This window comes from Prionailurus bengalensis, chromosome F2 (assembly GCF_016509475.1).
Source record: "Prionailurus bengalensis isolate Pbe53 chromosome F2, Fcat_Pben_1.1_paternal_pri, whole genome shotgun sequence".
Taxonomy (NCBI): Eukaryota; Metazoa; Chordata; class Mammalia; order Carnivora; family Felidae; genus Prionailurus; species Prionailurus bengalensis.
This window is the reverse complement of record NC_057353.1, coordinates 67,081,098-67,153,186: the sequence shown is the minus strand read 5'-3', so window position 1 is coordinate 67,153,186 and position 72,089 is coordinate 67,081,098. Positions and strand designations below refer to the sequence as shown.

The window sequence follows — 72,089 nt, the reverse complement described above, 5'->3', positions numbered from 1 at the left end:
TCTTGTGAAGATGAAAAGAAACTAGTCCAGTCCGTTGTCTTTTCTACCCTCAGATTTTACCTACTTCACTTCCCTATCCAACAGCAACTTCCTTCACTGTTTCCTTAGGAAAAATGTTCCTGCCTATTACTCTAAATCACCTCGAACAACCATTCTATCTCACCTGGCAGCAATCCCGAATTCAGCCACAAATTGGATGCAGTTGTAGCTATAAGTCACAACCCTCAACTCTCCCTCCCTGGTTGAATTGTTGATTGAGTTACTCATGAATTCCTCTATGGAGTTAGACTCTTTATTTTCTTTATATTATACCCCTCTTGAAATGTCTGCCGACTCTTTGGTGACTTCCTGCCTTATTGATGCATTAGCTCAGAATTGGTTTTGCAGCTATGGCAAAAGAGAGACAAATTATTACATCTGTGTCCTGAAATCGAGCAGACAATGACTCCTACTGGAGTATAAAAGTAAAGATGAATATCCATTCAAGTCAAGAGACTTTTATTTATTGTTCACACAACCGTACCCACTGGCCTGCAGGGACCTGGGCTTGGCAAAAAAGCAGTGGGGTCACTTAGGGCCAACTCACAAAGTGTGCACAGGCAGCAGGGATCATTTTTCCGGGAATGGAAAACATGCTGTACTTAGAATGTGTTTTCATTACATAAAGGAATGAACCTCGGTTAGGATGCATAAAATTATCAGGAAAAAATTGTAGAGGAGATGAAACAACTCTGTTAAACTGGTATCTCATCCAGCAACAGCCTAGAGAAGATGCTACATATTTTTTTTCCTTACTCTCATTCTTTGTGTCCTTCCTCAAAACCCAAATCACTAATTCAAAACTTACCACACTTGGGATTCTTAAGTGTCAGATTTTAAATAAGACAGCAAAGCTCACCACATCCTCCTCTTTTTTTTTTGTTTATTTATTTTGTGTGTGTGTGTGTGTGTGTGTGTGTGAGAGAGAGAGAGAGAGAGAGAGAGAGAGAGCATGCACACGCACATGCAGGGGAGGGGCAGAGAGAGGGAGAGAGAGAATCCCAAGCAAGTTCTGCACTGTCAGTACAGAGCCTGACTCAAGCTTCAAACTCACAAAACCATGAGATAATGACCTGAGCTGAAATCAAGAGTCAGATGCTTAACTGCCTGCACTACCCAGGCGCCCCAGCCAAATCTTAATCTAAGTAGCATATTTTCCTTTTAAAAATTCCTGTTAAGTTACCACCCATGTATTTTCCCTGTGTACCAGCACCTTATTCCCTCCCCACATACGAGGAGAGGGGGAGAAGGGAGGAGAGGAGAGGTATAGAACTCATAAATATAATGTCAAATGAAATAAGCCAGACACACAAAAAGTGCATGCTATATGATTCCATGTATACACAGTACAAAAGCAAGCATTAAAGAGTCTATGCTGTTAGAATTTAGAATAATGGTTTACCCTTTGTGAGGGAATGTGATTGGTAGAGGGCAAAGGGGGACTCTAGGGGTCCTGGGGATGTTCCGGCTATTGATCTGGATGTTGATGATGAAGGTCAGTTCCAGTTGGCAGAATTTGTTCATCTGCACACTTATGGCATGCAAACTTTTCTATAAATACATTGTACCTTGTTAAAATTCTTTTTTAAGAGGGAAATAGCATGCGTCTTTATGAAAACAACTACATGCAAATACCATGGGAGGTATTAGCTTTAAGGAGCAGTCCCCACATACCAGGCACTGTTCTGAGCTCTTTGCTCAGTGAAAAACTAACTCATTTTTATTCTCAAAAAACTATGAGGCAAGTACTAAAATTGTCCCCATTGTACAGATGAAGAAAACGAAGCTTAGATAAGTCATTTGCCCAGTGTCACACAGATAGAATATACTGGAGTCAGGATCTGAACCCAGGTTGTCTGACTCCTGAGTCTACACTTTTTTCTTAAGTTTATTTATTTATTTTGAGAGAGAGAGAGAGACAGCATCAGTGGAGGAGGGGCAGAAAGAGAGGGAAAGAGAGAGAATCCCAAGCAGGCTCCACATTGTCAGTACATAGCCCGTTGAGGTGCTTGAACTCACAAACCATGAGATCGTGACCTGAGCCGAAACCAAGAATTGGACGCTCAATCGACTGAGCCACCTGGGTGCCCCCAGAGCCTACACTTTTAACCATTGCATCTCGTGTTAGAGAAGTGCAGACGCTGACTCTTAGTGGGGCACCTGAATCGTCCCAAGTCACACTGTGACCACAGACAGGCATCTTTCCACCTTTGGCTTTAACTCCCCTGTAAAATGAACAGGTTTGAGCTAGCTGTTCCCTGCACGGGACCACAGGGCACATTGCAGGAAGTTTACCATCCCCGGCTCCTAGCCACGTCCAACAGTGATTGTCACTGATTGTCACAATTTAGATAGCACCACGCATTTCCGATCATGTGGTCCCTAAGAGGGTGGCACAGCCCTGGTTGAAAACCAGCGGGCTTCATGACCTCTTCAATCCCTTCCGGAGCTAGCATTCTGCTGTCCGAACTCTGAAGGTCTATTGTGGAAATCTCCTGTGACAGAGACATATCTTCTGTTTCTCAGCCTACCTCCCCCACTCCCTGGATATGCACCGGGTTGTATTTCTTGGGCTGTATTGTAACAGAGTTGTGGCCAAAGCACATGAAGAGAAGTGATCTACATCAGCTCCTGTGCTCACACAATTCACTCTGGTTCCTGTGCTTTCTCTCTCTCTTCCCTCATCTGCCAACAGGTGTTGAAGATGGCACAGTGGCCCATCAGTCTGGGGCCCAACTGTAAGTCTGCAAGAAAGACGCATCTGGCATGTTGGCACTGAGATTCCAGGGTGGGTCTGTTCTGTTACAGGAGTTGGCAGTGCCCTAACTAACACAACAAATGAAGTGCAGGCTGTGGACCCATGATTATGGAATTCACGGGTCTCACCATCACCCTGAAGCAGCCGGCTATACAGAACGGTGGAGGACTAGATCACAGTGTCAGCTAGCTGGCGATCCCTTGCAGGGCTGGGGCAAGTTTCTTCAGGGGGCTGTATGTGCTCTGAGTCAGCATCCAACATATGGTACTCTTTCTCCCCTAGTGAAGATCCATGGGAACAGGAATCAAGGAACAGAAATGGGAGTAGCACCCGTCATTATTAGCCACTAGCAAAACTTTTGCTTCCTGTTCCAAGCAGCAAGCAGTCTAATAGACATATCGATGAGCAAAAGAAGCCCAGATTCAAAAGAATGTAAACTGTATGATTCCATGTACATGAAGTTCAAAAGTAAGGTGACAGAGGTCAGACAGCAGTTATCTCTGGAGGGGGCATGAGTTACGAAGGAAGAGTTTCCTGGGGTGTTGGAAATGTTCATTTCAGATATTTGTGAGTGTGCGCGCGCGCGCACACACACACACACACACACACACACACACAGTGTTTGAATCTTAAAATATCATGCCAAGGTCAGAGAAAGGGAAGGGTTGAGAGGCATATATGAGTGTCCATAAACATAGTCCCGTGGGAACAGTGACTTAAAGGTGGACAATATAGACAGAGTGACCAACCTGCCTCCTTCTAGTCTATCTCCTCTAACTTCTCATGAGAAACACATTTTATTTTGATCCCAAGAAAAGATTAATTTCATCTTTTTTCTTAACCTTTGGGATGGATCGAGTGATGTCACTTGGCATGAGTTAACTTACAGGGCAGCATCAGAGGGAATGGAACTATCTGCCCAAATTTCAAGTTACACAGACCCCAGCACGGGCCTTCCAAGAGCCCCACAGGCTGTCCTGCTTATATCCAAACTGAAGATGCTGGCTGGGTGCCAGTAACCCGCTGGGGATTCTGATGGAGCTGTGAACAATTCATGCCCCTGCAGGACCACAAGGTCTGGAAATCTGATTACTGCTCAATTGCTAAAGAGAAATGATGTGTGACTGAAAGCCTGAAACCCTTCTTCGTGTATTTTTTTTCCATAAAAGGGAACATCTTGGCAGGTGACTCTGCCACTGTGGGGGTGATATTAACAGGATGTTGAGCTGAGCATATTTGTCTGGATTTATGGAAGGTGAGGATGTTCTGTTCACCCTCCATGCATCAGGAGGCCTTACTTCACCTTATTTAATGCTTGTGTCAGTCTGTGAAGTAAGTCTTATTGTTCCCATTTTCCTGCTAAGGAAAGTGAAGTTCAGAATGATAATGCAGCCTCTCCAAGGTCACTTAGCCAGTATCCTCAAAACGGAGGTCTCTGCCTTGTTTTTGTTTTTTTTAATGTTTATTTATTGCTGAGACAGAGAGAGACAGAGCATGAGTGGGGGAGGGGCAGAGAGAGAGGGAGACACAGAATCCGAGGCAGAGTCCAGGCTCCAAGCTGTCAGCACAGAGCCCAACGCTGGGCTCGAACGCACAAACTGTGAGATCACGACCTGAGCCGAAGTCAGTCGCTCAATCCACTGAGCCACCCAGGCGCCCCGGTCTCTGCCTTGTTTTTAGAGAGCATGGATCTGAGAACCATCATACCTAGGTTGCTGGTGCAGGCAGTTCCCCTCCATGACGGTCATGCACAGTGTGAAAACCAGAGATAGGGGATGGCCAACCTGGAGAACGGTCACAAGACCGAAGAAAATGCTCCAGCACAAAGACATAGCTGTGAGTGACCTCCACAGTCTACAGAACTGATGAACTTCATTAAGTCAGACAAACAGTGGGACACCCATAAGTCTGAGTAATTCCATAGAACAGGAAACTTTGTTATCTTTTTTAAGTCTTTATATTATGTCAACTCTTTGTAAAAGGAGAGGACTATTCATCTCCTCTCACAGTAAGGAGTGAATGGATATTCCTAAGAATAAAAGCATAAAGTGGGCAAGAAAGGAAGAGCTTATGAGGCATCTTCATGCTGACGTTTCTATTCATACTGTTTCTTTAAATGTTCAATACATCATGGTGAAGAAAGAGTATATCCCCACCTTACAAGATAAGGAAGTCAAAGTTCAGAGAAGGGCAGAATTTGTCCAAGGCCACACTGTAAGGAAATGGTTGAATTGATATAACAGAGAGAGCATTGAAGCCAGACAGCCTTGAGTGCAAATTCAACCCCATAATTCCTCATTTGGTGACCTTCAATAACTTATCTGACCTATTTGAACTTCGGTTTGCGGACCTAATAAATAATTTATCATAGGGGCGCCTGGGTGGCACAGTCGGTTAAGCGTCCGACTTCAGCCAGGTCACGATCTCACGGTCCGTGAGTTCGAGCCCCGCGTCGGGCTCTGGGCTGATGGCTCAGAGCCTGGAGCCTGTTTCCGATTCTGTGTCTCCCTCTCTCTCTGCCCCTCCCCCGTTCATGCTCTGTCTCTCTCTGTCCCAAAAATAAATAAACGTTGAAAAAAAATTTTTTTTTTAAAAATAATTTATCATTTAGGATGCTTTGGGTTACATGTAATAGAAAACTCAAATCAAAATGCTTCAGATGATAAAATAATTTTACTATCTCACCAGGTAAGAAGTTCCATGGTCAGGTGTCTTCAGGTCTAATTACTTCAGTGAGTTAATGACATTGTTAGAGATCCAAGTTCTTCCCAATTCTCTGCTCCATCATCCTCAAAATGTCAGCTTTGTCCCACAGTCTAGTGGCCCTCATGATCCCAAGATGGCTACCACTGTTCCAGATACCACATTTCAGACAGGACGATATCCAGAGAAACAAGAGAAGTAGGCTAGAAAGAAGGGGCAGGATATATTCAAGATGTTGAATTGGAAAAATATGCAGCCAAGAATTCTTTACCCAGCAAGGCTGTCATTCAAAATAGAAGGAGAAATTAAAAGTTTCCCAGACAAACAAAAACTACAGGAGTTCATGGCCACTAAACCAGCCCTGTAAGAAATTTTGAGGGAGACTCTCTGAAGGGAGGGAAGACAAAAAAAAAGCAAAAAGACCAAAAGCAACAAAGACTAGAAAGGACCAGTGAACACCACCAGAAACTCCAACTCTATAGGCAATATAATGGCAATAAACTCACATCTGTCAGTACTCACTCTAAACATCAGTGGACTAAAGGCTCCAATCAAAAGACATAGGGTAACAGAATGGATAAGAAAACAAGGTCCATCCATATGCTGTTTACAAGAGACCAATTTTAGACCTAAAGTCACCTTCAGATTGAAAGTAAGGGGATGGAGAACCATCTATCATGCTAACAGTCAACAAAAGAAAGCCGGAGTAGCCATACTTATATCAGACAATCTAGATTTTAAAATAAAGACTGTTAACAAGAGATGAAGAAGGACATTACATCATAATTAAGGGGTCTATCCACCAAGAAGATCCGACAATTGTAAACATTTATGCTCCAAATATATGCACCCAAATATGTAAATCAGTTCATCATAAACATAAAAAAACTCATTGATAATAATATCATAATAGTAGGGGACTTCAATACCACACTACCACACTTACAACAATAGACAGATCATCTAAACAGAAAACCAAGAAGGAAACAATGGCTTTGAATGACACGCTGGACCAGATGGACTTAACAGATATATACAGAACATTTCATCCTCAAGCAGCAGAATACACATTCTTCTCCAGTGTACATGGAACATTTTCCAGAATAGATCACATACTGGGACACAAATCAGCCCTCAAGAAGTACAAAAAGATTGAGATCATACCATGCATATTTTCAGACCACAACGTTATGAAACTCGAAATCAACCACAAGAAAAAATTTGGAAAGATAACCAAAGAGCATCCTACAAAAAATGAATAGGCTAACCAAGAAGTTAAAGAGGAAATTAAAAAGTACATGGAAGCTGGGGTGCTCTGGGTTAGTTGGTTAAGCGTCTGACTTCAGATCAGGTCATGATCTCACACTCCGTGAGTTTGAGCCCCACATCAGGCTCTGTGCTGACAGTTCAGAGCCTGGAGCCTGCTTCAGATTCTGTGTCTCCCTCTCTCTCTGCCCCTCCCCTGCTCATGCTCTGTCTCTCTCTGTCTCAAAAATAAATAGAAACATTAAAAAAAAAAGTACATGGAAGCCAATGAAAATGATAACACCACTGCCCAAAACCTCTGCGACACAGCAAAGGCAGTCATAAGCAGGAAGTATATAGCAATTCAGGCCTTCCTAAAGAAGGAAGAAAGGTCTCAAATACACAACCTAACCTTATACCTTATACCTTAAAGAACTGGAAAAAGAACCACAAATAAAACCCCAAACCAGCAGGAGATAGGAAATAATAAAAATTACAGCAGAAATCAATGCTATTAAAACCAAAAACAAACAAACAAACAAACCAGTAGAACAGATCAATGAAACCAGAAGCTGTTTCTTTGAAAGAATTAACAAAATTGATAAACCCCTAGCCAGTTTGATCAAAAAGAAAAAGGAAAGGACCAAATAAAAAAATATCAAGAATGAAAGAGAGATCACAACCAACACAGAATACAAACAACAGTAAGAGAATATTATGAACAATTACATGCCAATAAAATGGGCAATCTGGAAGAAATGGACAAATTCCTAGAAACATATCAACTACCAAAAATGAAACAGAAAGAAACAGAAAATTTGAACAGACCCATAACCAGTAAAGAAATATAATTAGTAATCAAAAATCCCCCCAAAAACAAGAGCCCAGGGTCAGATGGCTTTCCAGGGGAATTCTACCAAACATTTAAGGAAGAGTTAACACCTATTCTCTTGAAACTGTTCCAAAAAAATAAGGAAAACTTCCAAACTCTTTCTATGAAGCCAGAATTACTTTGATTCCAAAACCAGACAAAGACCCCACTAAAAAGGAGAACCACAGACCAATTCCCCTAATGAACATGGATGCAAAAATCCTCAACAAGATACTAGCCAACCAGATCCAACAATACATTAAAAGAATTATTCACCACGACCAAGTGGGATTTATACCTGAGATGCTGGGCTGGTTCAATATCCACAAAACAATCAATGTGATACATCATGTCAATAAAAGAAAGGACAAAAACCACACGATCTTCTCAATAGATCCAGAGAAAGCATTTAACAAAATACAGCATCCTTTCTTGATTAAAAAAAAAAAAAAAAAAAAAAAAAACTCGAGAGTAGGGATAGAAGGATCATACCTCAAGATCATAAAAGCCATATATGAAAGACCCACCAATGATATCATCCTAAGTGAGGAAAAAGTGAGAGCTTTCCCCCTAAGGCCAGGAACACGACAGGGATGTCCATTCTCACCACTGTTAATCAACATAGTATTGGAAGTCTTAGCCTCAGCAATCATACAGCACAAAGGAATAAAAGGCATCCAAATCGGCCATCAGGAAGTCAAACTTTCACTCTTCGCAGATGACATGTTACTCTATATGGAAAACCCAAAAGATTCCACCAAAAACTGCTAGAACTGATCCATGAATTCAGCAAAGTCGCAGGATATAAAATCAATGCACAAAATCAGTTGTATTCCTATACACCAATAATGAAGCAACAGAAAGAGAAATCAAGGAATCTATCCCTTTTACAATTGCGCCAAAAACCACAAAATACCTAGAAATAAATCTAACCAAAGAGGTTAAAATTCTATACACTGAAAAATATAGAAATCTTATGAAACAGATTGAAGAAGACACACACACACAAAAGGAAAAAAAGTCCATGCTCCTGGATAGGAAGAACAAATATTGTTAAAATGTCAATACCACCTCAAACAATCTACATATTCAATGCAATACCTATCAAAATCATACCAGGATTCTTCACAGAGCTAGAACCAACAATCCTAAAATTTGTATGGAACCAGAAAAGACCCCAAACAGCCAAAGAAATCTTGAAAAAAGAAAACCAAAGCAGGAGGTATCACAATCCCGGACTTCAAGCTATACTACAAAGCTGTAATCATCAAGACAGTATGGTACTGGCACAAAAACAGACACTCAGATCAATGGAACAGAATAGAGAACCCAGAAAGGGACCCACAAACATATGGCCAACTAATCTTTGACAAAGTAGGAAAGAATATCCAAAGGAATAAAGACAGTCTCTTCAGCAAGTGGTGCTGGGAAAACTGGACAGCGGCATGCAGAAAAATGAACCTGGACCACTTTCTTACACCATACATAAAAACAAACTCAAAATGGTTGAAAGACCTAAACGTAAGACAGGAAGCCATCAAAATCCTCGAGGAGAAAGCAGGCAAAAACCTCTTTGATCTTGGCCACAGCAACTTCTTACTCAATACGTCTCCGGAGGCATGGGAAACCAAAGCAAAATTGAACTACTGGGACCTCATCAAAATAAAAAGCTTCTGCACAGTGAAGGAAACTATCAGCAAAATTAAAAGGCAACCGACGGAATGGGAGAAGATACTTGCAGACGACATATCAAATGAAGGGTTAGTATCCAAAATCTATAAAGAACTTGTCAAACTCGGGGCGCCTGGGTGGCTCAGTCGGTTGAGCGTCCGACTTCAGCTCAGGTCACGATCTCACGGTCCGTGAGTTCGAGCCCCGCGTCGGGCTCTGGGCTGATGGCTCAGAGCCTGGAGCCTGCTTCCATTCTGTGTCTCCCCCTCTCTCTGCCCCTCCCCCGTTCATGCTCTGTCTCTCTCTGTCTCAAAAATAAATAAAACGTTAAAAAAAATTAAAAAAAAAAAGAACTTGTCAAACTCAACACCCCAAAAACAAATAATCCAGTGAAGAAATGGGCAAAAGACATGAATAGACACTTCTCCAAAGAAGACATCCAGATGGCCAATATGACACATGAAAAAATGCTCAACATCACTCATCATCAGGGAAATACAAATCAAAACCACAATGAGATGCCACCTAACACCTGTCAGAATGGCTAACATTAACTCAGGCAACAACAGTTGTTGGCGAGGATGTGGAGAAAGAGGATCTCTTCTGCATTGTTGGTGGCAATGCAAGCTGGTGCAGCCACTCTGGAAAACAGTTTTTGAGGAGGTTCCTCAAAAAACTAAAAATAGAACTACCCTGCACCCCATGTTTATAGCAGCACTATCAACAATAGCCAAATTATGGAAAGAGCCCAAATGTCCATCGACAGATGAACGGATAAAGACGATGTGGTATATATATACATTGGAGTATTACTCGGCAATCAGAAAGAATGAAATCTTGCCATTCGCAACTACGTGGATGGAACTGGAGGGTATTATGCTAAGTGAAATTAGTTGGAGAAAGACAAAAATCATAGGGCTTCTCTCATATGAGGACTTTAAGAGGCAAAACAGATGAACGTAAGGGAAGGGAAAAATAATATAAAAAAAGGGAGGGGGACAAAAAGTAAGAGACTCTTAAATATAGAGAACAAGCAGAGGGTTGCTGGAGGGATTGTGGGAGGGGGGATGGGCTAAATGGGGAAGGGGCATTAAGGAATCTACTCCTGAAATCATTGTTGCACCATGTGCTAACTTGGATTAAATAAATAAATAAATAAATAAATAAATAAGGAACAAAAGCCTATGCCAAAAATGGGTCTCCCTAGAAGGCTGCTAGGATATCTCAGAGAATCAAAAAAGGGCTGCAAGGAACCTTGCAACTTGACTAGCAAGTCAAGTCCAGTGAACATCCGCGACAGGAGCCTGTAGCCAGTATCACTGTTGATATGTCAGCACACACCATCTCCCTCTCTCTCCTTTCCTCCCTGGACTTCTGTCACTTTTGCTGAAAGTTGCCAGTTCCCCAGGGCTAGGCTACGGGGATGGGGGTCAGCTGACCCCTCCAAGGGCAGGCCAAGGAGAGAGCCAGCTTGCAGCCATAGCCCAGTATACCCCCATCTCGTGAAGCTCTTGGCCAAAGGGGCTCCAGACCACAGCACACATTTCCCCAGCTACCTACCCAGGGTTGTGAGCCCCGCTGTGACTCAAAGGTCACCTGCATCTTCAGCTCCTATGTGTTGCTGCCTTCCTGCCCCACGTACAGGTGTCTCTCTGCCTTCAAGCATCACACTGACCCGGGACGTATACTCAGCCCCCTGGCAGGGCAGATCAAAGGCGCCAGGAAGTTAACCCCCACAGGAGCGGCCCCAGACCGGTCAGAGAAGCCATCCCCAGGCTCCTCGCCCCACAGGGGACATTGCTCAGATGTGTCTTACCTGATCTCCCAGAGGGTCCCCTTTGGAATGGAGCCCTGATTGTCCACAGCCTTAACCCTCTCATTGACTGACCCCTTAATGACTTTTCTCCCTTCCCACCCACCCCCGATGTGACTCCAGGGATCAGCTCTCAGATAAGCTATTTGCACCAAAATCTGTCTCATTTTGACGTAACTCCTGCCCAAAACACACCTTTAATTTATACCAAAAAAACCCAAGACATCAAATAGAGATGTCACTACCGCTTCACTTCACACAAATACACAAGTTCAAATACAAGAGGAAGGGCAGCCTTCAGTGCCTGACACTGAGCCCAGGGTCACTGTGTGCCACAGGGGGAGCCCGGGGGTGGGGTGAGCCCAGGGTGCAGGGGTGCGGAATGCAGGTTCAAGTCTCTTTTCCCCAGTGTTTTCATACATTGCCCCTGACTTGCTCAGATCCTTTTAAACTCCTCTAAGGCTGTCTTTGGGGTGGGGGTGGGGGAGGTACTATGAACTGTCCAACCAGCGAGCATCACGCGCAACACTTACTGATTTCTGGGCGAGCACACTCTCATGGCTCTCGGCCTCTCTGGTCCCGTGGAACCGGAGGGTCTTACTTGCCTTAAGGGCCTTCAGGAAACCCTCTGCTTCTTCCTCCACGAGACCAACTGGCCTCACCTGTAGGACCAGTCCTCCGTTATGTATAGACCAGAGCTGAGCCGGTAGAAACGGGGACTCACCTGGGTCTGCCTGAGGCGGCTTCCCTGCCCACCTGCACAGACCTACCAAGAAAATGAGTCACCCACCTGCCACCTTGATCTCCCTTTCTATTCCTCAGAATCCCGCCTTTGCGTTTACTGTTCCATCCGCCTGGAAGACTTTTCCTCCAGCTTTGTGTCGCTGGTTCAACTCATCGCTTCGTAACTCAGCTCAGCACCACCTCTCCCGGAGAGGCCTTGGCTAAAGAGTGCTTGTAAAGTGGTTCCCAGCACCTCCTGGTTAACTTCCTTGATGAGCACTTATCGCCACCGGAAGGGATCTTGTCACTGCCTTTCTTCCTTTGTTGTGTGTCCCCAGCCCAGCATCCTCCTTGGAGCTCCGAGCAGGGAGCTTGCATAGCTTCTAACACCTGAACCGTTACCTGCTGTGATGGGCAGAATTCAAACACGGCCCCCAAGATTCCCATCCCTGGTGTCACATATATTCTCTCAGTTCTGCAATCAAACACTTACATGTAGGTGCCACCATGAAGGGATTTTGCAGATTTAATTAAGGTAAAATAAAAGGAGTATATGAGGGTGGCCTGACCTAAGCACATGAGCCCTTAACTCTGACTCTGGAGACCAGATACAGAGAAGTCAGGGAGAGTCACACTGCGGATTCAACACAAGGAAGATTCTCCACGACTTTGGAGATAGAGGGGACACATGTCAGGGAATGCAGGCAGCCTTTAGGAACGAAAAGAGCTCCCGGCAAGATGGTCAGCAAGGAAACCAGGACCGTAAGGGTCTGGATTCTGCCACAAATATACGAGCCCAGAAGATGCTCAGCTCTGGATGACAAGCAGCTGTCAGAACACCTTGATGTTAGCCTTAGACGACTCTGCGAAGAGAACCCAGTTATGCCACGCACGGACTTCAGATCCACGGAACTGGATGTTGTTTTAAGCCACAAAGTCTGTGGTAATTATTACATAGCAATAGACATCCAACACGCATGGAACATTTTATTAGATGCATAAAAACCGATCAAGTGTCAGTTTTTCAGACTCAGTAACATTCCTCCACCACAGACACCAGGCTGACTATTGAACTATTGTCCCTGGGGGCGCCTGGGTGGCTCAGTCTGTTAAGCATCCTACTCTTGATTTCGGCTCAGGTCATGATCTCACGGTTTGTGAGTTCGAGCCCTGCATTGGGCTCTGCGCTCACAATGCAGAGCCTGCTTGGGATTCTCTCTCTGCCCCTCCCCGGCTCTCTCTTTCTCTCAGAATAAATAAATAAACTATTGTCTCTGAGTTCCAAACCCACCCTTCTCTGCCCCATCTGTGATGGTGAGCTGGATTAGATGCCCCTGCATGGCTGTGTTGGGAAGGGGTGATTCCTAGAACAAAGGAAGGAAGGGGCCGTGACCACCCACCTCAATCATTATCACTCAAACACATTCAAGTGGCTTTTTGAAATGTTTCTGTGTCATCCTACACACAGGTACTCCGGCAGAAGATGCTTTCCCTCGGAAATATACTCATAATCAACCTAGGACAGTAAGTCCTGATGTTCTCAGAACATTTCCCCAGGTGAACAACTGTTAACAGGACTGGGGGGCGGGGAGGGGGCCAACAATAGGCTCCTGTTTACTCTTGTGAAAAGAAAATACGTGCCTTCCTCTTTCAAGTTGAGAATTCCCTAAGAGCAAGGAGGAATAAAAAGTGAAACACTGCCACCCACTGGATGGAAAAAGCCTGCAGAGGAAATTCAAAGTACTCCAGCCGTTCAAGGCCCCAGCATCCTACCGGGACTTTAAACCGAAACATCAGCACTCTGCCGGGGTCCTAATGCCAGCACGCCAGGGGCATGGACAGTGACTTTTCAAACACCAGCAAGAAAATCACTGAGAGATCAAGTTAAAAGAAAAGTTTAATCGGGCAACTGTGCCCCTTTTGGCATTCTGGATTGACAATAGTGTCCAAAAAACGGCAACAATGGTCTGAAGACAAACTTCTACTGCACAGTCCTGCGTTAGAAGTAAGTAGGTGCCTGCTTGGAGAGTGGAAAGCATTTGTTGATTTCTCTCTTGGGCGAAACATACGAAACAACAAAACATCTTAAAGCAGACTTGGCATTTTTACAAAGTTCTGTCCTTTTTCTCCTGCACCAAGCGAAAAATCACAGTCCTGATGATTTGGGCCTAAGAACGGGCCTCTTAAGATTTACTAAAGACAGAAGTTCACCATACTTTCATTGGGAGATTTTTGAATCGAGAAAACAAGCTGATTGTTCATGGGCTTTATTTTAAATAAGTGTCACTTTTATTCAGTTGGTCTTAAGGGACCACTTAAGTTTTTGATCTTCGTGGGTTTTGTTTTTTTTTTTTTTGACAAATAACTGAAGATGCCATGTATCGATGAGGGAAGTTGAACATGAATAAGGTTTTAGGGGGTGACAGCGGGGTTCATGAGGTCCAGAGACAAGGACCAAGAAAGAATTCCTGAAGATGTCTTTGGTGCAAAAAGGTGATTTTATTGAAGCAGGGGACAGGACCCGTGGGCAGGAAGAGCTGCCCCAGCAGAGAGACTGATTTTTACTGTGGAGATGGGGGAGGTAAAGTCCAGGGGAAGTTTCCAGTAAGACTTTCATATGCTAAAGAAGACTCCCAGAATAAGAGGCCTCGCTATTGTCAGGCTAAGGGTTGTTTTTCCCTCTAGCAAAGCATTAGCATTAATACAGTAGGGAGTTCCTAGAGACACATTTTACTCGGCCAGCCTCAAGTATTTGCCAATGGGCTGCAGGTTATAAGGAAATCGAGTTCTATTTCCTTCTGCCTTTGTTTCCCACATCACTGTGGACGGGTGATGGAGACTTAGGTCCTGCAGGACGATGAGCTCTATCAGTTATCCATTTGTTTTTCCCCTTTCCTTTGTTCTTGGGCAGCCAGGAGTGCCTGAGGAATATCACATATGCCACCTGGGGGTGGAGTGGGGGGTGGGGGTGGTGTTTGTGACCTGTCAGCTTGTCTTAGGCTCCCTCATCAGGCATGAAAAGTATACATTTGAGATGAGAACATTTAAGATGAAAAAATCCTAACTGCGTAATGTGAAATGGAAAAAGCAAGGGACCAAGCTTAATGGAGAGGATGGTTCCAGATAGTTCCAGGTGTCTACCTATGTCTATGTCTGTGTATCCGTGTGTGTGGGGGGGGAAAGTCCTGCAAAGAAACACGCCAAAATCTCCCAGTGTTCAACTCTGCGCAGTGAGATTATGGTTGACATTGTCTTCTTCATTTTTTCCTGCATTTTCCAATTTACCACAGTGAAAGCGAATTGTGTCCTAATTAGAAAAAAAAACCTGTGACTTAAAAAGCTTTCTAAAAATAATATAGGGGCGCCTGGGTGGCCCAGTCGGTTAAGCCTCTGACTTTGGCTCGGATCATGATCTCGCAGTTCGTGAGTTCCAGCCCCACTTCAGGCTCTGTGCTGACAGCTCAGAGCCTGGAGCCTGCTTCGGATTCTGTGACTCCCTCTCTCTCTGCTCCTCCCCCACTCACACTCTGTTTCTCTCTCTCTCTCAAAAAGAAACATTAAAAACAATTTTTTTAATAAAAATAATATAAAAGTTTAAGCGATTGTATAGGCCATGGCTGATGGCGATTTTAAAATACGTGTATATCCCTAATTGCTGCCACAGTTGGAATAGTCTAGGTCAGCAGTTGTAATCATTTTGGTCTCAGGGCTCCTTTATAATATTAAAACTTATTGAGGCCTGCAAAGAGCTTTTGCTTGAATGGATTATATTTGTATCTATTGATATTCAATAGAAATTAAAACCGAAAAAGTCTGAGCATTTTTTAAATTCAGCTAAAAATAAAATAATAAATCCATTGCATGTTTACATAAACAACATATTGAATGAAAAATAACTATGTTTTCCAAAGGAAAAGTACTTTAGCGAGAAAATTAGCATTGCTGTATGTCCTTGCAAATCTCTTTAATGTCTGGTTACTAAAGGCAGCTGGATTCTCATGTGCTTCTGATTTCACCCGTCATGAGACATTATTTTGGTTAAAGTACATGAGGAACACCTTGCCTCACAACAAATACGTATTTGGCAAAGAAAGGAAGGAATTTAATAATCTTTTCAGATAATGGCAGATATTCCCTTTTTAAAAAAATTTTAAGTTTTGTTTTTTTTTTCTTTGAGAGAGAGGAGCAGGGAGGGGCAGAGAGAGAGAGGAAGAAAGAGAATCCCAAGCAGGCTTCTCAATGGCAGCGCAGAACCCGACCCGGGGCTCAAACTCACAAACGGTGAGACTATGACCTGAGCAGAAGTCAGACACTTAACCCACCTAGCCACCCGCCATTTTTTTTAATTTGGTTTTTTTTTTTTTTTTTTTTTTTTTTGCTACTATAACCAAAACCGCAGTGCATATCCTCCTACACATATGTCCAAGTATGTCTAAAAATAATATGCCCAGGGGTCATAATGTATCAAAAAGCATAGTGTATTTTGATATATTCAAATTTCCCTCCAAAGAAAGTTACAATAATTTACCTTCCAGCTAATACTATGCATACTGCCTTAGACCTTCACGAACACTGGGGATTACCATCTTTTTCATTTTTGCCCGTGTGTTGGTTGGGTGCAAAATGCTACCTCACAGTAGTATTAGTTTGTGTTTAATTAGAATTGATGTGTTTTAATTTTTGTGAGCTATTCTATTTCTTTTCCTATGAACTGCCTATTCATATAGTTTGCCCATTTTTCTTCTCTAGCTTGCCTTTTTTTTTTCTTAAAAGAGGTTTTTGTATAGCAAATGCAGCAGGCACAGAGATGCAGCCCTCCAATCTCCCTTCGTAGAGCTGTCCAGCTGCAAAGAAGGTGGTCTCCGGAGTCAAGGAGGGAAGACAGGCATGGCTTCCTTCACTACTATGCTAATAAGCCATTTGCAGATTTTAGGCTCCCCAAGGAGGAATGCTTCCTCCAGGGAGCACCACAAAGCCTCCACTGAACTGGTAGTGGAGGCTGCCACCTGGCCACATTGGATTTCTCATGTCATTGAAAGAACAGGTAACCAAAGGTTGGGGGGGGGTGGGGTTGGTGACTGAACTGGCCAAGTAACTCTGGTTAACCACTGAGGGTAAACTGAATCACTATCACACAACAGGCAACATAAGTTCCAGTTTCCAGCTTCTCTCCTTCGGCCAGGCTGTGCCCCATCCTAAGAGTCTGAGTCTTAGTATCACCAGGGACCTCCTCCCAGCTCCTGGGGGGTGGCGCCTTCTCCTTAGTGGTCAGCTTCCTGACTCCCGAGGGCTCCTCCTCCATGCGTCTAGGTTCTGGTAACGCTAACCTCTTTCCAGGTTTACTTCAGACCTGGGGGTGCTAGAGTTCCTGCAGTTATTAACTGTGTTATGTCAGTTTTCCTTTTTTCCCCCAAAACTGTTCCACTGATTCCTTCTATCTTACTTATCTCTATTAAAATAATTAGTGCAGCTTCCTGAGGCACCTGGGTGGCTCAGTCGGTTAAGTGTCCGACTTTGGCTCAGGTCATGATTTCACAGTTCGTGGGTTGGGAGCCCCGCAATGGGCTCAGTGCTGACAGCATGGAGCCTAGCACCTGCTTCGGATTCTGTCTCCATCTCTCTCTGCCCTTCCCCCCCGCCCCAAATAAGTAAACATTAAAAAAATTTTTTTTAATGAAAATAAAATAATTAATGTGGCTTCTATTTTCTAAATAAACTCTGATAGACAAATGAAATTCTCCACAGAAGTGCTGCATAAATTCTTACAACCTCGTTGCTAGGAACTTTTATGCCTTTGCTATATAGTATCTTTTAAGATATTTAATTTTTGTTTATTCCTGGTGAATAGAGATGCAATTAATTTTGATCTGTGATTATACATCTACCCATGTTGTACTTATTATTTCTAATAATCCACCAGGTTAATTTGTTTCCTATATAAAATTATACTATCTCTGGATAATGGTTTTTTCTTTCATTCTTTCCAAATCTTTTTTTTTTTTCTTCACTGCTAGAACCTCCCATATATGATTTAATTAAGGTAGGAATTATGGGTATCCTAGTTGCTAGATTCAAAGGCAATGCTTCTAACACTTCACCATTAAAATGCTGTTTGTTGTAGGTTTCTAGTAGTACATCAGATTGAGGAAGTTCCTTTCTCCTCTTAATTTGCTAAAAATATCATTGTCTTTTTTTCTTCAATTGGGTGTTGCATTTTATCAAAATCATTTTCCGCATCCATTAATATGATCATATAGATATATTTCAACTTTAGTGACATGAATTGTATTAATAGATTTGTTAAATGAGCCCTACATTCCTGGAATATGTTCAACTTGCTATATTTTGTAAATTTCACAGGGGTACAATTTGCTAAATATTTTGCTTACAATTTTGCAACTACATTCATGGGTGAGGTTAGACTGTAGTTGGCCTTTCTTGGCCCACGCTTCTCTGAATTTGCCCTGAAAGTTATACTAGCTTCATAGAATGAGTCTTCTCTCCTTTTTACTTAACAGAAGAATTTGCCTAAGTTGAAATTATCTATTCTTTGAAAGTTTGGTAGAACATATCTATAAAATTATTTAGATTAGGTGTTTTCTTCGTAAGATTTTAAATTACTGATTTAACAGTTACAGGACTATTCAGACTTTTGGTTTCTTCCTGAATCACAATTTTACTAAGTTATACTTTTTATAATTTTGTCAATGCTTTCAATTTTACCAGCATAAACTGTCATACATTCTTTTTTTTTTAAGTTTTATTTATTTTGAGAGAGACAGAGAGAGCAAGTTGGGGGGGGGGGGAGGGAGAGGGTAGGGAAGAGAAAAAATCCCAAGCAAGCTCCATGCTATCAGAGTGGAGTCCAACACGGGGCTCAAACCCATGAACCTGAGATCATGATCTGAACCAAAATCAAGAGTCACTTAACCAACTGAGCCACCCAGGCACCCCAATTGTCATATATTCTTGTACTTTTTTAAACTCTACCAGATCTATGGTGATGACCCCTTTTTAATTCCTAATGCTACTTTGGTTTCTTCTTTCTTATGATTAATCTAATTTATCTTTTGGCAGTGGGCTTCCTGTTTGTATTTTTTGTTTTCTAACTCATTAATATATCAGCAGTTAATCCTTTTATAAAAGAATTCTCCTTAAATGGTCCTGATTTTAATGTGTCATCTGCCTCCATTTGGGGCCCTGACTGATAAGCTGTCCATCCCCAATAATGCTTTTTAGCTTAAGGTCTACTTTGTCTTATGTAAATATCAGGTTTCTTTTGGTACCTAGTTTCCTTGTCTATCTTTTCCATTATTTCACTTTTAACCCTTTCGTGTTTTTAGGGTGTCTCCCGTAAACATCAAGTTGACAGGTTTGGGGAATATGGGATAGAATTCAACCTAACAATTTGGTTGTTCTTTTTTTTTTTTTTCTTTTTAAGTTTGCAAATTTAGTCAATTTATGTGTACTGTGATTCCATGAATTTGGGCTGTTTCACCATATTTCTGCTTTTTATTTAACCTGCTTTTCCTTCTCTATCCCACCGCCCCCCCCCCCACACACATACCATTTTCCTTATTTCCCTGTTCCATATTTCCCTTCTACCAATTTCAAAGTTATAGACTCTATTCCCTTAGTGTTACTCATATTTTATCATGCAGAATCCAAATCATTTCTAGCTACTTCCATGAACCATCTTCACAGAAGCAATCAGTACATCACACATACATTGTTGCATATACTCAAATTTCATACTTGCCCCTTTTATTCTCAACTAGCCAGAGTTACCAATAAAAGGCCAAATTGTGTGCCTTTCTGCTCAAAACCTAATGATTTCACACGTTAGTCCAAGTGCTTACAAATGGCCAATAAGATACCAAACCTTCTGGTCTCTTCTCCTGCTACCAGATTTATCCGACAACCACCCTAGTTTCCTTGCCCAGTCTTAATCACATTTCCTGAAGTTCCTTGGACATGATACGCATGCTCTTACCTGAGAGCCTTTGCACCGGTAGTTTCCTCTCCCTCAAGACTCTCTCCCAGATGGCCACATGGCTCACATTCTCATTAAGTCTGCATTTAAATGTCTCCCTCTCATTGAGGTCTTCTCTGACCAGTTACTGATGAAATACATTCCCATTCCTTGGTGTTTCCCATCCTTCTCACCATGAGTTTTTTCCTATAGCAATCACCACCTTCTAATGTGCTGTCCTATTTTGTTTAGTGTGTATCCCCACTAACTAGAATGTAAGCTCTATGATATCCGGAATTAATGCACTGATCCATCCCTAAAAACTAGTATTTTGCCACTTAGTAAGTGTACAGTAAGTGTTGGGCGTGCAAGTGAGAGTATTATTTACTATTTGAAAAGTATAGTGAGCATAGAGTGAACTCTACATAAAACTTCTCCTGACTCACATGCTATTATCTTTGGGGATTATTGTCTTGTTTCCTTTCCCAAATTAAACATTTTTATATTTATTCAGAAAAAATTGAGATTAATCAACATTTTAATCACCATCTTGCACAGAGAAGCCTTCCTCACATTGCAAGAATTCCTTCTAGAATAATTCTCCTTTATTTGAATTTTTTTTTTTTTGAGCTGAGTCCAATAATAAAACTCAGTAATGCATATTTGAAAACATAGGGCTTTTTCACCCTTGTTGTTGAAAGATAATTTTTGCTGGACAATTGTAGGCTAACATTTTTTCTAAGTATTTTTGTGGTTGAATTGTTTCCTAAATTCATTATTGATATGCATTGGATTCCTGTATCTCCAGATTCCTATCTTTCATCTGCTCTGGACAATTCTCAAACATTTTCTCTTTGGAATCTACCTCACTTCATCTTTTCATTTTCTTATCTGATCCCACAGACTAAAAGGACAATAGGAACGCAGGGATACTTCAGAGATACTGCGGGTTTGCTTCCAGACCACTGCAACAAAGAGAATGCAATAAAGTCAAATGAACTTTTTGGTTTCTTAGTGCATGTAAGTTATGTTTACATTATACTGTATGTCATTATACATAATTGTGTAATAGCATTGTCTAAAAAAATGTACATATCTTTAATTAAAAAATGCTTTATTGCTAAAAACCGCTAACCATCATCTGAGCTTTCAGTGACTTGTAACCACTGATCACAGATCACTATTACAAACATAATAATAATAAAAAGGTTGAAATACTGAGGCAATTACCAGAATATGACACAGGGACACAAAGCGAGCAAATGCCGCTGGAAAAATAGTGCCGATACTTTCCTAACACAGTTGCCACAAACCTTCCTTCTGTAAAAAATGCAATTATCTGTGAAGCGCAATCAAGTGGAGAGCAATAAAACAAGGTATGCCTCTACTATGTATAATAAATGCCCATAAGTTCAATAATTTAGATGAAATAGACCAATTCCTTGAAAGACACAAACTTCCAAAACTCAAGAAAGAAATAGCTAACCTGAGTATATCTATTAAAGAAATTTAACTTATAGTTGAAAATCTTCCAAAGAAGAGAACTTTAGACTCAGGTAGTTTCACTAGCAAATTCTACCAAAATCAGACTAAGGTATTACAAAACCACAAAACAACATCCTTCAGGAATATGGATATAAAAATAATATTAGCCAATCAAATCCAGCAATAGATAGAAAGGGTAATCCATTGTGACCAAGTTGAATTCATACCAAGAATGTAAGGCTGATTAAAGATTCAAAAATTAATCTGTGGAATTCACCACATAGAGTCTAAATAAAAACAAACCGTATGATAGTGAAAACATATAAAATCCAACGTGTATTCATGATTAAAAAAAAAAAAAAACACTTAAGTAGAACTAGAAAGGAACTTCTTTAACCTAATGGTCATCTATTTAAAAATCTATAGCTAAGGGGAGCCTGAGAGGCTCAGTGGGTTAAGCATTTGGCTTTGGCTCAGGTCACGATCTCACAGTTTGTGAGTTCTGAGCCCTTCATCGGGCTCTCTACTGCCCACAGAACCCACTTTGGATCCTGTCCCCCATTCTGTCTGCCCCTCCCAAGCTCATTCTCTCTCTCTAAAATAAATAAACATTAAAAAAAACTTTTTAAAATAAAAAAAACCTGTGGCTAACATCATACTTAATAGCTAGAGATGGAATGCTTTCCCCTAAGATGGGGGAGCAAGGTAAGGATGTCTGTTGTCACAATTCCTATTCAGTATCACGCTGGTAGTGTTAAGCCAGTGAAATAATGCAAGAAAAAGAAATAAAAGGCATACATGTTAGAAAGAATAAAATGCCTTTATTCATAGACAACATAATCATCTATGTAGAAAATCTTCAAGAATCTATTTAAAAATTCACTAAGTGAGCTTGGCAAGCCCAAAATGTACATGTCAGTCATATTCCTATACATGAGTAATGAACGATTTCAAATTGAAGTATTAAAAAACTTCCAACAGCTCAAAAAAATGAAGTACTTATGAAGAAATCTAACAGAAGATGTAGTTCATGTCTGCCGAAACCTGTAAAAACAGTGACCAAAAAAGAAGTTCTAAATAAGTGGACAGATATTGATTAGGGTGTCAGTTCTCCACAGCTTGATTTATAGATTCAATAAAACTTTGAATAAACCCCTGCAAGTTTGTGTGTAGACACTCACAAGCCGAGTTTAAAATTTATATGGAAAGGCAAAGAACTAAAAGAGCCAAAATCAATTAAAAAAAAAAAAAAAGAACAAAGTTGGGGAAGACTCCTACTATCCAATTTCAGTGTGGCATTGGAAGGACAGACATTAATCAGTGCAGCAGAACAGAGAGCCCAGAAGCACACCCACACAAATGTCAACTGGTTTTTTAAAAACAGCTTTATTGAAGTATGACTTACATATAGTAAAATTCACTTGTTTCAAGTGTGCAATGCAATTATTTTTTGGTAACATTTCCAGCACTCCAGGAAGATGCTGTCTGCCCATTTGCACTCACTCCCCATTTCTATCTGTGGCAACGACCAATCTAAAGACCTATCAACTCACTTTTGATAAAGGTGTAATGGCAAGTCAATGAGGAAAGGAGTCTTCTCAAGAAATGGTGTTCTAGGGGCGCCTGGGTGGCGCAGTCGGTTAAGCGTCCGACTTCAGCCAGGTCACGATCTCGCGGTCCGTGAGTTCGAGCCCCGCGTCGGGCTCTGGGCTGATGGCTCAGAGCCTGGAGCCTGTTTCCGATTCTGTGTCTCCCTCTCTCTCTGCCCCTCCCCCGTTCATGCTCTGTCTCTCTCTGTCCCAAAAATAAATAAACGTTGAAAAAAAAAAAAAATTAAAAAAAAAAAATAAAAAAAAATAAAAAAAAAAAAAGAAATGGTGTTCTATGAACTGGATGTTCATGTGCAAAAACAAACCTTGACATACACCTCACCCCGTATATTAAAATGAGCTCAACAGAGGTCAAAGACCTACACATAAGACTACAAAACTTTCAAAAGAAAACAGGAAACATCTGCATGACGTAGCATTCGTGAGGAGTTTTTAGGTAACAGCACAGAAAGTACAATCCCTTAAAAAAAAAAAAAAGCTAGACTTCATGAAAATTAAAAACTTTTGTTCCTGAACAGATACTATTAAGAGAATGAAAAGACAAGTCAGAGTGGGAGAAAATATTTGCAAAACACATCTGACAAAGGAATTGTACTCAAAATAATATACTGAACTCTTAAAACTCAGCAAAACCCAATTTCTAAAATACGGACAACTGATCTGCACAGACCCTTCAGCAAAGAAGGCATATGGGTGGCAAGTAAGCATATGGAGACGGAGATGCTCAACATCATTTTTCCTCAGGGAAATGAGTATTTCAGCCACAAAGAGCTACCACTGCAACGGAAACTCTCATTCGCCGCTGGCGGGGTGCAAAACTGCAATCATTTTGGAAGAGAGGGTGGCAGTGTCTTTCTTATAAGATTAAACGTACACTTACCAAATGAGTTAGTTAACAAACCCACTCTTGGCAAACCAAATTATGTTTATTATGAAGAACCTGCACATGACCGTTAAATGATAAACACATCTTGATTCATCCACCCAGCAAAGTTCTCAGCAACAGAAGGGACAAGCTACTTACTGATTTGCATGACACCATGAATTTAAAATGCATTCTGCATTGCTCTTGTAAGAGGCCAGATTAAAAAAGCTATGAATTGTACAACCTATTTACTTGACATTCCAGAAAAAGCAAAATTATAGGAATGGAAAACAGGTAAGTGGTTGTGAGGGGTGGGGTGGGGTGGGGGCTGAGTACAAAGAGAAATCTTTAGGGTGATGGGACTGCTCTGGGTAGTACGGAGATGGTGGGTACATAATCACAAACTTGTCAACGCTCATGCAGAGTGGACTTTATGGTGTGAAAAACCCAACAGGGATGTCAAGATACCTCAAGTGGGGTGCGCAGTGTGACAAGTAATCTGTTTCACGAATGTATGACATAACCTCAACAAAAAAAGTGGGAAATAAAGGGAGCTGAACTAAGTTACTATGGAAAGTAGTACTTTGAGCAGATACAGTAAAGCTAAGGACAAGACAAGACTTGAACACCGAATTCCATTTGTTGGTCCATTTTTCTCACAGGGGTACAACTTAACTATTCTGAAACCACTTTTTAAGTATTCTAAGGTTCAACAAGCAAATAAATTGTAGATAAAGAAGTCAGGGTTCTCACTCTCAGGAAAAAAAGTTACAAATAAACATGGAGGCAAAACCTTGTAGTGCTGGCTGAGTCAGTATAATTGAATGTTTAATATATATACAGACAGATCTAGAAATAATTACAGAGACGTGTACTGTACATTGGTTAGTATGCACATTTCACTGAAAAACCACAGCAGCAGTAGCAGTGAGCACATCCAACATCCCGATCTTTGTTTCTAAATACCATTCTCTAGAGATGCCTGGGTGCCTCAGTTGGTTAAGCGACCGACTTCAGCTCAGTTCAAAATCTCACAGTTTGTGGGTTCGAGCCCTGCGTCGGGGTCTGTGCTGACAGCTCAGAGCCTGGAGCCTGCTTCCGATTCTATGTCTTTCTCTCTCTCTCTGCTCCTCCTCAGCTCGCACTCTGTCTCTCTCTCAAAGATAAATAAACATTAAAAAAAAAAAAAAATACTGTTCTCCAATGAAAGAAACGAGGGCTTCTTGGAGAAATAGCTAATTCTAGGAATGACACTCAGATAATACTTGGCAGTGCTAAAAGGTAAAAATATGGTCTTAGAAAAATAAGGGCATGTCAAAAGAATTTAGGAGCCAACCTCAAAGAGTCCCAAAGCTGAAATAATTCACCCAGTAAATTACAACGGTATTAGATTTTAATCTAAAGCAGAAAATAAACTGCCACAATCACATATTAATACAAAGTATCAAATGAATAGGAAAGAGGAACAAATTTTCTTTAAGAAAAATGCTAAATAATATATATACTGTCCCCTCCTCTTGACTGTGGGCTAGATTTAGTAATTCACTTCCAAAGGAAAAAAAGTACGGAAAGTGAAAAAATACAGTGGAAAGACCTCGTGGGCACCAACCTAGCCAATGAAGGAATATCACCGGTAATACCTGCTAACATCATGTACTTGATATTATACAGTGTAGAAGGGCACATCAACTCTGTGCTCTCCTTCCTGATAAAGCATAACCTCAAATCTACTCACAAGAAAACGTCCGACAAACCCACATTAAGGATCATTGTACAAAATGACCCATCAGTACCGTTCACAGTGTCAAGGTCTTGAAAGACTAACTGTCACAGACTGGAAGAGACAAAGGAGGCATTAACGACTAAATAAATGAATGCAGTGTGGTGTCCCGGGCTGCTCCTAGAACAGCAGAAAGACATTAGTGGGAAACAGAAACCAAATAAAGTCCGTAGTAGACACAGTTAGCAGAACTGTCCCAAGGTTAACTTCTGAATTTTGACAAATAAATGCCATAGTTTGCACAAGGTGTTAACTTTAAGGGAAGCGTGGGGAAGGGTAGAAGAAACATCTCTGGACTCTCTGCAACTTTCCTATAAATCTGAAATTATTCTAAAGTGAAAAGGTCATTAAAAAAACATGTAGGAAAGCCACAGCACTGAAAGCATTTAGTATTGAGGTGCTGTATTTAATACTGAGAAAGGGACTTACAGATTATATACACATGTCCACAGTAATTTGATCAACACCACAGTTTATTGTAAACATATTATAAGGTGTCAATAATCAAATTGACAACACTTTATACATTTTGTTGTATAATATTAACATCATACCAGAAAACAGTCCACTGTACTCACTTACAGTTTTGGTACTTTAAGATCTTTAAATACAAACTGTATTTGAAACACTGAACATAAAATAGAAACATGAATGGCAGAGAATATTGAATACATCAAGTAAAAGAAAAGTGATATTCCCCCCCCAAAAAACAAATACAAAATCATCTGATTACATACTTAAAATGAAAGAAAGAAAGGAATCAAGAAAACCTGGTATGTTTGTAAATGACATAAAGTTGTATTTCTTTAGATCCACCTGAGAGGTTAATCTGGACCATGCTAAATTCTATGTCCTCTGTGACTTCGTTTTCTCTTGGTTTCTAAAGAACGTTTCCCATGGTTTAAGCTACATTAAGGGGGGAATCGAATGGGGAGGTAGCACAAAGCCAAATGAAATTACTTTAGAATTCTTTCTTAAGTCTTCTTTGGCAAATAACAAAGTCTGTATTTAAAATTTAACATGTTGCTGAACTGGATCAAAACTTGTAAGATTTAGGAGATACATCTTTACGTGAGTTAACATGTGAATGAAACAAAGCCAAGTTCATAAAGCAAAGCACAAAAGCAGCTTTCACATTTTACTAACAGCTCTACAAAGCAGATTCTCCCTCCTTAAACATATGAGAGGTTTCCAGCTGGGAATCAGAACTTTCTCCATTCACCGGAGAAATCAGAGTTGTCCACATGTTTTCCAGTATTTTCCCTAAAATTCATGATCACTGTTAGGTTCTATTTCTTCCTCTATTCTCTCAAAGGTAATATAGCAGCAAATCACTCCCATATTTTAAGTTTTCAATTAACCACCAACTGGGTTCACTGCCAACAACTACAAATTATTCGATTCTTTATTAGTGTACATGTCATTACAGTAGGCTTAGATTGTTAATACAGGAATAAATAAAATAACTACAGTTAATATAAACAAAGCAAATGAAAATGAGATTAAAGAGCCCTGATCAAATGAAATACTTACAACTTTCAGTTGAAAAACTGTAAGTTACATACATACCTAATAGCACTAGGAATGTACAATATCAATTATTGGAAAAATAAATGAGTGATTCACAGTCATAAGAAATTATTTTAATATTAGTATGTATTTTTCCTTTTATAGACAAACATTTATAACATACACTTGATTTCTACCTCATATAAGACAAAGTAGAAAACTAAACGTTACTGCACTTACCCCAAACACAGCACTGACCGTGTGCCACAGGTAACCTGCTCCAAGATATTCGATTCTATAGGTAGGCCATGGTATTGAATGCATGGTTATGTTAACAGTTTTAAGAAAGGCATATATTTCCAGAAGTATGTTAAATACACAAATATCAGTTCTATAAATGACAAAAAATTATCAGCAAAAATGTTTAGGTTATAACATTCCCAAATTTTCTAATGCTTTAAGTGTTTTTAGATATATGTTGTTTGACCAGTTAGTTTGGTTACAGTTTTAAACAAGCAAACCGTTATCCTATGAGAAGAGCTACACTAAACTAGAACACTGCACAAACTTCCCAAGGAAGGTAACTTAAAAAATCTAGAAAGTGATTCCAATTATTCTAATTAACATTTGAGATCTAAAAGAATTAATGATTTGAGAAACATTTTGAAATTGCTCAATTTTTCTTTATCAGTCCCCCCAAAACTATTCACATAAATTTAAGGTCCAGATTGCCTAAGAATGTCTTCAAAGTAGGTTTATCACCAAATGTTTTGATCAGAAGACATATAGCCTTAATGCCTCTAAATATGTAATTCTAACCTAAAATCACAATCCTTGGTTTTTAAACACCAAATTCGATTTCATAACAATTCATTGGTAAAGCTACTAAACAAAAAATAAATGAGGGTAAAAACGTGCAGCAGCCACAGTTACAACAGTGGAAAACAAATTCTATTTTTCCATAAAGACTCTATGAAAATATAAAGCCCAAAGTGAGTGACGACAGAAGTCCACATATAAATGTTGTTTAAAAATAGAATGTTTTCCAAAGCTTCTCATGAGATGTCAATGTAGAGTCAGAGTCTGAGTTAAGACCTTATAAATCAAGGTTAAGTTATACATAACTATGCTGATTTACATACCTTCAACAATGTTCAACTCATATACATAATTTACAGACATCCACAGAAATTCTTAATGCCCCATCATATCATCTCTCAAAACTGGATGTTTAATGTTTTATAGTTTTGCTACTTTTAAGTACCAAGAAGCCTTTTCAGGGGAAGAGTTCCACCTCTTCCTGTGATCCCCTAAAGAGTAGGTAACAAAATATAAAATTAAACAAGATTTATGTTTGATAAACTAACATATAAAATTACCACTGCAATAGTCATAGTGACTGCTTATAAACGTAACAGTCATCATAAAGCCTATAAAGTATATCCTCAGTTTTATAAAAGAAATGCAGATTGTCTCAAGGTAAAAAATACAGTGCAGGCTGCTAAAAAGCTCTTTGTTGCATTAGGAGGTGCAATAATGAGGAAAACTTTAGAAAACATGAACATGTTCCCCAATCTCTTCACATCAGTTAAGCATGAAGTGCACTGTAGCAGCAGGGTGCTTCTTAGTGGCGCGCACTATAAAGCTACGTTAAGAAAAAAAAAAGGCAGAAAGTGTGAGCAATGCATGGTGGAACGAAATTATTGCAAATGGAGATTAGCAACAAGAAGTGAGGAAGGTGACCGTCCACTCCACTCTGATAAGACACCATCTTTAAATATTAAGTTCTTTGCAGGAAGCGGAACTCCCGTGTCGGCACAGGAGGACTGTGAAGGCACACTGGAAAAGCTGGCCTCTGTGTGAACATCCAGTGTGGAAGCACCTTCCTAGAAGACCAAGGAAGAGAAAAAATCCCATATTCGACACTTTACCAAACCACTGAACATAGCTAGTTACAAATACAGACTTTGCCCAAGGAATGTTTCTGGGATGCAAAGCACTGTGGGAGATGCCAAGATCTACGTCACAATCCCCAATAATCAATCAGGGGAATTACTGTACGCGGTAATGACTGACACAAGTCACACCACGATAAGCGCTTAGAAATAAACAAAAATAGGCTAGGAGGCCAGAGGACAAGAAAAAAGTTAATTCTTCAACAATCTCTAAAAACCCCTCACGTGACATTAAGCACCCAGAACACTCCATGCTCCCAAGGCTCTCAGACTCCCGTAACACTTAGCACAGACCTCTCCCCAGGACTCCAGGCTCAAACATGCACCGAGCTGACATCTGCTCCTGGATGTTTCGCCACACGTTCCACACTTACCATGTCCAAGACCTTAATTCTCCAATTCCTCGCCAGCCTTCCCTACTCCACACACGAAGCTAGTCCAGAAACAGGAGACTCATTCTTGAGTCTTCCCTTCCTCACCACACCCTCAATCTTTTCCTCACATTGAGTTAATCAGGTCAATCCGTCTACATCCAACGTGTATCCCAAACTGCTTGATACAGTCAACAGAGCCCGCCACCCAGTCTGGGCCAGTGGTTTCCCAAGTGGGGTACTCACTCCAAAGCAGGGCACGCGACTCTAAAAATCTTACAAATGCTCTATCGACTATTACATCCTTACAAAATTTCTATTTTTGTGTATGTTTTATAATATCATTTGCTGATATAACAGTATATATGTGCAATCAACCTTTATTATGGATACATGCAAACTTTGGGGCTATTTTTAATGAAAAGGGGAGCTCAGCTACCAAAAATTCTCACCTGGGCTATTATAACATTCTCTGAACTAGTCTTGCTTTTATGCTTGTCCCTTTTTCATCTGCTTTCTGAACAGTAACTAATTTTTTAAAACAGGCAATCAGAAATAATGTCATTCCTATTTAAAAGTCTTTAACAACTGGGGCGCCTGGGTGGCCCAGCTGGTTGAGCATCTGACTTCGGCTCAGGTCATGATCTCACAGTTCATGAGTTCAAGCCCCGCATCCAGCTGCTGCTGTCAGCACAGAGCCTGCTTTGGATCCTCTGTCCACCCCCACCCTCTTCTGCCCCTTCCCCGCTCGCACGCCCCATCAGTTAAAAGTCTTTAAATAACATCTCTTTGCACTCTTTGCACTTGAGCATGACACGGAACTGCTCTGCATCCTATAAAGCTCTATGCAAATACCATTTGGATTTTTTGGGTTTTGTTACCTGGAATGAGTGAACAAAGTTAAGGACTTGTAGAGAGAGTTTTCTACTGGAATGTAAGAGGTTCTGAAGGCTGAAAAAAAAGGGAAATTTTAAGACAAATATAATTTTAATGGCAAGAACTAATATCTCACAATAATTTCAGCAATTTAAATGCATTTATATGTGTAAATACATTCTGATTAATCACATAAAAAATTAAAACATTTTTCAGTAGTTCTCATCCGTGAAATTTCTGCCAGTTTTAAGAGTAGGGAGTTTAACAGTGCATAAAAGGACCATTCTGAAATAAAAAACCATGTATAAAACGAAAACTGAGAAGTTATTGTCAGGAAGAGTTTAAACTATTAGCAAATATAAATGTTAAATGAAAGAAAATTTTTTAAATGAAAATTCAGGCAGGAATGACAATTATGATACAAACTTCAAATACCCAATGTAATTTTAAAATACATCCTGATAAAAAGCCTGACAGATTTAATACACATCAACCCACCTAAATCAAATATTTTTCAAATATGTAAACTGGTAACAATCATGGTGGCCATCTTTAAAGCTGTTATTAGTGTTTCTACTTTTTTACTCATGTATGTTACTTTCAGAGAACTGCTGAAATTATTTGTTGACTGAGCACTTTTAATCTTCTGATAAACTATATTAAGCCAATTAAATGAATTACTTCTACAACTTTGTTTTCTAAAAGAAGTCAAGGAGACCTGTGGACATCAGCTCTCTCAGCCACCCTACCAAGACAATGAGATTGAGGAATATTCCCATATGCTCCAAAGTCGCAGAACTTTCACAACACTGCCTCTTAGCAACTGCTCCCAACAGATCAGAGTAGGCATGGGAAACAAAACCTACATACCATCTCTGAGAAGTAATACGTGCTCATTTTAGAAAACATGGAAATCTGAACAAAATTTAGAAATTCAGCTATAATTCCACCATAATAGATAACCACTATTTACATGACATAATTTGAACGTGTGTTTGCTAAGAGTGACAGAAGCGCACAAGGGAAATGTTCTAGACACATACATATTACAAACACTAGGTTTGTCATCTCATATACCTCGCCAGACCTGGTAATTAAGTTAACATAACTAAAATTAACCAAAACATGTGTCCCAAATGTTTGCATAAGTCAGATTTTTGAGGTGCTGAAGTTTAATTTTGAAAAATATAGCAAAATCCTTAATTAGCAATCTCTATTCAATCAACAAATATACTCAAGGCAATTACCATGCTCATGTGTGAAATAAAAGAAAATAAGATGTAACAACTGAGAGCCTAGAAGTCTCACAAATGAAAAGATGACAATGAATATAAACCCTCACCTCTCTTTTCTGCAAAGGCCATGTGTCGCAATTTTTCTACAAACTTTCCGGTTTAATTCAGAACTAAACAATGGAATTCCAAAGCACAGCTCAAGAGGAACCCAATCCGCTTCTGTTGTGGCAGCTACAAAGGGCACACAGCTGTTAGTCACATAGGTAGTCACATATATTATGACTGGCCAGGGTTTAACTGAGGCTCATAAATTTTCAGATTCCTCCTACCCCCGCGGTATCCAGCAATGGGCTTAACAGGGGAGAGGATTCAGAGAGGTCAGTGAATCTCTGAAACAGGAAAGAATCTTTCTTGAGTATGTACGTGCTTCTGGGGAGAAGGCACAAAGCTTTCATCAGATGTTCAAAATGGTCTTTTCCCCCCAAAAAAGATATCACAAGACAACTACAGGATGAAAGAATTTAACATAGGAAAAATGCAACTGAAGTCATTCTCAGATCATGTTTTTATAATACTTTAATTGTTACTCTAAACATAAAAAAATGTTTCCTGGTAAATGCTTACTAAAAGGCCCACTGTGGATAAATAGAGCAGACAAATGCCATCCAAATGATGTAACAGAAGAGTTAAACATCAGAAACTAGTCTAAAGCTACAAATTAATTCTTAAAGCCTTACCAGAGTTGTGTTTTGTTCCCGAGTCTAGAGTTGCTTCCTCAATGACCATTTCAAATGACTCTGTGCTCCCATTTACATCTGAGCCAGAAGCCAAATCAGGGTCTCCTTGTAATTAAAGGACATACACAATGTTAGGGTTTAGTAGTCGGCACAAGTCGTCAGTAAATCGGTTCTAACGGAAGAGAAGACTCCAGCAACAGGAATGACAATGGAGAATAATGAACAGTCTTCAGCCTAAAGCAGTTCCCAAGGAGGGGGCAATTTTGTCCCCCAAGAGACCTCTGACAATGTCTGGAGACCTATGCGGTTGTCGTGAATGGGGACAGGGATGCTACTGATATCTAGGGATGCTAAACATCCTACAATGCACAGGACAGTCCTCCAAAACAAACAATTATCCCGCTCAAAATATAAATGGCGCTGAGGTTGTAAAACCCTGGCCAAAGGAAACAAGGACTCAAAAGGCAGAACATAAGTTTATTAGACTTTCACTTAGATCTTTACCAAAGTCGCTTCTATCCCCATGGAAATATGCAATCTGATTATGTTATTCCTCTTCAAAATTCTTTGACTCTTCGTATCTTCCAGCACTGAAGATCCTCCAAGATCTCCTGATCTTACCAACTTCTTTACTCTCATTTTCTACTGCTTTCCAACAAATTCTTTCTTTTTGCCAAGATGAGCTTACTCTACTGCTTGATTCCCTCTGCCTGAAAGGCTGCTACCCTCCAAATACACAGCAACCATCTTTTACGTACCCCAATCCTCACTTTTCAAGACTTACTTCAAGCTTTACCTGCTCTAAGAGGCCTTTTCTGATAGCTCAGTTGGCCTGAGATATGCCTTCTCGGCCCTACATCAGCACATGGAGCTGATGCCAAGCTTTGGCACAGATTTTAACACTACGCGGCAGGCTGACTCACTTGCTTGTCTCCCTTTCTAGGGTTTCATTCCTTAGGTCTTACTAATTTCTATCTTTCTAGCACCTCATCAGGTACTCCATAAATGCTGGTGGAATGAAAAAAGAAAACATGGAAATGCCCCTGTGATACGTGGCAGTCAACTGTTAAAATTTACTCACATCTTCTGGCCAAAGGTAAAGGATATTTGGGGTGGATATTTAACTCAGAGGGAGCCAATCCGATCCACTGGATGGCTAGCACATCAATCATATCTACTCAGGATTGCACACTAAGAGGCTCAGGGAATATAGTCAATCAACGACAGACGTTTGAATTGAAAGGTTTTCTAGAGTCATGGACAGAGCTGGCACTATGGCCACCAAAGCCACATACAAGCCAAAACTAGGGCAGAGTGGAAACAATCAGTGAGCATGAGAAGGTGACATGCAAATAAATTCTTTAATTAAAAAAGTAAAGGAAAACTAACTGTTGTCAATATGCAAGATGGGCTGGAGACAGAGGAGAATGAGGCCAGGAAGGCTAGGCAGGAAATGGCTGCAGTGATTCAGGATTACAGTATTGAGACGCAGGTTAGATGGACAGTTACAGAGAATTTCAAAAGAAATGAGAAGAGAAGAAAGGATATGAGAGACACTTCTAAAGACTAATTCCCCAGAACGTGGAAACAAAGTGGACAGCGTGAAAAAAGAAGAGGCAAAGACAAGATTTTAGGCCTGGGTCATTGAGACAGTGGTGCCTTTGACAGAAAAAGAAAGGCTGAATGGGAAAAAAAAAACCCTGTTAATTCTACTTTGGAAACCTCTTTACAAAGAGACTCAAGTTCTGAAGCCATCACTTCACAGAGGAACTTAATTTAAAGCCTATTACCACAGAGCCAACAGTAAAGAAAGGGCTAAAACCTAAAAACCACTCCGTACTCTAACCCCAGGTCAGTACTTCTGTATTTTCTCCATCTGAACAACTGATATTAGTCCAAATGATGACACAGAATATTTTCTCACCTTAGTGAAAAAACACTAAGTATTACATAATTCGACATCCCCACAAGAGTCCCTGCTTCTTAAAATACTAAGATTGCAATAAACTCAGTACAACCACCTTAATTCAGAGAACCCAACCACTGGCTGACCTCTCTCATCAGAAGCGTCACTGAGTTTTCTGTGTGCAAGGCGGCTCGAAGCATTCAACACGGTGACATATCCACAAAAATGCTGCAGATCCACTTTGTTCCTTAATATCTGCAAGGCTTTATGAACACTCATGTTGACGCGAGTGAACTCTAAGAACAAAGAGGTGACATTACACTGTAAGTACAGTTTTGTAACATAAAACAACATCAAAAATGTAAATATACCTTTATTGAACAATTCTTAGAACTCCTTTTATACTTGAATCTATCAACACTGATTCCAACACAAGCCTACTTGTGAATGGAAAAACCTGGCATACACAGATTTATTTATAGCCTCCAGGAGGCATTTACGGTATCAGAACAAACTATGTGCTAAGCAAGCAAACAGGGCCCGGTCAGGGGAGCCTAGGTGGCTCAGTTGGTTGAGTGTCCAACTTCAGCTCAGGTCATGATCTCACAGTTCGTGGGTTCAAGTCTCACATCAGGCTCTGTGCTATCAGCACAGAGCCTGGAACCTGCTTCAGATTCTGTGTCTCCCTCCCACTCATGCTCTGCCTCTCTCTCTCAAAAACAAACATTAAAAAAAATATATTTTTTAATAAAAAAATAAAATAAAAAATTGGGCTGGTCAGTGGCAAATTCTCTAGACTTCTCTTTGTGGTTCTATTCTGCCTCAAAAGCTTCCTTGTTGGGCTTCTATGTACTACATACACGTTACATTTTTGAAATGTATTAAATACACATTATATTTTTGAAAACCTTTTTAAAGTAAAATTATTCCTATTTAGACAAAAGCCGAAAAGGACTTGAAATTATATCCTTAATAAATTATTCAAATACCAGTGCAAGTTTTATAAATACATGAACTTCTATAACAGAAATATGCTCTATACTCAGATATGAAGATTCTTTTATAATTCACACAATCTCTCAAGGCAAGAGAGCTATTAATCAGTTTTTGAGATTTTGTATAAATTTTAAGATCCTGTTGTCACTAGCCTGTATCTTCAGGTGAACTAATATTTTTCCACAGAATTTATTTTTGTAAAATGTTTATTTTTGAGAGAGAGAGAGAGAGAGAATGGGAATGTGTGCAAACAAGGGAGGAGCAGAGAGAGAGAGGGAGACAGAGGGTCGGAAGCAGGCTTTGCACTCTCAGTGCAGCCTGATGTGGGGCTCGAACTCATGAACCATGAGATCATGACCTGAGCCGAGGTCGGATGCTTAATCGACTGATCCACCTAGGCGCCCCTCCACAGAATTTATAAAGTATCAGAGGATTAAATAGCAAAGTTTAATTGCAGAGAAGTACTTATTGAAAAGGGGCTATTTTTTTGGAAGAGAAAACTCTTCTCTAAACTTTGTACACATTTATTCACAACAGGCAAGAGAGAGAACTTAATTTCAAACATGAGGCTTCCGCAGTCTGGCTATGTGAAAAGGAAAAAGATATTTTAAAAATCTTCCTTTCCCTCACTCTATTATTTTGGGAGAACATTAAGTTCTTATATAAACTAACAAAAATTAGATTACTTGAACCATTCACTGCTCTCTAAAAATTCAAGCAAGATGGCTCTAAGAACCAGAAAAATAAGATTATACAACAGCAATTTTACATGGAGTAGTGCTATATAGATATATGTTAAGTTTTAATCGTATTATTTTTCTTTTGAACATATATACCTTCCTAATATTTGACAGAGAAAGGGTCATCTCCTATATTAAACAAAAGGAAGAATAAATTTGCTTTTAACAGATATTCTCTGAACATCTTATACCAAATGTACTTAGTTCACATCCAATTCTAGAAAGAGAACACTTTAAACGGGTTTTCCCCCTGCCCTTGATTCTAACTAGCTTTATTTAGTTCAAACTCTATAATCCACTCAAATCCTAATTGCAAAAAGTAACATTTAACAACAAAATCAAATGCTGAAAGAGGAAATACATGCAGGTACTCTGTAAACTGTAAAGTATTATACCCATATTCAATGGCATGTATTTCTAAATCACCTAAAAAAGCTCCTGGGTTGGAAGAGGGAGGCAAATAGTATGTAACACCGGGAAAGAAAAAATTGGCTTTCTAAGGTAAAAAAATTCCCTATGAATTCTTCTCCCCCAGCCTCCAAATAAACAATAAAAGAAAAGTAAAAGGCTAAACAGAGAGGAAAATCTAGTCTTTCACCTAAACAGAGACCTACTGATTCTCTTCATCTCCAAGGCAAACTAGTATTCCTTCAAAGATCCTAAATAAGTCTTATTCTACTAGTTCTTTATGGGAAAAGGCACATGACAGAAAACTACCTTTGCTGTTGGGATGAGCACTGGGTGTTGTATGTAAGCGATAAACCACAGGAATCTACCCCAAAAACCAAGAGCACACTTTATACATTGTATGTTAGCCAATTTGCCAATAAATTATAATAAAAAGAAAGAAAGAAAGAAAGAAAGAAAGAAAGAAAGAAAGAAAGAAAGAAGACAACCTTTGCCAATACTCTTTAAAAGTGGCAATGATAAGACCCTAGAACTAGGGTGTCTAGGTGGCCCAGTAAGTTGAGTGTCTGACTTCGGTTCGGGTCATGATCTCATGGTTCATGGGTTCGAGCCCCACCGTCAGGCTCTGTGCTGACAACTCAGAGCCTGAGACCTTTCGATTCTGTGTCTCCCTCTCTCTCTGCCCCTCCCCAACTTATGGGCCTGAGCTTTCTCTCTCTCTCTCAAAAATTAATGAACATTAAAAAAAAAAATTTTTTAAAGACCCTTGAACTCAAAGTTTTAAGAATTCACTTCCTGCTATGTTTTCTACCAAACTGTTGACAAAGATTAATGATAGAGAACTCAGATATAATTTAAAAGCAAGATACCTCCTTGTAGTTCTGTTTCATCAAATGGAAAAGGTATGTGGACAGTTTCTCCTATCCCATGCAAACCATGTCCCTAAACATGAAGAAACACAGTTGAAAGTTACACAAGAAATCTGTATTTCCAGTAACAGATAGTCAAACAATAAATAAGACTATGCCATGTGATGGCATATTCTACACTAACATACCATCAAAAATCTTTCAACAATTTTTAATTTTTCTCAGCAAGCAAAGACCTTAAGTGTGTATTAACTTATAGGACAATGTGTCTCTACATGCGTGTACGGCTAACGATAAAGAGAGGCCGACTGAACAGGTACATCAGGTGTGAGACAACTGAAGACTGAAATCAGGCACACTCATACAAGGGTTAGCTGCAGGTCCGAGAGAGGAAAAGTGGTGAAGGAATCCCATCATCAGTCACCTGGCATATCATGAACTAGGAATGCAAAACTCAAACACCTGTACTCAGTGACATATTCAAAATTATATGATTATGAATGCCCCCAACTGGGGTTAAACAAATCAACGTATGTATTTTCAATGCAGCTACCAGAAAAAAAAAAAAAAAAAAAAGGAAGCTCCCTATGAACGGAAATGGAAAGGTCTCCAGTTGCTAAGTGAAAAAAGCATGGGGATATAGCACTGTGTGTTGGCTTGCATCTGCATAAAGAAATTCTAGAAGAGTACAGCAGAAACTAAAAATGTATCTGATTAGGAAAAGAAATGGGGAGAACTGTGAAGATAGTGTTGGAAGGGTGGTGATACTTTCCTCTATGCATCTTTTAACAGTGTTTTATTTCTGAATCATGCGAAGGTTCTATCAACTCAAAAACTGAATTAAAAAAATCTGAGTCTAACCACCCCATTCCCATGCTACAAATAATAATTTAGTTTTATCTATTACTTTCAATTAATGTTCATTTGAATTTTGTTAGTTTTAAAGCATTCTTTTTTTTTTTTTAATTTAAATCCCCAGGTTTATTTTGGTTTTATAACTGTTTAAGAATAATAAGAATGAGGGCGCCTGGGTGGCGCAGTCGGTGAAGCGTCCGACTTCAGCCAGGTCACAATCTCGCGGTCCGTGAGTTCGAGCCCCGCGTCAGGCTCTGGGCTGATGGCTCGAAGCCTGGAGCCTGTTTCCGATTCTGTGTCTCCCTCTCTCTCTGCCCCTCCCCCGTTCATGCTCTGTCTCTCTCTGTCCCAAAAGTAAATAAAAACGTTGGGAAAAAAAAAAAAAAAGAATAGTAAGAATGAAGAACTTAATTTTATGTTTATGTGTATTTAGTATCGCTACAAGAGAAAATTTAACACTGGGGATCTATACATTTTTCCACTGAAAAAACCCTTTGCATTATTTAAACTCAAAGTACTCTGATACACAAGAAAAAAAATTATTTCAGAGAAAAACTGCACTCATTTCAATGGTGCGTATGACAACCCGAATGTATTTCTTCTGGCAGCCCACTTTTACCTCATCGGTACCATTATGATTTATACCCCAATCAAGGCTGTTACAATGAAAGCGTGGTTTTAATCAAAATTGTGTTTTAAGTTCCAGCAAGATGAATTTCTCCCATAAAACTTAAAATAAAAGAGGCATTCTTTTTTAGCAAAAACAAAACTCCTCATAAACACGTTAAAACTGGGCCACATCTGCTACCACTACCGCCACACGGCTAACACCTTCTGGGACCGTCCCGTGTGCTGGGCACAGGTACAGGCATTTTATGTAGATGGTGCAATTCGCTCATTCATTTCAATGACCTTAGGAACCATTATCTTTAGTCTGCAGGTGAAGGAATTCAAGATTATTTAATTTGCCCAAGATTCCTAATAAATGGTGGAATCAAGATTTTAACTTAGGCAGACTGACTCGAGCCCACGTCTCACCCATCCTATGAGGTCATCTGCCACCACTACCCCTGCTAGGTGTCCCCCCTGCTGGCGAACGCATCCTGTTCTTCGTGCTTTCAACTACCTCCACGTGCTGATGCGGACACTCAAGTCAATGCTTCCTGTTCAACTCTCGTCTGGATTTCAAAATGTCTTCCATTACCGACTAGATAGCCCTACCACCCAAATGTCCCACAGGCACCTTAGACTCAGCCTGCCCCAAACACAACACACATCATCTGACCCCCATCAACCGGCTCTTCCTCCTCTGTTTGCTCAAGCAGGGATATCACCATTCTTCCACCTTCACAAGCCAATCCCCCAGGAATCCTACGCTTCCTCTTCTCATAGCCTTCTCAGACATCTGATCAATTCCATTAATTTTAATTTGTAAGAATTATTGAATCCAGTTTCTCCTTTCAGTACTTATTCTTCTAATCTAGGCTGACTTCCCCTCTTACCGGGACTCCTACACCAAATGCTAATTGGTCCTCTTGCTTCAAGTATCTTACCTTACCCAACCCTTCTCAGCATACTCTCCAAGCTGATCTTCCCAAGACACACTGACCACATAAATCCCCTGCTCAGCACCCTTTGCTCTCTTTCATCAATCTATAGGGTACAGTCAAAGCTCGGTAGCAAAAGGGTCAAGGCACACTACTCTCCAGGGCCTGCCTACATCAAAACACTCGTAAGTAGCTACTCTGAGCCAGGTGCTGTTCTAGGCACCAGGGAAATAGCAGTGGAGGAAAAGAAAAACATCTCTGCCCACAGGTTTATTCATGCTAACCCCTGTGCCTGACCTGGCTCTCTTCTGTATCCTCCTTCTGTATGCAGCCTGAGTCTCATTTTCTCTGAGTGTCCCCTCAGCCTTTCTCCTTGCCTCAAGGCTGAACTGGGTACTTCTCTCTAATGCTGGCAGCGTAGATAATTCTATTCAGCACTCAGCAAAAAACTGAAACTGGCTGCTTATGCAACTTTTCCCACCAGACTTAAATCCCTTGAACACAGGGACCGTGACTTATTTGTATATCCACGTTAATTAGCACAGAATATGGCACATAACGATTGATAGTTGAATAAACCAATGAAATCTTTATCGAGAACCTATTATGAAACAGAAAGTGTGCCGCACACTTCAGCACATTCTTATTTCTCTCAACAATCCTAGGACTATAAATTGCTTATCTCACCATTAGCTGCTACATTATTTTTTGTTGCTATACAGTAAATGTCACCATCTCCGTTTCATGGGTGGGAAACTAACAGAAGTATCTTCAAAATGTCACACAGCTCATTAGCATGTGAAAAGAGGGCCCCATCACCAGGCATCAAGAAAACACAAATGAAAACTACTATGAGATACCATTCACACCCACCAGGTGGGTTCTAACTTAAAAAGTCAGATAATACCAAGTGCTGGTGGGAATGGAAAGTGGTGCAGCCACTCTGGAAAACAGCCTGGAAGTTCCTTAAACAGTTACACACAGAATCGCCATATGACCCAGCATTTCCACTCTTAACCACATACCTAAGAGAAATGACAATACGGCCACACAAAAACCTATAAATGAACAGTTACAACAGTGATTACTATGATTCTTAATAGCCAAAAGGTGGAAACAACCCAAGTGTCCATCAACAATGAATGGGAAAAACAGATCGTGGTATATTCGTACAAGGGACTTCTTATTTGGCCACAAAAAGGAACGCAGTAATGATTCATGACGGACTGATAACACGCTACAACATGATGAAGCTCAAAAACATTCTGCCAAGTAAAAGAGACCGGTGACAAAAGACCACACATTACGTGACTTTGTGTGTGTGAAATGCCCAGAAGAAGCATTCTGGAGAAAGAGCGAGTAGATTAGTGTTGTTTGGGGCTGGGGACTAGGGGACTGAGAACGAAAGGTTCGGGAGTTCTTTTCGAGGTAATGAAAATGTTCTAAAATTGAGCTTGATGATGGCTGTGGATACCTGCAACTACACTAAAAAACACTGAAGTGTGCAATTTAAATTGGTGAACTGCACGCTACGTGAATTATACCTCGATAGGGCGATCACATGTATCAAACAATTATGGCCACACAGGTAGCAAATGTGAAGCTGGAATTCAAGTCTGGGTCTCACTACAAAACCCATGTTGTTTCTGGGATTCCCACACTGCCAGACAAAGGCCAGGGCAAAAATCCGTATCTCACCTCTTATGTTTCAGCTTGACAAATTTCAAATCACCGATATCTGACTGTGACTTAACAAATTAGAATCTTTAAAAATAGAAATCCAAAACTGGTTGTTTCAAACAAAGCAACTGTACCTGAATCAAAACTGCCGAATGTGTTAAAGCATCATTCAGCATCGTGAGCACGTTGGACGTAGGGACTACCCCAGGGTCATGACCCCAAGATGTTATTAGTAATCGATCATAGCCCTACGGAAAAGAAATGAATGAAGATAAAATGGCATTTAGAAATTTTAAAAAACAAAAACTAAGAAGATCTCAGTTTATATCCAATGCTAAAATGCTGCTTACCAATCTCTACCCTCCTCAAAAACAACTAAAGAAACAAACCTCACACAACATACCTGGAATATATCTGGCAGTTTTCGAAGTCTTGTACCTTTGGACAGTAAAAGAGATGGTGGTCCTTGCCCAGTGATGTAATAAATGTATAGTTTAAACCAGACAGAACTGACTTCTGGGATAGCTGGTCCAATGTGCTATAATCGTGAAACGAGTAAGATAAAGTTGTAATACTTCTCAAAAGCAGCCAAATTTCATAAGGGACCAAGGATGGTCTTACAAACAGCTAATGCCTCACATAAATGCTCACTGCTATTATTCTTATGAAAATAAATTTTAAATGCTCCATCCAAGCGGTTTCCATGTTATTCCAGAATTGAGAAAGCACATCTTATCACCGTAATTGGGAGATGGACCCTGGAGGAAAACACCAAGGTCTGAATCTTGGCCTCGCCCCCTCGGCTGTATCACCTTAAGAAGGCTACTTCTTTGCTTTTCTGTAATGTGGTGACAAAATATCTACCCTGTAAAGACATTGTACGCTTGCTCAAAAGGGTTTAAAACAGTGCCTGTCAAATAATAAGCTCTATTTCAAAGTCAGTCATTGTCATTAGTCACATGCAATTCCTCACAAAGGAACTATCTAACCTTCCATCCATCTTACCATTCCTTCAGTTCATGGATTACTACTGTGCCTAGAAATCGTGTTACAGAACAGGAGGAAATGTGTATACGGGACAGGGTTGGGGGGACACACAAAGAATTATGAAGAAAAAAAAAAAAAAAGTTGGTCAATGTAAAATCTGTAACCACTCCTACCGAACAGAGGACGAATTTGGAGGTGAGGGAGGTGTGCTCACGAGGGCAGCTCGAACAGCACAGCAACGAAATCAACCTTATTCAAGGATCCCTTCCTTTCTTCTACACCATTAACCTTGCATATCTAGGAAACCAGGCAGGATGCAGCCCTGAAGAACAGCTATGTGATCCCCCCTCTTTGAAATGGCATCCTTGCAAAGTACACAAATACACAACGGATTACACTGAAAAAGTAAAAGAGCAGCAGTAATTTTCACAAGTCAGTTTTAGAGATAACTAAAGTTCTAGCTTTCAAGTGCAATCTTTCCCGTTTATTTACCATCATAGCCCCACTTCTAAAACATTTCATTTTTCCTAATTGACTTGATCCCTCAAGGCGATCCAGGCTTCCTTCCTAGAGCATCCAAAACATTCTCTTTAAAATACTGCATTCATCAAGAAAACTTCAACGTGGCACCAATCACGAGATGATACATGAATAAAATGCACCAACTCTACCCAACGAACTGAACTTCTTACAACAGCATAAAATACAAAGCTGCTTACTGATCCCCGATCTTCATATTTGGTATCAGCAAATTGAGATAACACAATCAAACCGGAAAGCCTCTTCTTCAAGTCACCACGAGCAAGTCTGAAATGCCACGGCTAGTGACACTCCAGGTGGCTCTTTACCTGAGGGGTGCAGCTGCTCACAGGCCGGATTTCGTTGGTGAGAGGAGCCATGGAGACGAGTAGTGTGTAATTTTTGTTCAGAACTCTGCTACAAGTTGCAGGGTCCAAACCAAGAAGGCTTTCACAGCGTAAGAGATCCAGAGGAAAACCTGAATTATGATCAAGCATACACATAGAGTGAAAGACTGACAATGTGAAGCAAAAATGTCCAAGACAAAATATTGGTGAAATATTTAAATATTGTAAATGTCTAAAATAAAATATTGCCTTGATATTTAAACATTGTTTTCACAGAGTTCTCTCTATTAAAAATGCCCAATTTCCTTGGAGACCACTAAGACACTTTAAGACTTAAAACTAAGGGTCTTTATTCCCCGGTCTAGCAAGATTAATGGTCTGCTGGTGTTCTGTGAGGCCACCTCTTCCGTTAAAAGTATGTGCTTGCTCCACCTTGCCTCCTCTCCATCCCCAGCCACGCCAGGGCAATGGCATATTATGAAGACCTAAGCGCCACAAAAAAAGCTGTCACCTTGCCTCCCCCAATTTCTGATTTCTACAAAGAGCTTCAAGACCAAGTTCTGAGTATGGCATAGGAACGAGTTCCTCAGCTAAGAATATGTACCCAAAACTGCCGGTCCGTAAAGCATGAACTCACTCAGCACGCAACAGATTTTAAGTGTTCCCATTCTTGATCCTTTCGGAAAATACCAATTCTGTTTGCCCTCTAAAAAGAGATATTTAAGGCTGAAAGAAACTTTGGAAGGTCAAGTTGGCCCATCTCTCACTCAAGCCAAGAATGAATCAAAAAACACATGGCCTGCTGGAAGGGCACAGGAGCACTGAGCACAACTAGCACCAGGACCTTGGTCTTTAATATCATACCCTAGTATGAGAAACCAGGCTCCTAAGAGAAAAGGCTGACTCCAGGAATGGGACAGAAGTACAAGAGAAGATAACACTGTTTTGCCAGAGAGAAAAGAACAGCGACAAAAGTTAAAAAAAAAAAAAAAAAAAAAAAAAAAATTGAAGGATGGAGGCATGGCACAAGAAAACAGGAGCCGGCTTGAAGGGAAACCCACTGGCAAAATCTGAGACAACTGCAGCGTACGAATTAAGAGAGCAATGACTGATTATAAGCCACTGAAAAAAATAGGAATTCATCAATCCATACTGAGAATATAAAAGAATGCCTAGTCCCAGCTGTTACTGGAAGAAATACTGGAATTGGAAAAAAGTGATCAATCTGCAGCCATCACAGTAAAGAATGGTTCAGACAGGACCATCACTGGATGCTCCATCTGAGAGGAAATACTGATGAGGAGTAGGATACGTGCATGGTCTTCAAGTATCTGCCCACAGATTACTTAGTAGTTGAGGGTGGGGAGAATAATTAACTGTACAGAAAACACATTAACTGGGTGATCAAAATTCCCATCACAATGGGGGACAGATGGAAATCACATGCATCCAGATGTCATACCCTTAGAACATGACATTACTTACATGATACTCTAGACTTGAGCGCACAACCTGAATTTACTAATCACAATGAAACATCACCTACACCCCAGGTGAGAAACTTTCTGGTAAAACCAACAAAAAGGGACTATATTCTTGAAAAAGAATGTTCTAAAGGACTAAAAAGGTTACAGATTTGTTCCAGAATAAAGGAGATAGAGGAGACACAACAATTTCATGCAGATCTGATCTTAAACCAGATCCTGCACTTGAAGGGCGAAAATGCTATGAAGGACATGATTAGGTCAACTGATAAACTGGAATACAAACGGTAGATTACTGTATCAACATTACATTTTCTGAAGTTGATGTGAGGGCATAGCCCTATTCTTAGGAAACATACCCTGAGAGGAGGCACCTGGGTGGCTGTCAGTTAAGTGTCTGACTTTGGCTCAGATCACGATCTCACGGTTCGTGAGTTCGAGCCCCTCGACAGGCTCTGTGCTGACAGCTCAGCCTGAAGCCTGTTTCTGATTCTGTCTCCCTCTCCCTCGGCCCCTCCCCCGCTTGCACTGTCTCAAAAATAAACACTAAAAAAAAATAGAAAAGAAACATACCCTGAAAAATTTAGTGGAGTTAACACCATGATACTCCACTTACTCCCAAATTCTGGGCTGAAAGTAATCATACTACTTTTATTCGTTTTAGTAAATTTAAAATATTTCCAAATAGGATGTTTAAAAAAATAAAAACCGCAGGGAGTCTGTGATTTAATGTTAATGGAGGAGAGAGAGTCCTACAGATGTCAGGAAGAACATCGGGTCCACACCTCTGGCAAACAAAGGAAAGACAGAGAACCGAAAGCAGCTATAAGACAAGACTGGCTGGACCCAGATGTGATGTTCATTTTGAAGTATAATGAGAGGTGAGCAGTTGGCTTAGGAAGAGGAGAGAAGGGGAAAAGTTCTATAAAGAGTAGAGAAACTTATGTTTGAGTACAACAATTCAAGAGCAAATTTAATAAAATGGAGAAATCACAGCCACGAGTGAAAAAATGATAAAAAAAAATCTGAGAGAGGAGAGACTAAACAACAAAAGCTTTAACTGGTACCCAAAACCCGTCAAGTATCAAGCCAACCTCCGAGGTTACAAAAATAAACTTAACTACTTTCACACAGATAAGGTTTAGGTTTTCCCTTTAACATACATTTTGGTACATAAATGATTAATGGTGAAAACGTTTAGTCCAGATTACTAAGTGAGAGGTCGTTTATGAATAAATCAATAAAAAGCTTAGTGCCTGGGGTACCTGGGTGGCTCAGTTGGTTGAGCGTCCGATATCAGCTCAGGTCACGATCTTGTGGTTTGTGGGTTTGAGCCCCGTGTTGAGTTCTGTGCTTACAGCTCAGAGCCTGGAGCCTGCTTTGGATTCTATCTCTCCCTCTCTCTCTGCCCCTCCCCCCCACTCATGCTCTGTCTCTCTCTCTCACTCTCTCTCAAAAATAAATAACATTAAAAAAATTAAAAAAAAAAAAAAAGCTTAGTGCTCAAGAGAGGTTAATAAAAGGGACAGAGCAAAAAAAAAAAAAAATTCAAGAGACATGGATTTTTTTTTATTTTTTTTTTATTTTTTTTTTTTTCAACGTTTATTTATTTTTGGGACAGAGAGAGACAGAGCATGAACGGGGGAGGGGCAGAGAGAGAGGGAGACACAGACTGGGAAACAGGCTCCAGGCTCTGAGCCATCAGCCCAGAGCCCGACGCGGGGCTCGAACTCCCGGACCGCCAGATCGTGACCTGGCTGAAGTCGGACGCTTAACCGACTGCGCCACCCAGGCGCCCCTCAAGAGACATGGATTTAAGTCCCATTTCTTCCACTGACTGATCATACAGACCATAATTTATATGGGCAGGAAATCTGACTGAGACAACCTTCAATTTCTTTATCTATAAAATGAGTTAAACTTGCCTGGCCACTAGCACCAACATCCCTGCATTCTATCATGAGCACGGAAGGATGATATATTTTAAGATGGTTATAGCAGAGTATTTCAAATACTCTAACCTGTTATCTCCATAAGTCACTAAAAAGTCCCGGTGACTTTTGCGTACAAAGACATTTTCAAGATTGTGCTGCTCATTGCTTAGGTCACATGATCTAACATTTGGTAGCCAAAAAATGGTTACTATTAACAAACGCTTACGAGTAAGTGCTTTGGCCGCCTGGCATTTGATTTAATATTCTCAGTTTTAACTATTTACGAACAATCTCAAAAAGAGCCCCAGCATGGGACCGTTCCTCTTTCTGCTCACGTCTGTCTCTGCACCCGACACGCAAAGGTTGCAGAGCCCAGTCACAGGAAACTGAGCGTGTCCAGCCTCACTCAGCTCAACCACCTGGCAGCTTTGCGGTCACCTCCACAACCACTTTTGTGGAGTGACAACTGATTCCGTCCTTAAATTTTTAAATGGAGTTGAAAAGAAAGCCAGATGCTAGTGAAAGAAGTAGAATGAGAATGGATGTCACTAAGAAACTCGACGGTTCTTGGCCAGAAAACAGAACTTTCAAGTGAATGAAAGAATGAGTGAGAGTAAATATTATCGCGGTGCCAAGATTTCACAGGCTTCCGAGATGCAGCTCTTGCGAATGTCTGAGGACCTGAGCCAAATGCTCTTCACTGGTGCCCAGGCCACGTCATCTTTTCAAAACATATATTCCTGGATGGCGCTGCACAACGCACGACCTACCATCCACTGACCCCCAGTTTGGGAACCCTCGTCTATCCCAACACTGACAGCGCATGCCAGGTGATCGCCACAGCAGGGCTCATCACAGATTACAAGTGTCACTACTTCTTTTACTCTTTAAAAAGGTTCTCCGTCCTCTTTTTTATTTGTTAAAGTAAAATACTTTAGTAAATATTACAGCAGCATTTCAATAGGAAGCTCCTGTTTATTATTTTTATACAATGGAATCTTTCACTCATGAAATTTTATGCTTCTTAAAACAACTACATTTTGGCACTTGTTTACCCCTCAAACTGAGGCCTGTTCTAAATTCCGTCCAGCCACTTAAACAAATTAAACACTCCAACCCTTCTTATAGGTACTGAACAGATTTAAATGCTACAAATACTACAGTGGCATATAAGAAAGGAGAAAGAGTAAAATAAGGTAAGAAAGAGTTCACGAGCAAAGAAATTCACAAAACAAGCCTTTAGTTGCAAACTCGACATGCCATCTACACAAAATGTATTAAATAAGTGAGCGTGACCTGTTTAATTTCTTAAAGAAGTTCCATAGGATCATGTCTTCAAAATCAAGTACATTTATCATACCATAATTGGGCTGGTCTGGCTGTGCAGTTTGTGCAACTAGATCTTTATTATGACGCAGAAACAATATTGTGTTTCTCAGAGTAAGTGCATGATCAAAATATCTCTGTGCTTCTCCTTCACCAGTGCTCTGAACCTAAACCAAGAGAAAATAAGTTTTGCAGTACCACTCTCAAACCATTCATCCTAATATGTAACCATACAGTAGAGATATTAAGACATTAAGAATCAATAAACCACAAATTTGCCCAGGCAATACTGAAACATTAGCTTAAATCTCAGTTGAGTTTCTATTTGAATACATCCTTGAAGATGATAAAAATTATCCCAGCAAGTAAAACTAACAATCCAAATAATGTTAAATTACACCATTATGTAAGCTGTGTGTCTCACGTATGATTCAAATGGAGTGCTTAAAAAAACTCTAAGATCTACATTCTACATTCTGCTTCTTCCAGAAGAGTACTCAATCCATGGTCACCAGTTACGCCCCTAATTCTCATCACCGTGTCCACAGTTCTGTATCACTGGCTGCAAAGCTCGGTGGAGTATGTGATTCAACACGGCTGTTTCAACGCTACTAAATATACAGCTTAAATTCATTCAACGAGGATTCACTGAGTCCCTACTATGTGCTATGGATGACCTGTCTAGGATGTATGGATTGAATAGTGGACAAAACCGCTGTGCTCACTGGACTTCATTTTAAAGCATGTTCTTCTGACACTGAGTCAGGTACGTGTTCCATATGTAAAAACACACATATCCCAGAAACAACACACGAGATGGAAAGACAGGTCTATAGGGGAAAATGACTAAATTAGATCTGCACTAAAAAATAAGATAACCACTTAAGCCTCATCAAGATGAAGCTTCTTAAAAAATAGCTAAGAAACTATTTTTAAAAACTAGACTTCAGACTAAAAGGCCTTCCCAAAAATAACTATGTGATATAAGAGAATATAGATATATAAAAAATAAAGTGATCTTCCAATTTGCTAAACGTGGTAAAAGACTAGTGGAGGTGAGAAAAATAAAAGTCAGAAAAACAGAACTTAGAATGTGCTAGAAAATAAAAAATTTATTGGCAAATTTTCCAAGATAATACACAACAAGAAATGGGGTTAACAAGGTGTTAAAAGTATTGAGGGAATAATGGATGTATAAAGGTAACAATAAGAGACCAATTAATAGCAAGGATTATCTCAAATACATTTCTGCCCTAAAAAAAGGAAAAATTTATGGAGAAGGAAGAGTGAAAAATGTCATGGTCTTTTTCTTAAGATATAAAGGATAATGGAATCATAAAATCCTCTAAGTAGCACATTTAATACATAGAGTTCACCACTAAAACACAAAAGGTACCAAAATTATTAGTCAAGTAACAGATTCAGCATATAAACTATTTGCAGAGAGGAAAACAGAGGACAAAAACAAAAATGAAAACAAACACACACAACACACACACACACCTCTACCACACCACAACCACCACCACCAAAAACCCAAAAAACCTAGGAAATGGAAACCCCCAAAAGGGCAATCCAGATTTAGAGCTAAGGCCAAGTAGGGCTGTCCTCATGGGGAAGAAGGTGGCTAAGAGCATTGGCTGAAGTCTTCCAGATAATAAAGGGGATGGTGAGAGTGGACATAAACATGATACCCAGGGACACTGTTTCAGATTTAAGATAAGGGGAACAAAAACTTCAAATAAAACAGCTGAAAGGAGATCTTGGAAAATCATACTAAAGAAAATTAAAAGCTATTTTAGAAAAACGTAATTCAAAAAATTACATAGACTATTTCTGTACCCCATTTCATTAAACCAAATCACGCTAAGTGATAGATAAGGTCCACAAATCACTTTTTAAATCACAAAATCTGTTCATCCACTTGATATTCTAAAGTCTAAATGACTGTTGCAGTATTAAGGTGAGGAATTAGGCAGGAATGAGCAAGAATATATGAAAACCTATACAATCAATAACTGATGTTGTATCAAGAAATGGTTCCAAATGCCCTGACATCCCATACTGACCAGTCCAGATTTACCTTTTCTAGTTCTATAAGAAAGCTGTCCAGAGACTCATCTGACAGTTTGCCAACTTCGAACATTGTGACAGCATGGCTTTTCAAGTTCTGTAATACAGAAACAAAACAAAAAAAACTTAAAATGGACCTTAAACACCTTACATGAGTCTACTGTTCATAAGCCCTAGTTTTCTCTTCTTATATGAAGCATTAACATCTCACATTTATACTATGCTGTCTAATATAATTACACTTAAAAGTGAGTGACATGTGAAGCGGAGTCTTCTGATTACAGAAGTAACCCTCACTAAAGAGTTACTATGCTCCTCTAAGGAATATAAAACAAAGACAGTTGCATTTTGCATTTTTAGGAATTAATCTAATTCTTAAAAAGGGACCTAAAAGCATGAACTATTTTAATTCTAACCTTTAAACACTGTCATATTTAAACAAGAATTTGACTTACTGGTGAAAGATTTCCCATCATTAAAAAGGCAGTGAGAGTTGAGTCAAAGAGAAAAGCAATACGCTTTGTATATCCTGTGGACAAACTCAAACTGCTTACACTGGCTGTGTCAGCTAGAAAAAAAAAAATCATAATGTAAAATCGAGTAAATGAAAATTATTCTTTGCTATCATTTAGAATGAGAAAGTATTTCTTTTCAACTTTGATAATTAAAAAAATTACATAACTAAATGTAAGCCAATACTGCAGTCCCAAAAGGTCCCAGTCCCACCTATCTCGAACTAAAAAAGGTTAAAAAAAATTTTTTTAAAGGTACTTGTGTAGTAAATTTCTTTTGTTGTTGTTTGTTTGAGAGCAAGCACGCGTGCGAGCAGGGGAGGGCCAGAGGGAGAGAGAATCCCAAGCAGTCTTCACACTCAGTACAGAGCCCAAAAGCAGAGTTCAATCTCACGACCATGAGATCATGACCTGAGCCAAAATCAAGAGTCGGGACACTTGACTGACTGAGCCACCTAGGCACCCCTATAATAAATTTCTTTCCTTCTTTTTTCTTTTATGTTTTTTATAGTTTATTTATTCATTTTGAGAGAGAGAGAGCGAGCAGGGGAGGGACAGAGAGAGAGGGAGAGAGAATCCCAAGCAGGCTCTGTGCTGCCAATGCAGAGACCGATGTGGGGCTAGAACTCACAAAACTGCGAGATCACAACCTAAGCCAAAGTCCAAAGTCGGATGTTTAACCAGCTAAGCCATCCAGACACCCCTATAATAAACTTCTTAAAAGCCAATAATAAACCAAGACTTGATAACTGACAGAACATTAAGACTAGCTAGCCTAAACTCTTCAGAAGAGTCACCTGGCTCAGGTAAGAGGCTGGGGTTAGAAAGAGAGCCTATGCTGTGCTCCCCTCCCCCCACCCAAACATAAACCACATGTAGCCCCCTCGTCCATTAGCTTTGCCTCCCCTTGTGCTTGGCCCATACTGAGGCCTTCCCTCACTCACCAGCTGGCAAGCTATTATTCATTTTTAGCCCAACTATCCTCCTCTCCAGGAAAGCTTCCTGAACCTCTCTAGGCAACAAGGGAGCACTTCCCCTCTGCTCCCACAAGCACCAAAACACTTCTCACGTTGCTGTGGGTTTTGTGGTTATCCTGACTTCTCTCTCCCTAGACTTAATTCTCAGAAGGAAGGTACCATATTCTTGTCAATTTTATACCCTTAAGACCTAGCACAGTACCCAGCATATGGGTAAGTACTCAACGACTATGTACCAAACGAATGACACCGAGAACAAAGCTAGGAGAGTTAACTCTGTGAGTGTATGTATAGACACAGGCCATCATCTATAAACACTCTACATTAAACTGAGTAAGTGCTAACCTGGATCTTCTTGACTGTTAGTATCTGTGTCAGTAGCCGATGAAGCTTCTTGTACAGGACTCCTACTTTCCCCACCATCCCATGATAGCAGCATCTTTTGTGGATCTAAAGTACTCCTATTAACGAAGAATACATCCACATTTTAAAAGTCATATAAATTATCTTCTATAAAAATAGCTACTAAAGTCAGTACTCAAATTATGAATATCCGTCCAAATCCAGTCTTACGTTCAAGCCTGAAATTGAGACGTAGCCCCCAAATGCTCTGCCCACATACAGCAATGGTTCTTAACTAAGACCTATGGACAGGCTTCAGGGAATTTGAGAACTCTTTAAAACTATATGTAAAATACTAAAACGAACAAAAACAAAAACAAAAAAACTGTATGTAAAATACTGTATTTACTTTTCTCTGGGGAAAGGGTTCTTGTTTTCATCATCCTAAAAAAGATTCATCACACAAAAAAAGATTAAAAACCACGAATATATAGGGTTCACCTCAACTGACAGGTTGGTAAAATTTTTGTACATAAAACAATATTTTTTCCTAAGAGGAAACTCTAATATCTCATACTAAATAAATGAATTACTTTAATCTGTTTACGGATGGAACATTCTTCCACGATGAATGAAGCTGGTCCAAATTTATTACTTGTCCCTTCTTATGGGCAAAGCCCAATCGGCAGTACATTGAAACGGCATTCTGAAAGGAACAGAAAGGAAATTAGCATTTACAATGAACCAGACATCAGAATGTTTGTAGAGAGAAAATATAACCACGGACTATGCTTACAGTGATCCTCACACATTTTCATCCCATAACTAGAAAAAGCCATTTTTCAGTAGGCCTGTTCATCTGCTACGGTCTTCACATCCGTAGAAGAGCGAATGCTCCCAACCCTCAGGCCTGCCGCTGTCTACGAAGCAAGAGGCTGAAGTGGTGCAGTTTAGCAGAAGTTGTTGCTTTAACTGACCTCCTTACTCCTTACTAGACACTGATCACTCTGCTTCCTGCGTGCACAGGAATGTGAGTGCTGGCTTTCACTGCGTGGGGTGAAATTCCACTTCAGGATCCTTATTTCTTTCTATCTTTGCAAGGACCCCTTTACTGTCCCCACTCCCTTGGAGAGCGATAAGAATCTCACTGTCTCTATCTCTCAGTAGCTTATCAATGGCTTATAATAAAAGCCATTCAGTATTTATAAGTAAAAAGAGTATAAAAATTACATACCTTAACCAAAGATAAGTCTATTTCAAGGACATTTGCAAGCTGGAAGATAAAAAAAAATTATTTACATTCCTAGAATTATCAATATTACACAGCTTGTAATAAACAACTGAACCATAAAGAGCAAAATTTTAAATTAAGAATAACTGAAAGACTGAATAAATTTTGAAATCAGAACTTTCTCCTTTCCTTATGTCTAAGATGTTTAGAGTAGTAGGAGTCTAGATAGTGACCATAACAATGGAAGATTCTTTTCTCTTTGAGTTTCATTTAAAATAAGAAAATGCCTATATCGATCAACAGCCTACAATCCTTTTACCAAGAAGTCACATAAAAAGTTATTTACCAAATTATGTTATTACTAAAAAAAAACTCAGTATGTGTATACAAGAAGTAACATAAGAACAGTGACGTAAGTATATTAATGGTCTATGATCTACCATGTACAGATTCCAAAAACACTTTAACCGTCATTAAATAACTTTACTTCACACAAAGATTATTTTATAACCTTGAGGCCAAGTCTTTCATAAAACACTGTTCATGCTTACCTCTGCAACATTAGTATGCTCATCTATTGAGACAAATATCTTATAAAGTAGAGTTTCAAAATAATCACCTTGCACCCGATTCATTACAAAACCTTCAAGAGGAGGAACTAAAACAAAATAGACTTAGTTTAGTGATACAATTTTATGAAATAAGAAAGCATAATTCAAATATCTACTCAAAAAGAAAAACCTCTACCTTAGAGATTGAATTCAGCTTTTGATTTTATCCACTCCACAGCAAGTTCTCTAAAACCCCCAAAGTTAAGGACATTTACAACCCAGTCTACACAGAGGACTCTGACAGTAGAGCACAAATCCTACAAAGAGTTAATTTAACTTAATCCCATGGAACTCTCAGATTACTGAGGCAAAGGAAGTGCTGGAGGACACGAGCTTGGTAGAAAGGCAGGGGCACTGGGGCTGCTCCCGCCTGGGGAAGGCTGCAATGGGTGTGTTGTGATGCCTGAGAGACAGCAGGGGTGACTAGGCTAAGGCAGAAAAGCAAAAGACTGAGAGACTACACAAAGACTGTCCTGGCTGCCTTTCTCCCACCATCCCCGCTCCATGCTGAGAAGAGAAGAAATTCACCTGCACGACGGCCACTTTTACCAGCAATCACTAATTCATTCTTTGGGGCTTTCTTTCTATACCCTCTTCAGTGGCCTCAGTATTAAGAAGGGCAAGACCTTCTTCATCACAGGAGGCAGCCTAGCAGGTGCTGTTCACCTGAAAGTGGATTCATACTCATTTCTCTCCATCTCGTTGGTCCAGAAACTCTAATCCAATTTACTAGAGCACTCTGCCCAGCTGATAATAAAGAGGCACTATGCTTTCCTTTACCCTTCTCCACTGTGCACGTTTCCCTTGAAAATATCCTGGGAAGGAAGAGTATTTAGGCCATCAAAGGACTTGGGGGTCCTGTGTCTCCTGGACCTAATAGCATCTATTGCACCCAAAACCTAAATTATTCCTAACAAAGAGAAGTAAGACAAAACTTAAGTGGTCAAAACGAAGACATTGCAAAAAATCACAATGACAGATTATTCACTTTCTAGATCTGGCTCATGTCACTTTTTTTTTTTTTTAATGTTTATTTTTGAGAGAGACAGAGGCAGAGCTTGAGCAGGGGAGGGGCAGAGAGAGAGGGGGACACAGAATACAAAGTAGGCCCCAGGCCCCTGAGCTGTCAGCACAGAGCCCAACGCGGGGCTTGAACTCACCGACCGTGAGATCATGACCCGAGCCGAAGTCGGATGCCCAACCGACTAAGCCACCCAGGCGCCCCTCAGGTCATTTTCTAATTTAGTGTTACCTATAGTTCTAGTCATCCAAGTACTTTTAAGGATCAGTGGTTTCTCTTTTGAAATATTTTAGAAACCCCCTATTTGATATCCTTACCTCTTTTCCTACACTATCAGCTGTGTGGATAGTAGCAAACATTTACTGAGCACATACTAAGTGCCAGACGACTTCCAGGTACTTGACACACACAATTTCATCTAATCCTCTTAACCTCATGAGTTGTCTAATACTATACCTCTGTATTTCAGAGACGAAGAAACCAAGACACTTAAGAGGTTACAAGCACACAATTTACATCTAGGTAAAGAGATACTGAATAGTCTCCAATACAAAGTTAAAAAAAAAGTATGAATTACAACACACCATCTGCGTAAAACAAAAACCATACAAAAAAGGATAAATGCATACATGCCTATGTGCTTAGCATACTTTTGGAAAGATAAACAAGAAATTTAAGAGAGCCACTGAGAGAGTGGCCACTGAGAGAGAAACTGTGTAGCCAGGCACAGGGGTCAGAAGCAGATGTTTTTATAATCTTTTATAAATTTAAAATATTATATCATAATATTGCCTACTCAAAAATATATTGAAAAAAATCAAGCTAACATACACAGAGAACTGGTGGCTGCCAGAAATGAGAGGTGGAGGATGGGCAAAATGGGTAAAAGGAATAAGAAGGTTCAAAGTTCCAATTATAAAATAAGTAAGTCATGGAGATGTAACGTACAGCACAGGAACTATAGTTAACAATGCCACACTGCATATCTCAAAGTTGCTAAAAGCGTAGATCTTAAAAGTTCTCACCACAAGAAAAAAGATTTCTGCTTTTATGTGTGGTGATGGATGTCAACCAGACTCATGATGATCATTTCACAATATATATAACTATCAACATTACAATTTACATCTGAAACTAACACAGTGTGTATGTCAATTATATCTCAGTAAAGAAATAACAAAATAAAAATTTTAAACATGTTAATAAAAATTAATAAGTATAAAGAAAAATACCTGAGAATAGCCTAGAAAGTTTAAAAATAAAAAACTCACAAGGAAGGCCTGGCCGTAACTAATATATTTAAAAAAAAATTTTTTTAAGTGTATTATTTTTGAGAGAGATAGAGACCGTGCAAGTAGGTGAGGGGCAGAGACAGAGGGAGAGAAAGAGAATCCCAAGCAGGCTCCACATTGTCAGCGCAGAGTCTGATGCAGGGATTGAACTCATGAACCGTAAGATCATGACCTGAGCCGAAACGAAGAGTCAGATGTTTAACCGACCAAGCCACTCAGGTGCCCCTGGCAATAACTAACATTAAAGATTATTTTGAGTCACTGTAATCAAAACAATATGGTATAAAAATAAAAACAAATCCGTGAAGACAAAAGACTATCTGAACTAGCTCCAGTGGAGAGGGGAATTCAATGTATGACAAAAGTTACATTTCCACCCCGTGGTAATGGGTTACTGAAAAAACAGTCCTGGAATTTACCCAAATGCTATTGGTTTTCCAAATAGAAAAAAACCAAGTTGGACCCTTATTTCACATCAAATACAAAAATAAGCTCCAACTACAGGTCTGAATTTGTATGACAAAAGTTTTTAAGAATTTTTAGACTATTTACATATATATGCGCATATATGTGTACATATATACACACACACACACATATACATACACATATATCTTAAAAGTACTCTATTCAAGCATAACAGAAATCTAGAATCTATAAGCAAAAGGGAAGACATAAGTTGAACAAGTATACAGTTTGATGAATGATGGACTAAACATATTTTAACAATAGACCCTTTAGGGGCCCCTGAGTGGCTCAGTCAATTAAGCAACCAACTTTGGCTCAGGTCATGACCTCACGGTTTGTGAGTTGAAGCCCTGCATTGGGCTCTGTGCTGACAGCTCAGAGCGTGGAGTCAGCTTCAGATTCTGTGTCTCCCCCTCTCTCTGTCCCCCCACCCGCCCTCTTTTTCAAAAATAAACATTAAAAAAATTTAAAAAACAACAGACCCTTTAGTGACTATTCAAAGTATTTGTCTCCCCCAATTTATTTGTTCCACCAACCACAGTGCTTGTTTTGTTGAAACACAGCTGAAATGCTTTCTCTGAAATCAACTGCAGGCGTCATTTGTGCTGAATTTGATGGCTTCCACGTTGTCAAACTGCTTTTCATAGGTTATTACAATTTGGTGAACACTCCATGTTCCACGGTGATAAGGAAGGTAAATTCAGCAGTAATAAGAGCCTGAGTCTGTCCGCACCAGCAAACATTGCTAGACAGTAGGTAAAGCATGGCAGAACCCATCACTGTAATGGAGTAGCCATCCACCTGGCCCTTCTCTGACTACATCTTTTAAATGCACTTAGTGCTAACGTGAGTCAATATTCAAACTATCAGTCAACAGGGACTGAAATGAACTAACCAAAAACCTATCTTTTCAGGGGATTCTCAAATGAGTCAATATCAGTTGATCGATGACAGTAAAGACTAGAGTAATGCCTTCATATTTTCCCATAGTGACAGGAAACCACTACCAGCCCTGTCCTCCAGAAATCTCTTCCTTGTCAAAACCTTTCAAATTGTAAAACTAGTATTTTATTTGCTATAGCATCAATTATATAAACAAGAATTAGTATCTCATTACTTTTTGATTTTCTTTCCAAATTTAAAGAATTCATGTACGTACATGGTTCAAAATCATTTATTAAAGAATCGCAAACACATGGTAACACAGATAAAGGTCAGGATACAATACAGCATGATAACCTGTAAAGATTCAACACTGACATGAGGGAGTATTTCTGCAATAAGCCCCTACCATCACTCAAAGTCATTCCCTGGAAATTCTTGACATTTATATTTGATTACACAAATATTAAGCATCTTAGTATGGTAAAAGATACCAACAAATAAGAACGATAGCTCAGGGGCGCCTAGGTGGCTCAGTCGGTTAAGCCTCCAACTCTGGATTTCGGCTCAGGTCACGATCTCACAGGTTTGTGAGTTCTGGCCCCACATCAGGCTCTATGCTGACAGTGAGGAGCCTGCTTGGGATTCTCTCTCTCTGCCCCTCCTGTGTTCCCTCTCTCTCAAAATAGATAAATAAACTTAAAAAAAAAAAAAAAAAAGAACCATAGCTCAAAGATATGCTGGGAAACATAAAAACATACCTGTAACACACAACCTACATTTGTTAAAAAATCTAACCTATAGGAAAAAAGGTTCACTGTGTTCAAGGATGTTAAGCACATCACTACTACAGGAAAAAAAAAAAAAAGAAAGAAAGAAAAAGAAAAATTATAAGCAACCTAAATAACCAGCAATAGGAGAATGTTCTAATAAACTGATACATCCATAAGGAAATACACAAGAGCCTTAATATTGGTTTAACTTAGGGAATGGATGAAGGATGAAGGGAGGAGTAGATAAAGACAAAAGAGATGACTTCAACATGACAAAATAAGACAGGTATGTGGAGTTAAAATAATAGCTATGATAGGACTGAACATCTGTAAAAACAGTTATGCACTGAACAAAGACTAAAAGGACATAAATTTGCGAAAACATTAACCTGATTTAGGATGTGAGAAATTTATTTCAGACTTCCATTATTTTAACATAGCATGTATAGTAACGTGAAGATAAAAAATAAGGAATTTAAATAAAACCACCACAATGTGTTACAACATAACAAAAGAGAAATGTCTTTCTTTGAAAGATTCTAACATCATAGATCCTAGATTATGTGTCTAATTTATTAGGGTGATACATGCAATGTGCAGCACCTAGTAACCATTCAAAAAACCCTGGAAAGTGTTAGCATATACTTACCTGCTATACAACTGTCATCAGATATTGGTACATCCAGATAAATAAATCCTTTGTTATATAAGCCTACAGAAGCAAAAGTAGCTGTTTTAGATGGAATACTAAACAACAGTAAATTTAAAAAGAAACCAAAACTGGGGCGCCTGGGTGGCGCAGTCGGTTAAGTGTCCGACTTCAGCCAGGTCACGATCTCACGGTCCATGAGTTCGAGCCCCGCGTCAGGCTCTGGGCTGATGGCTCAGAGCCTGGAGCCTGTTTCCGATTCTGTGTGTCCCTCTCTCTCTGCCCCTCCCCCGTTCATGCTCTGTCTCTCTCTGTCCCAAAAATAAATAAACGTTGAAAAAAAAAAAAAAAAAAAAAGAAACCAAAATTGATTCCTGATTTTCTGCAAAGATTCTTACAACTGAATACTAGGTAAAGGAGAAAAAAAATAAACAGAAGAGGAAAAGAATTAAAGTTTTCAAATCTGTTTCCTTCATATGCTCAGAACTACAAAATTAAAAACATTTTTTTATTTATGATTCATTTGTATAAATTTGCAGTGTATGTGAATAAAAGATTGATAAAAATTGCTATTAATTGTTGATGGTTTAAAATTAGTTTTTATGTTGACAAAAGACCACTTCTACTAACCACTTACTATGTACTACATTGTAATCTAGTGATCCAGACAGCTGAGGGCCTGCATCGATGATCTTATCAATAGCACATTTCTCAGGCAAAGTGCATATCTAAGAAAAACAAAATAATTTCAATTAAATTCTGTCCAAATTAATTTATAAGTCTCTTGAAATCTCTTCATGTTTAAGTCAAGGATTATCATGAGGACTATTATATATGATTATATATTATCTATTATGTATGCTTATAAATATTAGGTGCCATTAGCTAAATGTACTACATATCTTTTTTCTCTTATTGCTCTGGAATTCAGAAGAAAAACCTATGCACACAGCTGTCGATTAAGGTGCCAGAATATGCCACCAACAGAATCGAGGACAAATTATAAGTACCAATATTTGCTGATAAGTAGTGTTACCTAATAAATACCAATATTCAATCATCTTCTTTGAATGGGAATCAGATCCATTTGCTGATTCTGAATCTCTCAGATCACAAGTTTATTCAAATTCCACACGGCTATTATCAGCACAGGAAGTACATCACTATAGCTCTGTTCTCACACTGAAGCAAAATTTCTAAGCCTTCTGCTCACTGGATTTAATCTGTCCTCTGAAGTAAAATAAAATGTAAACTGAAAAGAAAGTCCACCTGCTCACTTCCATTTCTTCAACCACAGAGAGACATGACCTAGTCTCTAGGCCCTCTGGTCCACGGCCCTGCCCCTTTACCTCTAACTTAGCATCTCTTCTACCATGCGTAAGGCTTACCTCCAATGCGGTCTGACCACCGGGAATATCACTTCCCTTGACCTTGACACTATCCCTCATCAAAGCACCTACCTCGTCAGCACAGCGCTTCAGCAGAGTGATTAAGAGCACAACTTCCATAGCAAACTGCCTGAGTTAAAATCCTGGACGTTCGCTACCACTGTGACTTGAGCCGTTACCTTACTTCTCCGTGCTCACTTTCCTCCTATGTGAAATGGAGTACGAATAACACACCACTCTGGGGTGTTGCAGGAATCACATGAGACGCTATAAAAGTGCTTGCAGGAGAGCCTGGTGGAGCCGGCACACAGCAAGTGCTCAAGAAGTGTTGGCCGGTGTCATGGCAGCATCACATCACTTCACATGAAACTTCTAGTTAAAGTCCCCAGATTACTGTACACGGACCAAGTCAAGTCTTCCTCATTATTAAAGAGTGTCTTTCAAACCCACCCATAGGCTACCCTACTACAGTCATTTAACTTTGAACTTAAGTTTAATTTTCTCAGGAAAACCAAACAGTGTTACTTCTCAGAAAAATTACAGAACTATGACGAAGAATTACAATTTAAAAAATAAAAGTCATGTTTAACTTCTAAAGGGACCTACCTTTATGTCATCTTCTGTGATATACCCAGCCTGCACCACCCACCAAGCCTCTATGGCAATTTCCACCGGCTTCACTGGCAAAAGATCACGAGCTGTTTTCCTTCTGAAAAATTTCTGCAACGGTACAAACATTTAAGAATTTGCAGTCAGCCTGAAATCACTACTTTCTTTTTTATTGCTCACAGTGTAAGACTGTTTCCAACAGGCTAAATATCTTTTTAAATTCCCATGTTTTAAAATCTGAAGTACTCTAGATGTACTCAATAGAAAAAGTCATTCTTAAATTATTTCAAAGTAAATTACTTCAAAACACAAATCATTAAGTCTCAATCTAAATCCAGAAATTCAAAGGAAATCTAGGAGGTGAAAACAAATTTGAAAAATGTGTACTCATTTCAACCATTAAGTGAACCCTGGGAGTGGAATCAGCAGGTAAAAAGACCAGCAGAGCAAAATCGATTTTTAAGAATAAATGTTTTATTCCTTAAGTGTTTTAAAATTCAGTAATCGCATAAGCATAACCTAGAGAATACCGAAGAGGTGTTTTTGGTATTATTTCTGTATTATGTATATTTTACTTGATCGAAGAAATTCAACTCATTATTTTTACCACTTAAAACAATTAATGAGACTGTATAATAAGGAGGAAGAAACGAGAAAGGAAGGAAAACAAGTAACTCACTTTTGATGACCGACACTGATTCATCAGATCAATGTACTGGTTTCTTCCTATGCCAAGGAGCCTTAGACCTGAAAGAAAGCCTTTCCTTTAAAAACACGTAATGCATCTTAAAACGCCAGGACACTCAGGTCTTCTAGGAAAAAACCCCTTGGCTTTTGTTCACCTTTTGGTCACTGATTGATAATCAATATCAAATTAAAAGGAATTCTCAAACGAAATATAAAAGAAAACCCAAACTGGGAAAGATGAACTCAAGCTGACACTTGTGACAATGTCACATGGGCCAATTTTTACAGAGCAGAAGCCCTCCCGACTTCAGGAAGTCAGGACATCCTTCTCAGCAAAAGTTTCTTCCTACACAACAGAACGGTGTCACATGTCAGACACACACTTCCTTAAAATGAGCATAACACAGCAGGTTGTATTAGTAACAACCATGTGTCAATGCTGCAAAACCACTGTGCACAAATCTTCTTCCCTCATTCGGCACACAACACTGCCCGAGCATCAGAAAGAATTTCACTTTCTAGAAATACAGAGATTAGTCTCATTTTTCTCCTTCTACCACTCCAAAATATTCCTCATAGACATTTAGACTACATCTTACACTTGACTGGTATAAAACTGATAAAACTCCTATCAACAGTGGTGCCTGCCGTTCCCATGTTTCAAGTGTTTTAGGTTAAAAACACACATGATGATACGGACTATAGCATGCACACAGAAAGACTCTAATCATTACCTTCAGCATAATTAAATACTTACAGTCAGCAGCAGTAAAATTGGGCAACGAATCATAACTTTTCTCACTGTTCATAATGTCCTTTCAAAAAAAAACAATTAAAAATCCTAAATGCAAAATATCCTTAGATAAAAATTTGTATAAACATGTATTACTACAGCCAAACAGAATAATAATTAATTATTGGCACGAAGCCCTGAGATTAGAGTTTGCAACCTAAAACACACATGCCACACTGTGGTACTCACTATGTGGTTCGAACCTAGTAACTGAAGATCAGACTTTCAGGTCTGGATTCTCACAGCACTCTCTATGAACCCCAAACATTTGCCCTGTAACCTCTGCCCTCTGGAAGCTGTGCCAGGAATACCGCATTTAGAGCTCTGGGCTCCAGCCTCTCCACACCTCACACCCAACCCTAGAGGCATACCCCGAAACAAGGGGCATGATGGTTCACAGCTCCATCAATATGCATCTGAGACATGTGCTACCAACCAAGATTTTAACCACTTAGTCATCTCTGCTCCTACGAGACCCAACCAGCAGCAGAGTTAAACGCAGTATCCGGCTTTTTTCAACTCCCATCTGTTTCTCCAATAACAAACCAACTGTTTACTGTGGAGACAGGGCCCATTTTCAGCCCAGCAGCTATACCCCATGGTGTAAGAACAGAAACCAGAGAGCAACAAGCACGTGGATGTAACCGAAAGCGGGTAACTGAGGAAAAACCTCCCTCTATTTTCTCTCCTAAACCTTGTGGTCAATACCAGCAAAATAATAGAGAGACAGCCATAACGATGCTACTTACTGATTAGCTACCGCCTTCATTATGCTGCCTTGGTTCTAGTGAAAAGGAACTGACAGAAACCTGGGCTGTCAGGCCTCAATATTTCTCTAATATTTCCTTCCGAATGGGGACGCGGGAGACAGAGGACAGCATAAGTGCCCGTGAAGAAGGGGCTCAGGGAGAAAAGCAAAGGGAGATCTTGCAAAGGAAGCCACATTGGAAAGGAACCTCACTGTTACACGTAGGTTCCCAACTCCTTTAGTTCTAGGCTTCTCTCTGCTCTGGAAGCGGTGAGTGGGCCCAAAACAGCAGCACTCACATAAAATTAAGTAGCAAATGAATACTACATAAACATTGCCAATCTTTACATACAGCTCACTTAAAAACAGTATATAACTGGTATTTAAAAAACTGCTTTTGGAGGAAGGCTAACATCTAAAAGTTAATAATAAAGGAAAGAAATTAGAAGCCGGGACTAGAAACATATTTCTGTTTCTGACACACGTATTGCATCATTAATTCTTTCTGTAGTCAGTGAAGAGTTAAACGCATTGTTTTTCTGAGCCCGGTGGTCAGTTCCATCACCTGCATTTTCGACCTTCATCATGTGTTAAAAGCAGTCTGTTTTATAGAGAGGCTGCTAACATAAATAATTGATGCTACAATAGCACAAAGGGTCAACAAATGCCTTCGAGAACCCAGAAGAGAAACAGATACTCTTCCGCCGTGAACACCTGGAACTTCCAGCAGCTGCTTAGATGAGTGTGGCGCAAGCGGTTAACTTGTTACGAACACTCCCCTCTCTGCTGTAAACTCAAGAACGATGGCCAACGTGGCTGAGATGTGCAGAGCCGGTCGCTGTCGGCAGAGTCCCTGACAAGTAGCCCGTGATGGCCCATGTACACTGCCAACTCACCTCCATGATCCCAGTATAATACGAAAAGGGTGTTATCCTCAGGCCCTTTACCATAATATCTGACAGATGGTAAGGGTACAGCATGAGATGATCGCGACTGTACTTGAGGAGCTCCTCGTAGTATTTGCGCTCATCTTTCTTGACATGTTTAACTGGGGAAAGAGAAATTATCCAGTTTTTGTCAGGTGTCTTCCACTTCTACATAATTACAAATGCAATAGGAACTACTTCATAAACCAACCTTAATAAAAAATAAAAGCACAGTAGTTGGAAGAGAGCAAACGAAACACTCCAAGTTGGAACAAAGAAACAACTAGGCCACAAGAAGCCCCCTTCAGAGTACACAAGCAAAGTCTGTAACAGGACAGAGAAGCAGAGAACTAATTCTTACCAGAGCAGAAAGCACAGAAAGTAATCATGGAATGTCCCCTCTGAAAGATGTAAAACGCAACCTGTAATTCATCAAATCCCTGACTCTGTGACTTTACAAGAGAACCAAATTGAATGGTAATTTTCAATGAAGTCTATTTCAAAAAGTTATTGGATAGTTTGTTTCTAAAACGTAAAAAACACCTCCCGCTTTCACAAAATGCATTTAAATAAAAAGATTCTCTCGGAAATACTGTGTTTAATATGAGAGTAACACATGGAGGGGAAGACCAGCAGGGGAACAGACCAGACTAATCAAAGTCATCTGACAAATAAAAAGCAAACAGTTAAAAAGAAAGTTAAAAAAAAAAAAAAAAAAAAACATGGAACCAACTATGCTTAAAATTTGTTCCAATAATTACAGAAAGAGTTTTCATTAAACTCATGTGTGGAAAATTTATGGGAAAAAACCCACAATACTCAAAATCAAAATCTATTAAGAACTAAGGTACTTCCCTTCTGGCTTATATTCTCACCTAAAGTGAAAAAACTACCATCTGAGTTGAAATTAATGTTGTAAAGGTAAAATGAATCTATAAATTATACTCTAAAAAATAATTTTAATCAGAACTCGAAAGAAAAATCTACTTGCTACTACAAATTATTGGTGAGATGGGTCAGTACAGAGCTTCTTAATTTTTTTTTTTTAATATTTATTTTTGAGAGAGAGAGAGAGAGAGAGAGAGGGAAAGAGAGAGAGAGAGACAGAGACAGAGACAGAGACAGAGACAGAGACAGAGACAGAGTGCGAGCAGGGGAGGGGCAGAGAGAGAAGGAGACACAGAATCCGAAGCAGGCTCCAGGCTCTGAGCTGTCAGCACAGGGCCCCATGTGGGGCTCGAACCCACACACCGCAAAATCGTGACCTGAGCCGAAGATGGACACTCAACCGACTGAGCCACCCAGGCGCCCCAGTACAGAGCTTCTTAGAGTGTGTACATGGAATACTTTCAGTACTGTGAAACATGTACTGAAAAGACCGGATGGGGCACCTGGGTGGCTCAGTTGGTTGAGCGCCCAACTTCGGCTCAGGTCAAGATCTCCCAGTTCATGAGTTTGAGCCCCGCCTATGGCTCGCTGTCAGGGTGGAGCCCACTTCGGGTTCTCTGTCCCCCCCATTTCTGTCCCTCCCCCATTCGTGTGTGCTTTCTCCCTCTCTCTTTCAAAAATAAGTAACCATTAAAAAAAAATTTTTTTTAAAGATAGGATTAATGAAAACGGTAAATCAGCAATAGTCGTTTCCACCTCAATATAAAAATGTCTCTACTTACCTAAGTTATTTCTGTATCGTAACTGATTGCGGATACTGTACAGAACAACCTGCTTTTCATATTCTCTCTGTGAATTTCCAAGACTCTAAAAAAAATAAAATAAAAAATTCAAATAGTTTTAAAAATAGCCTCTGAACTAAACAACAGTACTTTTTCCTCATACAATTTCAAAACCACTCCCTCTAATTTTATCCTCATACCTCTAATTTCCAGAACTGAATACAGAATATTTTCTTAAATGTTATTATGCTAATTTTCATGCTATGACATTAGAGCAAAAATTCAATGTGTTTATTATTTTTAGCCTGCCTTCCTTAAAGGACTTACTGAAATTACCTAAAGTGCTTATCAAATAAAAGAGCAGTCTGAGAGCATATAACTTCATTAACAAAAAACTAAGCTCTATTTACAAAGACTTCGTTCCTGATTGTTCCTAATTCGTGTGTTGAATAGACAGATGGATAAGTGGACGGGTGGCTTCATGCACCTACATTTTTCTAAAATGTAAGACTGTCAACAAAAGACCTTGTCTGCTAATTGTTTATAGCTGATGGCTATAATTATCAAAAATTAACATTTCTGGAAAATGTACATTTCAAATGTACCTCTAAATGATAAGATAACTTCTTAAAAACATCATCTCCTTATGGCCTCATTGAAAAATATTTAGGGGCGCCTGGGTGGCTCAGTCTGTTGAATGTCCAACTCAACTTCAGCTCGGGTCATGTCTTGGGGTTTGTGAGACTGAGCCCCATGTTGGGCTCTATGCTGACAGCGTGGAACCTGCTTGGGATTTTCTCTCTTCCTCTCTTTCTGCCTCTACCTGCCCCCACTCGCATGCACGTGTGTGTGTGTGTGTGTGTGTGTCTGAAAACAAATAAACATTAGAAAAAATCCAGACAATTTTAGAATTTTGATGTTTTTTAAAGAGAAAAAACTTTCCCACTGTGCTTTAGTGTTTTTTTTTTTTTCAACGTTTTATTTATTTTTGGGACAGAGAGAGACAGAGCATGAACGGGGGAGGGGCAGAGAGAGAGAGGGAGACACAGAATCGGAAACAGGCTCCAGGCTCTGAGCCATCAGCCCAGAGCCCGATGCGGGGCTCGAACTCATGGACCGTGAGATCGTGACCTGGCTGAAGTCGGACGCTTAACCGACTGCGCCACCCAGGCGCCCCTGCTTTAGTGTTTTAAGTTCAAAGATAGATTCTCATGAAAGCAAAGCATAAGTGTGTCTGATTACAGTCAACATTATATTCAATGTGCGACCATAAACTTAATTTAATATATGACTGCTATCCCCTTCTAATTACTGGGTATGATCTTCCCAACACGCTGTAAAATAAAATTAGATATCACAGGAGACTAATGGCAAAAAGATCAGAAGATTCAGTTATTATACTTCCTACTCACAGGTTTGAAAGCTGAGGTAAACGTACACACACACACACACACACACACACACACACACGCTTTCACCAAAGGCCATCTTACAAGACAGATAAAACTCATATTTAAATAAACCAGCACCTAACTGGACCCACTGGTGGGATGTATTTTAAGAAAAAGGTGATGTGAGAAAACTAACATCTCTCTTCCTTCATCTAAATTAATTAGTTTATCACAGGCTAAACCGCGACTCATTTTACTGCCTGAATATATGTGCTTAAATTGTTTCATTCTTCTTTAAAGTTACAAGTGGTTAGTAACAAAGTTTATTATGGAGAAACCGCTCCACATCCTCCACCCAGCACCAAAGCCAGGATCAGTAATTAAGATATTGAGGGGAGTTAAACACTGGGCTTGCTGTGAAATTTGTAAAGGGTCTCCTCCAGCTTCACTGCCACATAAGTCTCCTTCTCAAGGAACACAAAACACACACACAGAGCACCACTTTGCTAGAATCTCAGCAACCTCAACATGAGGTTTTGCGCTTCTGTTTTAAAATAAATCTCTTCATTTATCATGACTTACAAGCATTTTCTCCCTTTCTAACTTCATCCCTGGTAACTCGAGAACAAAGAGTGTAATCACGCCGCTCAAAATGGAAGGGTCTGTTATTTCTAAGCTAGTTAGAGAATACAGTGTTTAAATGCCTAAGCCTCTGTGCCAGGCATTCAAAGTAATGACTGGTCCTGTTCAATCAATACATATGTGTACCCACAGATATCTAAAAACTACACTAAAAGTTGATTTTATTCTTCACTACCCATATACATAAAATATAATTGCTTTGTTCACAAAGATTCTTTGGCTTCCCTCCCACTCCTACCCCAAATTTCCCACCATTCGCATACTAAAACACTGTTACCACTACAGGAGGCAAACTAAAAGAAAGGTCATTTTACTCTGAGATGCGCTGACCCTGCAGAAATACTGACCAGATCTGACAAATGAAGCTGAGCTGCATATAATGGGAACTATAACAGATGAAAGAGTGACACAGGTACTGGTTATAAAATACCCACTGTGCACCAGATTATGCTAAAAGCATAAGGAATTTTTTTCTACGGACTTTTCTCCTACAAACCCCAATCACACACCACCCCCCCCCAAAAACACCAAATCTTTACCTGACCTTTCTCACATGACACAGAACCTCATCATAAGACTTCCCTTAAAACACCTACAAATTGTTTTTGAATCATGAATACAAAATACTGATAAACTACAGAAATATCCTGAAATAATGGCCTTATCTATAACTTTTTAATGTACTTTTTAAGTTTTTGTATAGCCATATCACATAAAAACATTTCATCCCACCCATATAAAAACTAATGGCTTTACACACATTTTTTAAAAATCTGAAATCACCTTCTGGCCTGACATACCTTTTTTAAAAAAATCTGAAATCACCTTCCCCCAGTTTTCAGAAGTGGGAAATGAGTCATTTCCAAATTAGACTCATCAAAGCTTACTGGAAATGCTATCAAACTACTTAGTATTATAATGGCAAAAAACAAATTCTTTCCATACAAGGACTACTTCCCACTTTGAAAGTGACTGAGCTTTAGCTCCTTGAAAAGAAATCTCAGACTGATACCATCACTCATTCACTCCAAAAATGTCTACTAAAAGCCAACCACATGATAGGTGCTCAAAATGCAAAAGCAAAAAACAAGTAATGTATGCAGCAAATGCAACACAGTGGGGTCAGTGCTGTGGGTGAGAAACACAGAGCTGTGGAGGATCAACTGCTCCACATGTAGAAAGTCAGGGAAACCTCCCTGGAGAGTTCTGACATTCAAGAAGCTACAAGTAATCTCTAGGAGGAGACAGGTAGCGCAGGACTGAGTTGGCATTTAGAAATCTCGCTCCGGTGTAATGTGAGGAATGAATGGGAGAGAGTCCCATCCTGCGGACAAGAGACCAAGTAGAAAGGTGATGTAGTAATCAAAGGCCGAGCTTGACCTAGGCCAACAGTGGCATGGCTACATGAAGTCCAAGGAAGCAACTTGTACAGATGGGTTTTCCAACACCTTCTATAAGCGGAAGCTCCTTCTAAGCTAAAATGGCTGCTCTTTTTTAAGTGATCTTACCAAAACTAATTTTAATTTAATGTCACATCTGTACCTAATTATAATTCTGATCTGTGATTATTTTTAATAGTCATGACTAAGTATTAGATATGCTTTTGCCAATACGAATTTAGATCAATTATTCATGCTGAACATAATCGAATCATCCATCTTTCTTCCATTATGCTACATTTATTTCTGTGAAAAGAAAGAGTAGAGAAAAGATGGAAACAAAGAAAAAGATTGTTGGTTCCTCCAGTTGTCTTTGGACACACCACAAAACCCTAAAGAACAAAAGTACCAAAGCCCTCATTCAAGCTTAACAAGAGAAATTTACTCAAGTTTAGAGCTTTGTTCTTTCAAGTCAAGATAAATGCCACATGGGCAGCCACTGACAACCAAGAATTCCTTCTCTGTCTTTCTACCTTCTAGTTTTTTTGGGTATCTCACAGTGAAAGCACTCTCCCTGCCACATGACGCATCACCAGAACCTTAAACTATTCATTTCTTAGAACTAAACCCCCAAGCCGAGGGAAAAAGCAAATAATCCTTATACCATCACCACCACCACCCGAAACTCCGATTATAACTCCCCAGCACCAATGGAAACCAGAATTTCACCCTCAACCAAGTGGAAAGGGAGGAAACCTGAAGGTCAATCTATGGTCTGTGGTCTGAGAAACAGTGCTTTATAGGCAGCATGTATCACTACCTTCCTAAGATTCAACACCACCTGCTGTATTAGGCTCTTGTTCATTTATTTGTTTACTGTCTTTCTTTGCTAAAATGTAAGATCCATGAAAACAGGGTCTCCGTCTTGTTGACTGGTGCAAATTAACCACCAGCACCTACAAGAAGGCACAGTGTGCAGGTGTTCAATTACTATCTGTTGAGCACTGAACAGAAATGACACTCAAGCAGTTGAGAATTAACCCTCAGAAGAAAACCTCCTGTCAGTCTCCTGTTGCAACATCTCTAATAAACGTATCTTGCCTAGAGGATAAAGTCCCACAAAACCAAGTACAAAAGCCCCTTCAAAATCTGGCCCTGCCTGCTTTTCCAGACTCATCTGCTACAACCTCCACGCACTCACAAAATCGCACCTCCAAACACCAACATACCCACAACTCCACCTCCCGTGATACTAAGTTGCTAGCTACTCTCAGAACACGCTCTTTCACTCGTGCGAGCCTAGTAAAACAACTTTCCCACTTCCCGGAAAATCTTATTTCCTCTTATCTCTCATTCGTCCTCTAAGGCCCAATTTCAATGCCTCCACCACACAGCCTCCAGACACTCCCTGGACAATTTCTTACATATAGTATATGTGGGTACACATATACTATAATACAAACACGTATGAGCTGCTATCATCCTGTAACGTATTTATTTAACGTTCGTCTATTCCCCACCATCCTAAAGTTCTGGAGGTCAAGAACCGTATTAAGCAGATTTCGCAAGCGCCTAGCCCAGTGCCTAGTTTAAAGGAGGCTGCGGGCAAAGGTGCCAGGCGAGTCCATCCCTTTTAGCAACGGCCCCATCCTGCCCCTGTGGCCCCACAGCCGTCCCTCCCTAACCCTTGACCTGCAGGTCGATTTCCCCGAGACCGGGGCGGGGGAAGGGCGGGATTCGGCCTCGAGGAGCAGCGCCGGCCCCGCGGGCACGGCAAGCAGGTGACGGCAGGGCGGGGCCCAGGTCCCAGGTTCCGGCCGTACCTGCCTCACGTTGGCCGGCAACTTGCTCCAGGGGTAGTTGTGCCGGATGTGGAACTCCACGTCTATATTCATGATGCCGGGAGCCCGGGCCGGCAGCGGCGACCGCAGCTGGAACGACACCTCCCGCCTGCCCGCCCTCGGCCTGTCGGGGAGCCCGCGGGAGGCCTCGCGCCTCACACTGCGAAGAGCCGGGGCTGCCCCATGGCCAGGGCTCCCGACAGCTCCGCGCTGCCGGGCCACGGGGCACAGGAGCAGCGGTGACCCGCGCCAGGAGCGCCTCTGCAGCTCCAAGTTTCTTCCTAGTTTCGGCCCGCCGGAAATGGCTTTGGACTTGCGTCACTTCCGCCCACTGGCGCGAGGCCGGAGGGGCGGGGCGCCGAGAGGCCTCCTGCCCCGCCCCCTGCCCTCTGTGGGGCGGGGCAAGAAGGTGGTAAGGAAAAAGTAAGGGGTAACCGCCCCCTACCCACGTGCTTGGCTCAGGCTGTCAGTCTCCGGATGAATTGAGATACATTCTTGGGTCTGCATTGCCATCGGATGTCTTAATTTCCCCAGTGTGTGAACCCAGGTAGCTCCCGTTTCAGGCACAGTGGTAAGCTGTCTGAGAATGATGGGCTTGGGGAGGGAGTCACAACTGGCTTCAAATAATGAAAGAGCGGTGAGCTCCTCCCCACCCCATTGCCAGCCCTGAGGAATCTCTTCAATCAATGAATGGTGTTGGGAAAACCGGACAGCCGCATGCAAAAGAATGAAACTGGACCACTAGTTTACATCATACACAAAAACAAATTCAACATTGATTAAAGACTGCTAGACGCGAAACCATAAGACATGGGCAGTAAGGTTTTTGACATCAGTCTTAGCAGTATTTTTTTTGGACCAGTCTCTTCAGGCAAGGGCAGGAGAAGCTAAAATAAACTAATGGGATTACATCAAACTAAAAGCTTCTGCACAGCAAAGGAAACCATCAACAAAACTAAAAGGCAGCCTACTGAATGGGAGGAGATATTTGCAAATCATACATCCAATAAAGGGTTAATGTCCAAAATATATAAAGAACTTATACAACTTTGTATTTCTTTAAAAATCTGATTAAAAAATGGGCAGAGGACTTGAATAGACGTTTTTCCAAAGAAGACATACACATGGCCAACAGGCACATGAAAAAAGGCCCAGTACCACTAATCATCAGGGAAATGCAAATCAAAACCACAATGAGATATCAATGCACGTCTATCAGATTGGCTTTTATCAAAAAGACAATAACAAGTGTTAGTGAGGATGTGGAGGAAAAGGAGCCCTAGCTTGTGGGAATGTAAATTGTTGCGGCCACAGTGGAAAACAATATGGAGGTTCCTCAAAGAATTAAAAACGGAACTATCGTGCAAT

The 72,089-nt window shown here is 40.1% G+C and overlaps 1 protein-coding gene across 1 annotated transcript; it reads right to left on the bottom strand.

The window, feature by feature from the left end:
- Nucleotides 1-25,990: 25,990 nt before the first annotated feature.
- On the bottom strand, nucleotides 25,991-71,030 carry FAM91A1 (family with sequence similarity 91 member A1). The gene is made up of 24 exons (XM_043601704.1): nucleotides 70,704-71,030; nucleotides 65,469-65,553; nucleotides 63,769-63,920; nucleotides 62,089-62,146; nucleotides 61,324-61,391; nucleotides 60,642-60,755; nucleotides 59,285-59,375; nucleotides 58,648-58,710; nucleotides 53,503-53,609; nucleotides 52,955-52,993; nucleotides 52,314-52,426; nucleotides 51,724-51,839; nucleotides 50,345-50,457; nucleotides 49,900-49,986; nucleotides 47,851-47,983; nucleotides 43,055-43,203; nucleotides 41,623-41,757; nucleotides 41,354-41,467; nucleotides 37,138-37,210; nucleotides 34,271-34,420; nucleotides 32,219-32,323; nucleotides 31,589-31,712; nucleotides 30,252-30,321; nucleotides 25,991-28,930 (listed from the first exon to the last, which is right to left on the bottom strand). The coding sequence occupies exons 1-24, from the start codon at nucleotides 70,773-70,775 to the stop codon at nucleotides 28,745-28,747; spliced, it is 2,517 nt and encodes an 838-aa protein (XP_043457639.1). The 5' UTR covers nucleotides 70,776-71,030; the 3' UTR covers nucleotides 25,991-28,744.
- Nucleotides 71,031-72,089: the final 1,059 nt, after the last annotated feature.

Coding starts and splice junctions, on each gene's coding strand:
- FAM91A1 (XM_043601704.1), bottom strand. CDS start 70,775: ATGAATATAGACGTGGAGTTCCACATCCGGCACAACTACCCCTGGAGC. Junction 52,427..52,954: donor TAGACTTATCTTTGGTTAAG/GTATGTAATTTT, acceptor TGTTCCTTTCAG/AATGCCGTTTCAATGTACTG. Junction 41,468..41,622: donor AACTGCCAGATATATTCCAG/GTATGTTGTGTG, acceptor TCTTTTCCGTAG/GGCTATGATCGATTACTAAT.